The following is a 72,089-nucleotide window of genomic DNA, read 5'->3' as shown; positions in this document are numbered from 1 at the left end:
CTTAAAAAAAAAAGCTAATGAAAGACTGAGAAACTCTTCCAGACTAAACAAGACTAAAGAAATAGGACAACCAAACGCTGCATGACTCTGCACTGGATATTTAAAAAAAAAAAATTTAATGTGTTTATTTTTTATTTTTGAAGGAGAGAGAGAGAGAGACAGAGCATGAGTGGGGGAGGAGCAGAGAGAGGGAGATGCAGAATCCGAAGCAGGCTTCAGGCTCTGAGCTGTCAGCACAGAGCCCAGTGTGGAGCTTGAACTCACCAACTGTGAGATCATGACCTGAGCTTAAGTCGGGCACATAACCGACAGAGCCACCCAGGCACCCCTGAACTGGATATTTTTAGACATTGTTGGAACAACTGGAAAACATGAACGTGGTCTGAGAATTAGATGGTAGAAGAAAATCAACGTTAGCTTCCTCAACTTGGTGTTTTACAGTTGTACAGGAGACTATCCTTGTTAGTAAGAATAGTAACTAAACCCTAATAAATACCTTGAATATAAACAGATTGAATAGTCAGTAAATGCTTTGCATACAGAAGTACAGACGACTAGCATATTCAACAGTGGTGGGGCATCTAGTTGTAAGAACAAAAGAAAAAGTTCCTGAACTATTTGTAAGTGGGCAACTTACAAATAGTTCAGGAAAAAAAGTTACTTGTAGTACATTCATGGGTATTTTGTAAATATATTTACAAAAAAATATTTCAAAGATGGGGCGCCTGGGTGGCTCAGTTGTTTGAGTGTCCGACTTCAGCTCAGGTCATGATCTCACAGTTTGTGAGTTCAAGCTCTGCACTGGGCTCTGTGCTGACAGCTCAGAGCCTGGATCCTGCTTTAGATTCTGTCCCTCCCTCTCACTTCCCCTCCTGTGCTCATGCTCTGTCTCTCTCTGTCTCTCAATAATAAATAAACATTAAAAACATTTTTTTAAAATATTTCAAAGACAACAACAAAAACTGTTTCTACGTAGTCTTCTTCATCTCAAGAAATGACGTCTCTATTTTCCCAGTTGCCTGGGTCAAAAGCCTAAACATCATCTTTGATTCCTCTATTTCCTGCCATGAATCACATCATTTGCCATATAGTCTAAGTAATTATCACCACCTCCACTATTATTACCTAAGCCAACATCTTCTTCTGCCTGTTCTACTTCAATACTCCTAACTGGTCCCCCTCATCACTCTTGTTTACAACTCTCCCTCCCCCAGTCAATTCTCTACATCGTAGTCAGAGTGATTTATTAAATTTTAGTTCAGATCCTGTCTTGCCCCTGCTTAAAATATCCAATAGCTGCCCTGGGCATTCTTTTCTGTGGACTACCAGCTCCCCTGTGATCTGGCCCCCACTTATCTCTCTGACTTACCTCCCACCACTCTCCATGATCATTACCCTTCAGTTACAGCCTCTGGCTACTTTTGAACTCAAGCTTTTGCATTTTCTGTTCCTTCTGTCTAGGTTCCCCCAGATAGTGACATGGCTTACTCCCTCCCATCAGTCTTGTTTTTGTCAAATGCCACCACCTCCTTAGGGAACTCTTCTCTGACCATCATAATAAAAATACACCCTCCTTTCCAATCTAATGTATATTTATCCCTCATTCCACTTAATTTTTCTCTATGGTACTTACCACTACCTGAGATTAAATTATTTATTTTTTTATTTACTTGTTTATTATCTGTTTCCTTGATGAGGGCAAGGTTTATTAATTTCTGAATCTCCAGGACTAGAATACAATCTGATGAATGAATGAACACAGATCAGATGCTAAACAATCAGCGAGGCTTACTCACCAGTTACAGGCTTTTGCCCACAAGCCTCACAGTACTTGCAGTTGAAGTTCCTGTCTCAGAAAAATAAACTACTACTTCTGCAGGAACACTAGGGTTGCACAAGTTAGGCAAAACCAAAACCCTTAAATTATAAGGGCTCTTTAAACTTTACCTTTCTCTATCCTGGAGAATGCCACCGCCTTGGCAGTGATGCATTCTGCAGCACGTTCGTCATTCCTGTTTTATGTGTCCATTAACTATTATTTGTTGAGTAGAAAGTCCTGGATAAAAAGCAGATCCGTGAAACAGGAAGAGAAAAGGCATCATAAAATTAACAAATTAAAGAGATGTAAAACTTGAAGACAAGTCAAACACAATGGGAAGAGAAAAAAAACAACAACAAAAAGAGAGAAAACAGGACTACAGAATTATCTGCATTCTTTTGACTACCAGACAAAGTGTGGCCAACAACACAGGAGTCTTAACTATCTGGAGTTAAAAATCTTTGTCAAACTCTTCTGCACATATTCCATTCGCAGTTACACTGGAAACGGTTCCCTGTCTTATGGAAATCACATTACAATGAAGAAGGAAAAACTTCATATGAATGAAGGAAATAGTAATCAGAGGACAGCCATTCTAGGTCTGGCTAACTTTGCATTCAGAAAATGAGGGCTGTCTGGGGGTGCCTGGGTAGCTGAGTCAGTTAAGCGTCCGACTTCAGCTCAGGTCATGATCTCATGATTCATGAGTTCAAGCCCCGCATCAGGCTCTGTGCTGACAGCTCAGAGCCTGGAGCCTGCTTCCGGTTCTGTGTGTCCGGCTCTCTCTGCCCCTCCCCTGTTCGCTCTCTGACTCTCTCTCTCTCTCTCAAAAAGAAATAAACATTAAAAATTTTTTTATAAAAAAAAAAGAAAAGAAAATGAGGACTGTGCATAGAAATATTTGGGAGGTGTGTAAGCTGCAAAGAATGAGGTCATCAGGAGAAAGGATGTTAAGATCATAAAAGGAGTACATTGGGCATGAGCATATGGGAGAGCTTCTGGGTACCACCCACCAGTGTTTCTTCTACCAACTTGGTTTAAGTCAGTGGTAGGTAGTAAGTCCTGGCCTTGCAGCTCCATGTTATCCTAACTGGTCTACTCCTCATTGTCTCTGCTTGGAAGGAAACTCCAGGTGAGAGTTGCCAGGTAAAAGACAGGATACCAAATTAAATCTGAATTTCAGATAGGCAACAATGTTTTGTGCAGCATAAATACATCCCATACAATATTTGGGACATACTTATACTAAAAAATACTTGTTGTTTATCTGATATTCAAATCTAACCAGGGCTCTGTATTTGTATTTTCTAAATCTGGGAACCCAGCTCCACATCAGGGACCCAGAAGTAAGAAAGGGTAGATTTTGACTTTTCTAGGGCCTAAATAAGGAGTTCGGAGCAATTTAAAGTTCCACTGCTTTGATGGCTCGCTCTGCTGCCTTCACCATGACAGAGGGCTAGACCCTCCCAGGAAAAGGTAGAACACTGAAGTTTATATGTCTTTCTGGGTTCATGTTTGCCCATCTATCTCTATTCATTCATTCTTGCCATTTCTGAATCTTCTCTCAATCAGACATATTCTGATTCTAGAAGTAGTCTGCTCATAAAAGGTCTCCTGGGGCAATGGCCTGCTTGTCTTACAATTTCCTGCTAGCATGCATTCTCATTATTGACAATCATGTTGCAGAAGAATTTTTTTGCAAATGCTGGCCAATTCTTCCCTGAATCCTGAATGACCCCTTATCTATAAATGCCACTGAGGTTTTTTGTGGTTTTTTTCTGCCATTAATTACTCATGTAACCACAGAAAGAAAAAAACCAAAATGCTAGAATGAAAACTCCAATATTAAAAACTCTTGCAAAGAGGAAAACAGTTAGCAGTATGAAGTCTGATAGATGGTACCATTTGCACAGAGCAGAGCACAGTAATGGACATTGGGAGCAATCATTCTTCAGCTGTCCAGGCGAGCAAGAAGGCAGACAGCCTTCTGAAGATCTTTCATTCTTCTAATAAACATTAAGGTTTGGGATAGGGAGTTGTAGGAATGGAGGCTTTGTGAATTGGGCAAGAATCCAGATATCACACCTGAAATATGCTACTAGAATCTCAACAGCATCAGCTGGAGGGGAACTTGACACAGAGCCTTGGGGTCTGCCTAGATCAGAGTTTCTAAACCTTGGCACTTCGGACATTGTGAGCCAGGTGACTCTGCGCTGTGGAGACTGTCCTAGGTATCACAGGAGCTCAGCAGTCAGTCCAGGCCTCTACTCACTAGATGCCAGTAGCACCATCCCTGCTGTGGCAACCAAAAAGGTCTCTAGACATGGACAAATGTTCCCTGGAAGGCAAAAATCACCCCTAGTAGGGAGCCAATACTCTAGAAGTATGGTATTTAACCCTGGTGGAAAATTAGAAGAACCTGGGGTCTTTTAAAAAGATTCCCCAGGGAGCACCTGGGTGGTTCAGTCAGTTGAACAGTTGAGCGTCTGACCCTTGATTTTGGCTCAAGTCATGATCCCAGGGTCACGGGATCCATCCCTGTGTAAGGCTCCACACTGAGCATGGAGCCTGCTTAAGATTCTTCCTCTCTCAAGGGGCGCCTGGGTGGCTCAGTCGGTTAAGCATACGACTTTGGTTCAGGTCATGATCTCATGGTTCATGGGTTCGAGCCCCGCATTGGGCTCTGTGCTGACAGTGCAGAGCCTGGAGCCTGTTTCAGATTCTGTGTCTCCCTCTCTCTCTCTCTGACCCTCCCTAACTCATGCTCTGTCTCAAAAATAAATAAACATTTTTAAAAAATTTAAAAAAAAGATTCTTCCTCTCTCTTTCTCTCTCTCCCCTTGTCCCACTTCCCCATTTGTGCTCTGTCTAAATAAATAAAAAATAAAAAGATTCTCTACCCACAAAAAGTCTGTCTTAATTGGTGTAGTAGTGAGCTTAAGCACTAATATGTTGTAGAAGTTCCTTACCTGTTGTTCCTACACAGCTAGGGTTGAGGACCATTGCTCTAGACTTATTTAAAAAAAAAAAAAAATGTGTCTTCAATACTCAATACTTCAATACGATTACTCTTAGAAAACTGGGAACAGGACTCAGGACTGAGTCCACAGATATGAATCAAATGGCCTCAGCTGTTGAAGAGTCAAGGAGCCTAGGCTTGGCAAAGCCTGTGCTTGGTAGATCCCATTCACTTACCCTAGTTTAACATGTTTTAACTCCATTTTTTAAAAAACAATCTTAGAATTCTAGGCTATGGTTATATTAATAAGGCTGCAAAAAAGGAAAAGGAACAGAAAAAAATGAGAAATTGCAGACCTCCAATTTTTTAAACTCATTTGTTAAATAAAAAAGGGGGAAGTTTTCATTCACTGGTTCCTTTTTCTTAAAAAAAAAAAAAAAGTCTGTTACCATTTATCTTACGAGATTTCCAGTTACTGCTTGGGAACTTTAGTAGTTACTAAGAGGAACTTTGTGGTGCTCCTCAAATATTTGAAGACCGTACCATGCCTGCCTTTCCTAAATCCTACACAGAGGGGACAGTAGAAAGTTCAAGGTCAGCTTGCTGCCCAGCTCTGGAGTTTCAAGGAAGGCAAGCCTTGGCTTCTGTAGGGCTCTCCTGAGAGAGATAACCTGGAAGTAGTCTAGAGAAAGGGTTTACTTTGCTTACTTACACTGATCTTCCCAGAAACATTCTCCAAGGCATAAAACGTCCCTTTTACTGTGCAAAAGGGACGTGTGGCCAGAGTATGCAAATTTAGTGCCCAGACAGGTAGCAGCAAGAGGGCATTTAAAATTAGTGATGCTTGCTAATGGCTGAGCTCCAGCCACACTGCTCTCTATCCTACAATATTTGAGCAATCCTCATATTTTATTTTTATGTCACCAAGTCCTGTTGAAATAAATGCTGGATAATAAAGTAGGACTTCATAATGAGTGATTGGTAAGAGGCTCGCTGGTCTTCAAGGGGTAAGGGTTAGTGATCACACCTGGCTTGGCCCATTTACACTAACACTCTCAGGTGGACTCTCGCGTAGGGACAACACTTTCTCTTCTGCTACAGAAATCTTTAACATCCACTTTCATTCCACCACTGGGAAAGAATTCTAGAATGAAAACTTAGATCTCAAAGGTCTTTGAGTCCTTTTCAACTCAATAAAAGTGAGAACCAGCTGACAAAGGGTGAGGGCAGTCAGGGCTCAGGGAGAAGTCCTGGGGAGACCTAAGCCAGGGCAGTAGAGACACAGACCCCTGCAAATGCCCAATGTGCAGCCACAAGAGAGCATGTGGGCAGGAGAAAGATATTGGGGGGGGGGGGACAGAATATGATGCAAAGTCTGGTGAGAAACAAAATTCGATCATAAGAATTTGGACCCAACAGGGCCAAGCCCCAGCCATGGAATACTGGAGATGATCAGTAAAGGGAGTCATACTTACTGGAATGAAAGAATGGGTTTTCTTAAATATTTCCCCTCCCTCTTTCTGGAGCCTGGCATCTCCAGTATTAAAACAATTAAATGGGAGCCATTTGTCATATAACTCAACCCTGAAGAAAACACTCTGTTAGCACAATAAGCTGGAGATTACACCTCATGGTCTAAAAGGTCTGAGTGCATGTGTTAGATATTTCAATACTTCCCTGAAGCCCAGGAAAGAGGCGCCACTCTTATATGCCTTGTGCTTTAGAGCACCTGGCATATCACAGACTTAAACAAATTCTCCAGGGAACACACAGGTGGCTCTGTCACTGGAGATCCAATGCTCAGCACCAGCATAGCAGGATCCACAACCACAAACACCTGCTTCCATGACTCACCATTTGAGGCCCCCAAGAAATGCTTCTCACATATCTTAACCCTATGACTTCAGATCAAAAGGCAAATGTACCCGAATTCTGTGAAGGTTTGTGGGTTGTTGAAATCAGAGACAAATACTGACTTAGGTAGGGAGCGTCTGAGTGGCAGAAGTGCTCAAATAAGAAAAAAGACTAATTAACTTGTCAAATCCTTCCTCTCGGATAATCCAAATACAATAGGTTCCTGAATAATGAAATACAGTTTCCCCAGGAGTACCACAAACCTGTTTTCTTGCTTCTCTTCACGTTCCGATTCATAGGTCTGGAGGTATCTATGAATTAGATCAGCTTTTGAAAATGAAACATGGTGGTTTAAGAACCTTTACAATACTAAGTGTTTCATAAATTTGTGTATATGTAGGCTTAGGCGTAATGTGATTGAAGTATTGGCAATTAGATGGACATTGAACATGAAAATCCCAAAAACTTTATCATCATGAAAATACTTAAGACTTTATTAAATATATAAATACTAAACTAAAATAATTCAAAACTTTGTTTAAATAATTTTATTTTAAATGGTTAGATTTATTATGATTTGTACGTTTTCTTTTAATTATGTTGGATAAGTTTGTCATCCAACATTTAATAAGTATATGAGGTTTTTGGAAAGGCTACATGAAAAATTATTTTAGCTTAAAATTTTTATATTTAATTTTTAGATGAAAATGTCTAAATTTTATGCACATTAAATGTAATTGCATTTGATGGTTTGACCCTTTAGTATTAGCTTTCCATTGTTACTGTAACAAATTACCACAGCTCAGTGGCTTAAAACAATATAAATTTATTATCTTGCCATTCCATAGGCCAGATGTCCAACACAGCTAAGTTCAAGAACTGCATTCCTTTCTGGAGGCTCCAGGGAAGAATCCATTCCTTGCCTTTTCCAGCTTCTAGAGTCTACCCACATTCCTTGGCCCATGGCTTCCTTCCTCCATCTTCAAAACCAGCAACCGCAAGTTAATTCCTCACCTCCTATCTTATTGACTGTTATTCTATGGCTTTATCTTCCTCTCTGACTGCAGCTGGGGAAGATTCCCCTTAAGGACTCATAGGATTAGATGAACCCACCTGGATACTACATCCTTAACCGTAATCACATAGGCAATGTCCTATGCATGGCAAAAGGATCCAAGGTTTAGACATGGAGATCTTTAGGGGGCAATTATTCTACCTACCAAAATAATTGAGAATGAGCACAAGTCAAGATTATAATAGCAATAGAATATATGAACATGAAGCTCAAAAAAGAAAAGTGAAATAAAAAATTACTGTAAATCTTTAAAGAGACAGCCTGCTTAAATTTTTAACAATTGAAAACAATGGGAGTGAATAGACATCTCTTGAGTATGACACACATTACAAATTCTTATATAATGGATATTTAATTACTGATCGAAACTACACCAACAGACAATAGAATTATTCTTATCAAATCCATAACATGAAAAGGTCAAAATTCCAACTTCACATTCTTAACTAAAGGAAGACTTTCAATCCACATCAGAGACTATGTGAGACTATCCATGTGCACTCCTGCTGGGAATCTGAAAATATTGGAGGTAGGTCAGCTTCACCCTAAGGCCAGCCCTCTCCTCTCCTCCACACCCTCTCCAGCATCAGAACTGGACTCAAAGAAGGACAAAACTTAGAGAAGGGAGCAAATAGATGAAAAAGGAGCTGGCAGGGGTAGCAGGGAGGATGCAAGCAAGAAGGTGTTGGAGATAACTCTGCCCTTGGAAGGGTGGACACAGGGAATGGAGAACAAACTGAAGAGCCAAAGAGAAGCCACAGCTAATCAATGCTGTACTGTTAAGAAATACCACCTGTCAAAAGTTCTTCTAGAATATTCTACCTGATTCCATGTAGGTGTTCGACCAGTGAATGGTAATGCCATTTTGGGGGTATTTTTTGTTTCTGGGGTGGTTTGGTTTTGTTTTGTTTTTGTGGGTGTGGTGTGTGTGTGTGTTTGCCATTTTTAGATTATACCATCCCCTGCTCCAAAACAAAGGGAGAAGTGATGGGTTTATAGTGTAAATTTCCCACCTTATTAAACATGGGGAAGTGGAAAACTAAGCCAAGAGAAGAGGAGACTTTTATCTAATTATCCTTGTCCACAGAATGTTTGCTAATTCCTTCTCAAGGAGTAAATGACAAAGCTACCTCACTTTTTGTAGGATGTGTTTAGTTAGTTACACTTTAAAATATAAGTGTTATGGGGGCTCCTGGGTGGCTCAGTCGGTTAAGCATTCCACTCTTGATATCAGCTCAGGTCTTGATCTCAGGGTTGGAGCTGGGCTCCATGCTGCATTGGACTCCACACTAGGCATGAAACTTACTTTTAAAAAGTCTATGTATCTATATATCTATGTATCTAATCTCCGTGTGTGTGTGTGTGTGTGTGTGTGTGTGTGTGTACAAAATCAGTTAATTATTCACTTGTAGTGGAAAATGGGCCATTCTAAGGTTAATCACTTGTTATTAAAAATTCCAGGTAAGAATCATAAAAGAACATTTATTACAGCAAAAATAACTACATCTGGATAGGACTCTAATCACCAGCTATTAACTCAATCAATGCTCAGAGAAGGATAGTTCATCTTTCATTCTAGGCTTCATTAAAAGAAGCAGCAGAAGTGCCTGTTCACATCTCTAGATCATTTGCTATTGACTTGTTTTCTTTTTGTTGAGTTATAAAAGCTTTTCATATATTCTGGATACAAAACCTTTATCAGATATGCAAATATCAGATATTTTGCAAACATTTTCTCTCAGTCTGTGGTTTACCTTTTCATCTTCTTTAATTTTTTTAATGTTTATTTATTATTTTTGAGAGAGACAGAGACAGAATGCGAGTGGGTTAGGGGCAGAGAGAGAGGGAGACACAGAATCTGAAGCAGGCTCCAGGCTCCGAGCTGTCAGCACAGAGCCCAATGCAGGGCTTGAATTCACAAACTGAGATCATGACCTGAGCTGAAGTCGGATGCTCAACCAACTGAGCCACCCAGGCGCCTCTATCTTTTCATGTTCTTGATAGTGTCTTTCAAAGACCAGTTTGTAATTTTTATGAAGCCCAATTTACAAGAGTTTTTTTTTTCTTTCATAGGTTCGTGGGATTTTTTTTGTCCTAAGAAATCTTTGCTTACTTCAGGCTAAGTACACTAATCAAAAAGATTAGTTTATACATTTTCTTCTAGAAGATTTATAGTTTTAGGTTTTGATTTTAGGTCACTGATTCATTTCAGATTGCAAATAAGCACAAAAAAAAGATGTTTAAAATCATTAGTCACTAGGGAAAATGCATATTAAAATCACAAGGAAATACCACTTTACACATATTAGAAAGCCTAAATTTAAGGACCATAACAAGTACTGACAGGGATGAAAAGCAACTGAAATTCTCATATAGTGATAGTAGAAATACAAAACAGCACAACCACTTTGGAAAACACTTTGGAAGCAGCTGTAAAGACATGGAATTTTGAGCTGGAAAAATCTTAGAAAATAAATGTATTTCACCCCCTCTCCCATCTCTCCACCCTGAGGAACTTTCAGATGAGGAATATGTGCCTCAAGGAAAAACCTGTCTGTATCTTCCACAGCAATTATTACCCTGAACATACCATAATCACACTCCTTACTATCATCTGTCTGCTGTGGGTATTTTTCTCTCTTCATTGGTTTTCTTATTGCACAATTATTATACATATTCTCACTGTAAAGATTTAAACAACATAAAGATAATAGAATAAATTATTAAGGTTCCTCTTCATCCTTCCCTGGCCAACTCCTGTTTCCTCATGAAAATAATTCATTATTTTAGTTTGATAAATGTTCTAGCTCTTTTTCAATGTTTTTACATATGTGCATGCATGTATATACAGAAAGACAGATGTGATTTTTGCAACATAAATGGAACTGCACTATAAATATTCTTCTATGACCTACTTTTTCAACCAAGTTACATGTCTGAGATATATATATGTGTGTGTGTGTGTGTGTATACATACATATATATATACGTGCACACACACACACACACACATATATAAAATGAGGCCCAGGGAAGAACTTGTCTATAACCTCTAGTACACTTTCCTTTCTCTATATATACATATAATCCATTCTTTATAAAATTATAGAATATTCTAAAATATGCATGGGTCATAATTTATTCTACTTATTTTCCTATTTATAAGCATTTAGATTTTTTCCCTAACTTTTCATAATTAAAAACTATACTACAATTAACACACATATATCTTTGTGCATCTTTGTGCAACATGTACATTTCCTTAGTACAGGCTTCCAGAAAGGCAATGGCCAAGAGATCAAAGAGTTTTAATATTTTTATTTTGAGAAGTACAGTTACATCTTAATGATCTACCAAAAATCTGTAATGGTTTACATCCATATCAACAGTGTAAGAACGTGTCTATTTCACTGCTTTATTACCCTCACTGGTTATAGCCAATACTTTTAATTAATGCCAATCTGAGGGATGCAAGATACTATCACATTGTTGTTTTAACCTGCATTTTCCCAATTTCTAGTGAAGTTGAACATTCTTTTGTTTTATGGATCACTGGCTTTTCTTCTGTGAATTGACTGTTCATATCCTTTCGTTTTATACTGTTAGGTTTTTTTTTCCTTTTCATTTATATGAGCTCTATATTTATTCAGAATGTTAATCATTTGTCTTTTATATGTGTGGCAAATATTTTCTCCCAGACGAAATGCTTGTCTTTTTATCTTTGTTTTTGGTATCTTTCATCTTATAGATATTTTAATTTTTATCATAATGTTGCTTTACTCTCTAATTATGCACATCTTAATCATACCTGTTACTTTAAGGTCCTTAAAGCCAAACTGTAGACACACGTATGTTTCATTTTCATTCCCTGAGAAACACATTAAAAAAAGAACTCTGAAACTTTGTCTAGTCCTTTATAGGATAATAGGTGATAATCAATCATTGGAGAATTTCAAAAAATCATTTAAAAGGAATTTTTCACACTAGTAACTGGCTTGAAAATGTTTCTTGGGTGAGAGTATGGACTAGTTAACATCAGGAGCAGTAGACTGGGTGGGCAGGCACTGGGTGGATGGTGGTACAGGTACTGGAAGACATTCCAGTTGGCTACGTACATAGTTCCTGAAAATGATCAAGGCAGACAACTGAAGGCAACACCAGCTTTGGGCCACCTGAGAGAACGATAACAAAGTACCGAAAGAACTAAGCCCAATACAGTGATGGCCAATCTGGGATCAGGCAGTACTGACAAGACAGATAAGCAGGTGGACTGGTGACCTTCATTAGGGAAATGTGTTCCCCAGGGAGGGGTTCAAGGTCACTAGGGGGGAAAGAGCAGGAACTGGGTTCTCTACCAATGCTTCTCAAACATCAGTAGGTAGATGAGTCACATGGGAGTCTGGTCAAAATGCAGATTTGGGTTCAGTGGGTCTGAGGCAGGATGTTAGATTCTACATTTCCCAACAAGATCACAGATGATGCTGACACTATTGGTCCTTGAACCATGCTCTGAGTAGCAGAGTTCTAGGAGGCCTATGTCAACTAGGCACCGAGAAGCCTCACATTTCAGTGGCAAAATGGGATAAGAATGTGAAAAGTAATGTAATGCAGACATCAGAATGTGAGACAGCTACTTACGTCCCTCCTGGTGGCATTTGGGATGGCTTCCTACAATGGGGTAGGGCTGATCCTGTACAGGAGCCTTAGGCTATGGGAAGGGTAGGACAACAGGCTCCAAGATAGGCAGGGACTGAGCAGTGACATCTAATGCTTTGGAATCTGCACATGAAGAGCTACGCATTACCTGTGTTCTGAGCACCTTGAAGCCCTTTCACATATTGCTAGTTCCATTAATGCAGCTCTTTGCTATTTCTACTTTCCCTTCCAGCTGTCCACATTTTGGCTTTTCACACCTCCATCAGAAGACGGCAAGAGGAAACAAAATATTAGAATAAAAACATGCTCATTTGTCTACCTGTTGCCAAGCCTGGACACGGTAGAAATTGAAAGTATTGAAAGTATTTTTATGAGAAAAAATTCCAAACTTTTTTTTCCATGTGGCCCATTTAGGTAAACATAAAGATCAAAGACCCACCTATAATTTGAGCTTCTACTTTTCAGCAGAGAAAGAACTCAGTGCTTTAAAAAATTAAATTAAATTGTAAGAAGAGCAAGACAAAAATAATGAAGACAGTACCAAATTTTTGTGTCTACAACACACAAATCGATCATGATGAAGTCGCTTTCAATGACACACAGGGAAAATTAAAATCTACAGAGTTCTGTATTATTTTCTTATAAAATGTTTCACAGCCCACCAGGAAGAAGACCTCATGCTAGGGGGACTGCTGGGCTGAGCTGGAAGCTTCAGGACTGCTCTGAGAAGCCCTGAAACTCCTTGGGGAGCCTTGCAGCCTAGATAAGAGGAGTCTCCGCCTTCCAGCCCTCGTTTTAACAACAGAAGCTCTGTTTTCATCAGCCCACTGCACAACATTAATGACTGGTTTCCAAGGCTAATACAGAGTCTGAGAATCACCAATTCAGAGCTACGATTCTATGTATTATCTCTGAATTTGACTTACACTATACCATCACTCATAAATATAGGCAATACAGAGTTAACTATATAAGTTTATGGAGGGAATATTCTCAAATTCTTTTATGAGATAAACTTGTGCTGCACACTACTTGGATCAAGAACTACTACATAAATGCTGAGCACAGTGTAATTGGGAATAATAAAGATACTCTAATGAAGCATCTTAAAAGGGAAGAGCCTCAGGTATGCTGAGAGGTTAGGTGTTTAAGTGTAATGTTCCTGGCTTTGATGGTTATTTTTAAATACAATTTCATTGCTGTGCATCTATAAATTAGTATCCAGGAGTAGGAAATGATTCTATAGTAAGAATGAGATGCTATAGATAATGGGACTGAATGAGATACTATAGGTAATGACATAGACTTTCACGTCCTATTATTCATGGGAAGAGGTCAATAATGCATGGCATCATATACTAGAGCAACCGAGTTATTGAATGTTTTCCAGACTTACTTATATAATCAGCCACAATGTCAAACAAAGGATAGGTTCTCATAGTAAAATGATACAAATACAGTAATGGTAAAGGTGAATCTTGAAGGATTTTCCTCCCTCTTTTCTGCAGTGCAAGAGCCTAAATAGCAACTTTTGGCAGAAAGCTGGTGCTTACTAAGTTTTCGTAAGGTATCATTTTCCAAGTAAATTTATTTCACAAAGACCTACATCGTTGCCATCCTTTATAGCAAACAGTTGATTCAGCCCTGCTCTAATGGCAACAGTAAGTGAGGTTCTCACCCTCAGAATCAGCTGAGCCTTCCTGAGATCATTTTATTTTAGCTTTACTTGGTGATTATCATTTCATGCCTAGCTCTCCATCAGATTGTTAGTTTGAAGAGAACTGAATTAAATCTGTCTTTACCACTGTATACTCATTACCAACACAGTGCCTAGAGCACGGTCACTGAATAAATATTTATTGAGACAATGAATGTACTTACCAGGAGAACATGTGACCTCTAAGGCCCAGTTCAAGGTCTTTAATAGCTTCGGCAGCAAAGGATCCTTCTCTATTATACATTTCCTTGATTTGTGTTGTGTCTCCTTCTGGCCCTCAAAATTTGTTGGGACCTTTTTGTGTGTGAATGAATATAAATTTTAAAGCACCTAAGATGACACTTTTCACATAATAACACTCAATAAATATTTATTAAATAAACAGATGAATGAGATTACTGGATTTTCTTTTTATATATAATTTTTTTAAGTTTTCATTTATTTATTTTGAGAGAGTGACAGAGAATGAGCAGGGGAGAGGCAGAGAAAGAGGGGACAGATGATCCGAAGCATGTGCTGACAGGAGAGAGCCTGATGCTGGGCTCAAACTCACAAACCATGAGATCATGACCCCAGCCAAAGTCAGACCCAGGTGCCCCCAGGTGCCCCCCCAGGTTCCCCCAGATTACTGAATTTTCTAAGATGTTACAACTCTTATGAAGTTACTAAGCACATTATTTGATATAATACAACTCTGGTTAATTATGGAGGCCTGTGTAGAAAGTTGTAGTTTCATAATTTTTATTAATAAAAAATAATAAGCATGCATGTGTGTATCACTGTGCACAATTTACAGTGTGTGTCCGTTTTGCTTCTTGGCACATAAACCATGGAAATCCTGAAAACCAAACTGCCACCTCACAGCCACTGCCAAGCATAGGCATTTTTTAATCCTTGAGGTTTTTCAACACCTTAAGTAATGCTTTTTCAAATGCGGTAACACTGATATGCAGACCTACTTATTGTCCATGCACAAAGCCATTCCTCAATACGATTACGATATGCCCTCCTGGATGTCATTAAAATCAGTGCCTTATTTTTCTAGGAAAGGTTAGCTGAAGTCCTGCATGAAAGCAAGTGATGGAAAATACAATTCTTCAAGCCTCCTTTGGCTTCTTGGGTCCATACAACAACTTTGACAGTCCACTTCCAAAGTCAAGGTATGCTTCTTGCAAAACCCAGACATCTTTGAGTAACTTGTTTTGTTCTTAACACATGTTCCCAGGAGCTTAATAAATACGATCTTTACAATTGTTCAGTGGCAAAATAATGAATCCTTGGTGTACGCTCATCCTCTGCTTTGCTATTAGAGGAGACACACGCAGACCCTTTTAACCAAAACCCAATTCAAGGGCAGAAAGCAGTTCTAAAAACTGTTAAAATTCAAATACTTAGTAATTGTATGTGCAGCATGTGCGTTGCAGAAAGGGCTATTATTTTGAAAGATAAATTGCACCTTGTTGAGGAATTTCAAATATCATCTGAATATATTTATAACTGAAATGCTCCCAAGTTTACGAAGAGCTCTCAATGAAACTGCAACCTTGTATAGACAAGTGTCCATGGAGGAACAATTTCAAAACCATCTCTTTTTTTTATTTCCTTGTGAGGTCTCCAACAATCTAGGGCATTAAAGTTGATGAATAGGTCAGACTTCAGCTCCTCCTGCCTCTCTTGCCTTTCATTTGTCCATATCTCAAGCTTCACAGAAATGACAGATTTTACACTTTACCTCATATTGCTTCCCTTAGCTCCTCCTTTTCCTAGCGAATCTCTGTTTTACTGTTTACTTAAAAAGGTCATTATTCAGAAGGGAAATTAGTCAGCACATAATCCGAATAAGAGGAAACAATTTTAAGTTAACCCAATAAGAAGTTTGTATTTAGAGACCATTTGGTGGTTTTATCTTCACCTAACTTTTATAGATCCTGTTTTTAACTAGTTAAATGACTGTTGAGATCACCTAATTTCACTGAGCTTTCACTTATTTGTATTGGACAAGACTGGATTGTGTGTTCCAGCTCTTAAGACTTAGATATCAATCAACCACCTGGAAAAGTGAATTCATGCAAAGCCCATTATTATTATGTCTAGAAGGTCAACCTTCCTTCAAGCGTTCTCATGTATGCAGTGACCAGAGGCCAGCCTTGATCAACTGATGGAAGAAGTACCACTAAAAGTGCCACTAAAAGATCAGAACCATCTGGTGCTGGATAAGAGTATTAATGGAAAAATGTTTACTGAAAGAACCTTACCAAAATAGCCAATTACCTGGTGTCTGCTCAAATAAGGAATCAATTAGCAGTCAAAATCTGTAAAACGACAATGGCTTTGGCAGGGGCAAATCTACTGGACTTCATCATGTCCGGAAGCAAACGTACTCAGCAAGAAGCCTTCAGATTTTGGGTCCAAAAGTAAGTAACAATTCACAGGAATAATTAAGGACAAAAATGAGAGCATATTTGTGAGAATTAATATAAGTCTAGGGAAAATTCATATTAAAGAAGCTTTACAGAAAACTAATATTTATACCCAATACAAGGGCATCATACTATCAAATAAAACTCTCTGGTTCTGTCCTCTCCCTTCTTCCTATTTTTTTTTTCCATTTTTGAAAGAGAAAGAGAGGGAGAGAGCCCATATAAGCAGGGGAGAGGGGAAGAGGGAGAGAGAGGGGTGGGGGAGAAAGGGGGAGAGAGGGAGACAGAGAAAGAGAGAGAGAAGAGAGAGAGAGAGAGAGAGAGAGAGAGAGAGAGAGACAACCTCAAGCAGGCTCCACACTGAGCATGGAGCCTGATGCGTGGCTTGGTTCCATAACCCTGGGATCATGACCTGAGCCGAAATCAATAGTTGGACACTCAACCAACTGAGCAACCAAGGCACACTGGTTCTTCCTATTGTTTGATTCCTGGGCCTCAAAATTCAATATGGAGCACCTGGAAAACTAGAATAGTTGTAGATATTCAAATCCAAGTGAATATACTGGCAGTACTATATATCATCAAATATAATATAAAGACAAAGATTCCTAACATCCCCCAGCCAAACTTTCTTAAAGACTGTTTGGGGAGATAAAAATATAACAGTAATGAGAAAGGATGGATCTTTGAGAAGATTGGGAAAGATAATGTGAGATATCATCTAGAAAAGCTCTGTATACATTACTTTTGCTCAGATTTAAGATTTAGCTTACTCCTGCTTTGTCACGAGGCATCATAAAATCTTCAAAGATTCTTCAAGCCAGACAGATCTCTGTCTCTTCTATGTTATCCTGGATCCTAAGTTATTCCACCTTTTATACTACTATTTCATCATATATAATACTACACTCCTAATATTTCAAGTATGACTTATTTCCCAAAGATACTGCAAAATTTGTGAGTTCGATTTTGGAGATTTTTGTTTTTATATCATTATATTTTAGTCAGATTTTAGACATTTAGATTCTCTGATTTCTCTAACAAGATCTCTGTCTTTTGTATTTTAAGAAATCTTTCTCTATTAAAGACAATATAAGGTAGATCAGAAGAGAACTTGACCTCAAAATATATAGAATGTGGAATGGCCACAGAAGCATTTGGAGACCCTATAGAAAGCAGGGTCTTATTATTACCTCTATTGTTAGAGGTATTGATGATAGGGTTTATGCCACAAAAAATCAAATGGTCTCTATTACAATTATTCCTTGGAATAGCAAATTAAGGGCAGAACACCCTTTGTAAATTTCTTCACAGAATCTACTGAAATAAGCTTGTATTTGCTTAAACTTTGTCTCTTTAGTAGTCTTGGTTCCTACTACCTTGGAAGAAATAAAACTGCTTAAAACATTAACAGAAACTATACACTTCTGTGGCAGAGATAATATTGTGTATTCAACAAAACATTTCTTTTCCTTCCTGGATACTCAGAAAGATCTAATTTACCTTCCCTCTTTCATCTAATCAAAGTGCTGTGAGTACTTCTAGACAGGTAATGTCTAGAAGGAATGTGGTAAGGATGGTTGGGTGCCAAGTTAAAAGAGCCCAGATTTCAGATTCACTGTTTTTGAAAAGAGCTCACAAGGAGAACAGCCTGACCAAGAACATCTATCTGCACTGCATTCTATGAGAGCAAAAACTGAAGTTCTATTTTATGAGCCATGAGATGTCAATGTTCTGGTTATAGTGTCTAGCATTAATTATCCTGACTAGAACAACTTGCTTGTATCCACCAGGTAGAGTACTAAATAAATGCTTATTGAGTTTATGACATTTTTAATATTCTAATGCTTGCTAATTCCACTTTAATTCATTTCACGAGGTGACCAAGGCCTAAAGTAGTCTACCCAACACAAACCAAACATCAAAATCATCCCAAACCTTCTAAAATACAGCTTCAGAGATACCACGCACAGAGATATTGAATCAGTAGGTTTTCAGATGGAGCCCAGAAATCTATACTTGTCATATAGAGAATCCCATGTGATTCTGAGGTACAGCAGCCAAGTTTGGAAAGCCTAGACTACAGCTTTACAAGAGGAAAATAAGGACATACACCATGTCTTTCAGCACCAAGGACAATGGCTTTACCACAGAATACATTCTACATTCAATACAAGCTTGTAGTAGATTTGTTAACAGATGCAGGGGCTAACTCTGGCAAAATAATGAAGGCAACAATGATTTACACTGAAACAATTTTTCTTTTTCTTTTATTCTACAGGTGTCTAGAGCTCTGTGTTTCCTTTCTCCTATCTCCTGTCAAAATCCACTCTATCAGGTGGGGGGGGGGGGAGTGGATTCCTTCACTACTTTATACACTAAATAATAATATTGGTGTTGCTCAAACTATCTATGAAAAGGGGCCCACTGAAGCTAATACGTTCATAAAATGCAATATAAACAAATTATGAGAAAATAAAATTTAAAAATCAAAGATATACAAAATACAAGTCCTAATTTTTTTATTATTGGCTTCAAGAGACTTAAAATTACATTTCAAAATATAAAATCAAAGCAAATATAACACAGGAGAAAATAAGTATCATGGACTGGCCCAGTCTAAAGACTAAACTTTACTGAACACTACAAATTATTAAAAAGCAAAATCTTCTACTTGTGGACATTTCCATTTCCACTGACAAAATATGTACACTGCCTTTATTTTAGAAAGCCAGCCATTGGCTAGCTACTGGTTTGGGATAGGGGTATTGAAACAGAGGTGTTTCCCAGGCCCTTCAGAAGTCAGGATAAAGACATCTAGGCCTGTGCTCAGGATTAGGGAGTTGGCTGGGGCATGGGAAGCAAGCATAGGTCCTGAGAGAAAACAGATCAGCAGCAAAATCTTAACAGAATTTTCACACTTTGGCTATGATGAACTCCCAAGCTCCTCATTTGAAGCAATGTGGGTCCTGACTTGTACCTTTGCTTTCACTGAGCCAGCTGTGATATTAATATCCTGTTGTCAAAATTCTACTAACATGTGAAGGTACCAAACTTTTAAAATGTGGAAATTTTTTAAATGTAAAATTAAGCTAAGTGAAGTAATTTTGTTCAGTAGGGGACATATTTGCTATCATATGGGGAGAAAGTGAATAGGGAACTGAGATTGATAATAGCAACAAGAAACAGAAACAATATTTTAAAATTAAATAAATGGGTCATTTAGGGACCAACTGACAGATTCTTAATAAAGACTATAGAATGCATTAAACATTAGACTGTATGGAGAGAATGTTTGTAACTTTAATATGACAATTTTACGTGATGAGAAAAACTATGGACTTTGATTTATTGTTTATTGGCACAGTTCTAGAATTATATTCCAGCATTCTGTCTCTGAGACCTTGGCCTTGAATTAAGTTGGTGACAGAGTAGAAATAGTACACATATTAGTACACTGTTCATTAAATTGTGGAATAGTTGACAATTTGCATTCCCTCCTGCTTCCCCCCCCCCCCATTTTGGTGCCCTTGACACAGTTTGGAAGCCTCCTCATCTTATCCTCTACTTCAGGTCGTCTGTTTGTCCCCATTCTCTCTAGGGTCTCCTTCCCTACCCCACCACTTTCCCTCTCTGCAATTTTGCAAGCTATCTCTATCCTCGTGATTTGGTTTCAGCTTGTAAAACTGTGTCTTTTCCATAATGCAATCAAACCAGAGAGCCTCTGCTTCACAGGTGGGTCTTGTGATCCACAGACTCTTGTGAGTCTTTGTCCAGTCTCTGTTAAGAAAGTAAAAAAGAACAATGGAAGCAATTATCCTATTGATTTCAGCTATAAATCCTATTTTGCCCGAGTTGTACGAATGATGAGTATTATGTGAAAATGCTGCTCTCTAGTGCAACAGAACTGCAAATAATGTACATCTATTTCTTATAATCCCATCCAATATATCCCAAAAGGTTCAAATCGAACAAAACAGAGGTAATATGGTAGCTGAATCATAACGTAAGTATGGAGAAGAAAAGGGAAATTCCAAGCATAAGGAAGCTGTAGTGGGAATAAATGTGCTTAAGGAAATATTATTTTAGTTACTTAAACAGGGGTCACAGATAAGAATATTACCAATCCATCAATAGACAATTACTTACAGCTTACTATACACTCAGGAATGAAGTGTGAAAACAGAAGGATCAACATGGGTTCCAACTTCAAGGAGTTGTTTGCAATTAGGTCCAGGTAAAAAGATAAGAAACACAAAAGTACATATTTGAGAGCTGGGGAATGTGGTACAGATTCAGTAGTCATATGCCACATTGAGCACTTGAAATGTGGTTAATCCAAATTGGGATATGCTGTAAGTATAAAATATAAACCAGATTTCTGAAGCTTAGAATGAAATAACAACATCTCATGAATAATCTCAACCTGATTGCATGTAGAAATGAAAATATTTTTAAAATAACAGATGAAATAAAATATATCATTAAAATTCATTTTACCTGTTTCTAGAAAATGTAAAATTACATATATGCCTGTATTTTATTTGTTAGAGAGCATGGCTTAAAAAACTGTATTTCAAAGGAATGGGAGCTTAGTAGAGAAGGGAATAATCTGGGTCCCCTAGAAGAAATGGCCCTTGAATAGGTTTTGCTGAACTTGGAGAGAGCAGAGAGAATAAAAGGTGTGTCAGATCTGGGAAATGGGTGATGGAATAAAAGAGAAGGTAAGAAAATAACAGAGAGAGAAGACCCAGTTTGGGGGCAGGGGTGGGGATTACAGAGAACACCCTGATGAGGATGGAAGAAGAACAAGATAGAGGGAGGGCAAAGAGATGGAGTCTTTAAGGCCAGCCAGAGGCTTGGAGCACCTCAGAAGTAAGGCACCCCTTGAAAGGGTTTGAGTAAGGGAATTTTTGGATGAAAGCTGAAATTAAAAAAGAAAACTCTAGCAGTGAGTTATTTAAACTCTCATCCTATTAGAAGGCTCTTATATCATTATTAAATTCAGATCCCCAAATAATAACACAAAACTAATACCACAAAAGCTCAGCCACCCGATTCAATATGAAATAACAACACATTCTCACATGTCCAATTAACCTTGCCCTTCAAAGTTTGGTGGTGTGTATGTGTGTGTGTGTGTGTGTGTGTAAGTGAGAGAGAAAGAGAGAGAGAGATTTTCAAAGGCTATCACACACAGGTGCTGTGATCTCTAACAGGGAGGGCAATAAGAGAATGGAAAGTAAATAGGAGGCTTGGAAACACTTTCAGATGATGCACCTGAATTAACAGTCCCTTCTTTCATTGTCTATAAAAGAAGCTGTCTTTTCCTGAAAGCCCTTGGAAATGATGAAGTGCTCATCGATAAACATCAATTCCCTTTAAATCATAATGTTTGCCAGTCTGTCTTCCCCTATCTCACTCTTTATGGTGGTCCAGAATGTGACTGTCACAACTATCTGGGTGAACAAGATTGTGAAATGTGGTCATAAAATACGCGATTATTTTTAAACTCATCTTTGTCACATTGATGCTCCACAAAACACCTTTCCCTGGGCTACGATTCATTTTAATTGATCCCATCAGCACCATATCTATATCCTGAGTGCCTTCACAATACCCTCTATTTCCAGAGAAGCCCATCAGGTTATGGGTTTGTTAGTAATAAAAATTACCAAGGAGCAGTCTGTGGACGATAAGAGCAATACAAATTCTAAGGAGAGGTAATAAGAGAAATAATGAGCATCTTTCTCACTCCTTGGAAGTGAACAATTCCGAGCTCCCCGAAGCAACACTTAACCTATTGTATTAAACAGTAATGGACAAATATTAAAAATGTTGATGTCAGCATTTAGAATCTGTTGGCTTCAAAATGTCATTTAAAAGTTAAGTTCTCCTAAGTATTGTTTATCACGTTTCTTTCTACAGTGTTCTTTTCTTACTAGGACAGAGCCTTAAACCCCAGAAGAATAATTTTCCTCCTGTTTTAATGATTTGTTTAGTGGTTCACTCCAGAGTGTGAGCTGGAAAAAAGGGAAGTGTCATAAAGTCTTTTATGTACCAGGATTTTCCACGATGTCACATTGGTATCACTTCCCATTGCCAAAACTATTTGCAGAGCTGGACAAATAAGCATCCAGCGAGCTGCTATGGGGACCCGATCGCTAACCAGAGCACAGGCTGCACACATTTCACCTTCTCCCAATCTTCTTGGGGTGTGTACCTGCTAATCCTTTATGATATATAAGAGAGCGAGGAAAGTGATAGAACAGCCCCAATGGCACAGACAGCTCTTTTTCTCTCTAAACAAGAAGAATTAGTTGGACTGAAAGGTGGGCTATTCTAGGGGAGTGAGAAAGAGGTGACAGAATCAGAAGGGCCTGAGAGGGCCATCATTTTAGACTATTTCAGGAAGGAAAATAAGTATAATGTGCTTGAAGTGACTTTGAAGCTCTCTTCTGAAGAAGTCCATGCTGAACTGGGGACCCCTTGCAAGATGCAGATTCTGGAAAGCTAAGCAGACTTGGCAAAAAGGAGGCAGGAGTTAATGTTGTCAAATAGGGAGTACCAGTCTTCTGCCCTCCCATGTTTAGGGCATACAGCCAGCATTACTCAATCACAGCACTGCTATCACAACCCTTGTCAATAAAGGGATCCAGGCACGAACTACTGATAAATGGGCATTTGCACTTGAGGTGAACTCCATTTACCATACTGTTTGGACTTTAGGCTTAAAAGTGAAAGGAAACACCATTTTCCTTTGCAACTTGATTTATCCCATGTCACTTGGAGAAAGGCAGGCAGGCAAAGCTTCAGAGCAGAGCAAAGATAAGTTGATATACTAATACCAAAGACATAATTATTAAAAAAAAAATTGTCAACTTCTGAGTCCCCACACTTAAAAAATGCCAGGTATTCTAAGTGTCATTTCTAATCCCCATGATAACTCTTTTCAGGGGGCATTATTATCATTCCCACCAACCCCTCCTTTCTGTGGAGGAGACTGGGACTTGGAGAAGGGACCTTCCCCAAACCAGAGCACTCATAAGTAGCAGAGCTGAGATGAGAACTCTGATCCTCTGATCCCAAGTCCCAAATTTACTATTCTAAGCCATTTCACAAAGTGGGAAGTGGTTTTAGAGTTATGAACTTATGTAACATTTATCTTTTATGTATAGGAAGTGATAGTAGATGTCTATTTATAGAAGTGATATAAAATCTTCCTTTAAAATACATTATATTTATGGGGCACCTGGGTGGCTCAGTCAGTTAAGTGTGTGACTCTTGATTTTGTCTCGGGTCATGATCTCACAGTTCGTGAGTTCGAGTCCTGCACCAGGCTCAGCACTGACAGTGCAGAGCCTGCTTGGAATTCTCCCTCTCCCCTCTCTCTACCCCTACTCTGCTCATGCTCTATCTCAAAATTTTAAGTAAATTTTTAAAAAAATTAAATAACAAAATAAAATGAATTACATTTCAAAAACCAACACTGATTTAAAGAAAAATATAAGAAAGTTATCTCAGATATTTACAAGGATATGGCAAAAGGCACTATGTTAATACCTCCATTTACTAGGAAGTCAAAGTAAAATGGCTTGAAATAGTGATTTTTACTTATCACTCCTTAAAGCTCACACAAAAGAGTACTCAAACCTGGATACACAGGGTGAACAAATAGCTTGCTGGCCTACTGGGCTTCCTCTTCTACACTCTTGGGAAACTCCTATGTTAATCAAGCACTCACAGCCTGGGAAGGAGTTTCTATTCTCAGTAAACTGAAGCTGCCATCAGGCAATTAAGAGGTATCTATTTTGCACTTTATTCCCTTAAGGTCAGGATCTGTGCTTTTAATAGTGACAATTAGCTAACATATATAATTAAGCCATGCAAGTGAATGAAGGGAAAGCAAGAGGAGGAACCCAGGAGCTAGTTTCCTTCTCCAGACATCTTACATAAACAGTACTCAAAGACTGACCCCCAAAGGTGATTTCTTAAAGTGTCAGGAAGGAAGTGCCGACAATAGGGCAAATGTTTTGAGGACAAGTAGAGTTTCTGTAGAACTCCTGAAATAACATGATGTACAAATGTCCTCATTACCTCCAAAGGGTAACACATTCATAACTCCAGTAACAGCTGATGTTTGTCAATATAAATTTCCATAGTGACTTCCTAATTTTTTTTCCATTTTGTTTATTTTGAGAGAAAACTCTTAACATCAAACCACCTCTGGCCAATATCATCCACTGATATCAGCAAATAGCACTAATATGACTCCTCAATTCTAATTCCCCCCCACATTTCAACATTTCTGAAATTAGATTATACCTTACACCTGAGTGACTATACATTCAGTGTGGTCTTTCTTTTTCTTTCCTCATCACATCTCCCACTTCATTTTCCCCTTGGCATTGAGTAAATATAATGTGTTAGTGGGAATTAGGCTCAGTCATAATTTTAGAAGTATGTCTAGAAAAATTATAGACAAATATAAGCCTCTCTACATATTATTGGCTTTGAAGTCATTTCTTTTTTAAACCATTAAACACTAAAACACGTTGTTAGGGAAAATGCATTTGAACAAGAGACCAAGCTGGTAGAAAGAAAGAAAAAATTACATAATCAAAAGAATGCCACTATGTCCCAAAGGTTAGAGTCACCTTACTATCAAGAAAGTCTAGAGCAAGGAGAACCACATAATTCACAAATTAAAATTTCCAGGACTCATTTATCTTTATTTTTAATAATTCCATTTGTGTTCATGTGTTAGATCACAAGGTCATGTGTTACTCTTCATCCTGGCTTCTCATGTAAACTACAAATAAGTTTTTATGATAATGATGTATGGGGTTAGCTATTTATCTTCCCGACAAAGAGATACCTACAAAGAAAAAATTATTCTGCCTCTGAGATGGGATATCATTAAAGGAATGCTTTCCAGATGCTTTTATATAAAAAAAAAAAGCTTAAAGAATATATGCAACATAAAATTTCAATGTAGGCAAAAAACTGTCAAAAAAAAAAAAAACCAGTCAAAACAAAGGCTACTTTTGGTGAGAAGGGAGGGGATTGTGATAGAGAAGGGGCTTGAAGATTTCTTCTAGGCACAGGGAGACTGGCAATGTACTTTTTCTTGACCTGGATGGTGATTACACAGGTGTGTTTCCTTTTGATAATTCACTGAGCTGTGCCTTCTTCCATATATGTGCCATATTCTTCAAATGAAAAAGAAGTTTACAAAATAAATGCAACAGATACAGGATTTCCTATAATATATTATTTGTTGACCAAAAAAAAAAGGGGGAGAGGATTTATCCTGCCTTCGGGTAAACTGAACTAGGGGCTTTAATATTACATTGACTACAGGGTAAATGTTGACACTAAGGACATTAATCTTGATGTTCTCCCAAGTCATTATCTGTTCCCTAGCATTATCAGAATAAAATATATCTCTATAGAAATAACAATTTCTGGTCAATCTCAAAGAGTAACACTAAGCATGGAAATCAGAAATATTGATCTTGTGTTGGTATAAAGATGTTTCTATTGAAGTGAAATCATTTCTGTAAAATTGTACACTTGCTGTTCTAACACACATAACTAGTCCTGGAATTGCACTGTTCAGGAGACCACTCACAAGTGAAAATGACTTCTTTCAATAAGCAGGTTCCAACAGCATCGTTTTGGGGTGTGGATGCTAGATTCCTCTATTTCAGGTTACCCAGGTTACTGAGGACTGAGAGTGACTCAGTAAGTACTAACTCTTCCTGCCCCCAGCACAAAACAGGAATGATTCCATGAATGGGTGCGGCTTTGGACAGGGGTGATGACAAAAGGATGGAGCACAAGAGGTCTTATGTCCCTGGGAACCAAAACTGGGAGCACCAAAAACATGTTTCTATTCTAACCACCAACAATATGTATGGGACATTAAATTGATTCACATGCCAAATTTGCTGGCTCCATCACTGACTTTGGGTGGTGTCTGTTACAGAGCAAACAAAGACATTGAGGGCCCAGTGTCTCTTCCCACTCCCAGCCTGACTCATGTTAGAGGGAAACGGTTGGAATTTCCCCTGAAGGTTTTGCACTCCTGTTGAATAAGGCCCCCGCAAAAGGTGCATCCATGTCCAAATCTCTAGAAGCTACGAAAGTCACTCTATTTGAAAAAAGGGTCTTTGCAGATGTAATTAAGGATCTTGAGAGGAGATTATCCTGGATTATGGAAGTGGACCCTAAATTCAACGACAAATGTCCTTATAAGAGACAGAAGAAGAGAAGGAAAGGTGAGACTGGTGTGGCAGAGGTTGTAGTGACATGGCCGGGAGCCAAGGAAGCCAAGGAAGGCAAGGAATGTACCCAGCCACCTGAAGCTGGGAAAGACAAGAAAGGCCTCTCCCCTTGAGCCTTCGGAGGGAATAGAGCCCTGCATTCTGGGCTTCTGCCCTCCAGAACTATGAGGAAATAGCGTTCTGTTACTTTAAGTCATCCAGGTTGTGGTACTTTGTTATGGCAGCCCTAGAAAACTAACCCAAATACGCACCTAGAGACGCTGCTCATCAAGAAGCACACAATTCCCTCCTGAATGAAAAATACTCATCCTTTGGTAACTTGCAGGCATTTAGTGTTTCTCTGGGTGGCAAGTGGGAGAATATCTTCCCAGAGGAACCCAAGAGACAGGGTGTACCAGGGACAAGTCACCGCCCCCACTCTCCTCGTGCATGGATGCCTCTGATGGACAGGGTGTGAGTGCACGCTTGCACTTTTTTATGTCTAAACTATTTCACTGGATGAATCATTATGCAAGTCTGATCAATTCAAATACCCAAGAGTAGATGATAACTGTTTTCTGGCTGGTGAAAGGAGCCTAGCTATTACTGGCAGTTACCAAGTAATGTCTTTCAACTCAGTTTTACTGAAAAAAATAATTAATTATCAGGAATTAGGTGCTTTCGGCATCTGCATCGTTCTTACTCACTTATCTCAGGCAACACCTGCAGGCTCTTCCCTGTTTCTCTGTTCACTCAGCTCATTCTGGTCCTTATCACTCATAGAAACTTCTGCATCTGCTAGGTACCTGGAAAGGTTAAGCCTGTATCTCTCCTCTCTCCCTGCTTGACTGGGCCCATGCCTTTCCCATCCCCTCCTCAACACTGCCGAGTCCCACTCATCTCCCTTACCCTAGTTCACAGCATAAAACCTTTTCAAAAAGATACAGAAGCAGCAGGTAAATACAAATGCAAACAATGAGATATCACTTTACATACATCAGAATAGCTACTATCCAAAAAAAAAAAAAAAAAAACAAGAAAATAACAAGCATTGGCAAAAATACAGAGAAACTGGAACCCTTCTCCACTATTGGTGGGAATGTACAATGATGCAGACACAGCAGAATACAAAAAAAATTTTTTTTGAAAATAGAATTACCATATGATCCAGCAATTTTCTGGGATATACCCAGGAGAATTGAAAGCAAGGTCTCAAAGAGATCTTTAAGCCATGTTCATAGCAGCATTGTTCACAACAGCCCAAAGGAGGAGGCAGCACAATGTCCATCAATGAATGAATGGATAAACAATGTATGGTTTACACATACAATGGAGTACTATTCAGCCTTCAAAAGGAAACAAATTCTATATGCTACAACATACATGAACCTTGAGAAGTGACTAAGTGCTAAATGAAATAAGCCAGTCATAAAAAGGCAAATACGGTATGATTCCACTTACATGAGGTATCTAGAGTAATTAATAGAAACAGAAGGTAGAATGATGGTTGCTAGGGCTGGGAAGAATGGCAAGTGGGGAGCTGTGGTTTGATGTGTACAGAGTTTCAGTTGCACAAGATGAAAAGATTCTGGAGATTGGTTGCACAGCAATATGAATATACTCAATGATACTGAATTGTACACTTAACAGTGGTAAATTTTGTTATGAGTATTTTACCACAAATAAAAATTAAAAGAGATATAAAATATTTCAATTAGATAATAATACAACCACCTACCCAGACTTGGAGCTCTTCTCCCACTGTCTGTATCCCTATCCCTTCCACCTTCCAAAGTTGGTGTGCATCTGGGTCAAGCATTATTTCTCTACTTTTACTTTCCTTCTACTTACGCCCAACAGATATGTAGTATCATCCTGATACATCTCAAAAACACAATGTTGCCTGGAAAACAGCAAGTTGCAAAATACCACTAATGTAAATGTTAAAGGCACACAAACACAAAAGGTAACTTTGAGAAGAAGTGACTGTCCCCACACCTACAGACTAGACACTACTAGAGTGAACTTTCCTCAGACTTAACTTTCTAAAACATTTGAAACAATCTGCCTGCTTCTTGATGAGCAGTGTCTGTACCTCACATTCAAGGTCCTATTTTTGTTCCCTTGCCTACTTGGTCAGATTGCTCACTGGATGCCCCTCCCATTTAGCCTGGCTAAGACCTCAGTCTTTCCAGTTATGGCTTCACCTCCTGGGCAACACCGTCATAGACAACTTATCATAGATTCAATACCTAGCCCTGGGATCCTCCTGCCTGTGTGTTCATTGCCACACATGCCCCTACCAGATCCCAATGGGTGGGCCTCAGAAACTTCAGTGATTAACAGATGATGTTGAAAATATGCATTTTTATTTTAGGTTTATGTTAAGATTGGCTTTATGCATTATGGAAATACCTGAACAATTAAACTATCAAAGAAAAAAACCGAATCAAACACTGACGCCGAGACACAAAGCTGAGTGTTTGAGCCCTTTTTATGGCAAGAAACTAGCAAGTTATCTGATCATAAACACTTTACTTTTCCATATTCAGCCTCAAGTCCATGTGTGACTTGGATGACCCACTCCTAGGGGTGGAAAAATTATTTCACTTTTGTATAGAAAAGATCTTCGGTTTTTAATGAAGGCTTCATGGTCCAGTAATCTGACCTAAAACTCAGAAAGCCAGAAAGATGTGTGACAAGCTTAAATGCTTTCGCTCTTTACTTTTCTGCATAAGGTAAGTAATTTTTATAAGAGACTATGGTGCACTCTGTATATCGGCATTTTTGGTTTTGCAGTTGAACTACATGAATGCAACGGCGTTGGTAAGCAAAAGCAGGGCTGATGTGGTTTTATAAGTGTCTAACAAATCCATCATTTTTCTCCCAAGTGTCCTTATTTCCCTTACATAGATCTCAGACAATGTAGTTCACTGTCTTCAGAAACTATGAAGACCTCTGACTTTATAATCTTACACCTGAATCAAAACTCTGCTCCGACACTCTTTAGGAATGGGCCCTGAGCAAATTGCTTTACTTCTCTGAGGCTTGATGTCTCACGGGTATAGTGAGGTTAATAAAAGCCACCTGACACGGACTGACCACATTAGCGGTAACCTAGCTGAAGCATGTAGCACAGTGTCAGGCATATCACATCATGACCAAGGTTTAACACAACTTTTTTGACACCATTTCATGAAGATCAAATAAAGGTTAAGGATAAATGCAAAGAATCTGTTAATTTTGTTTTTGTTGCTTTTGTGCGTGTTCATTGGTTTGTTCCTGTTCTGGCTGATTTGATCAGTTGTTTCTCTAAATTAGTGAAATCAATCTACTGGTTTGGCTATTAACGTGAATCACAGCCATTTACAATTAATCCATATTTACAGTATCGCGATGGAAAAAATTTCCTTTCTTCCCTCTAGGTTCTGTGGCTGACCTAATAATTAAATTGACATAGGACAGATTACCAGGGGAAAAACAAATTTAATTTCATATGTACCAGAGCCACAAAGATATGAGACCCAAGGGCAAGTCAGGCCGTTGAGGAGGCTTATACGCCATCCTAAGCTGGGAAATCAGGTAGGGGCCTGGGACTTCAAAAGGGAAAAGGGTATTCACAGAACAGCAAGAAGAGCAGGTGTTTGGTAACTGATGTTTGCCTTGCCATCTCAAGAGGTCATTCAGATAAAAAGCTATCTCTGGTAATAGCTCTTTCTAGGCCAGACCCCCTATCTAAATTCTTTTAGGTAGTTAAGGGAGAAGTAAAGGTTTTTCTTAAGTCTGCTCAGTCTTGATGGACTTCAGTTCAAGATAATCCTCATATGAAAGTGGTGGATTTGGGGGTGGCAATACCTGCTCCCCTTCAATGGATTACTACTAGATAACTTTCTAGGGAAAAAAAAGATGGCAGCTGGATCCCCAGTTCACACAAACACCAGGATAAACTCCAAATGGATCAAACACTTATAATGAAACAAGAAAGAACTACAAGAAATATGGAGAATTATTTATAAACTTAGAGTAGAGAAGGTCTTTCCAACTATGACTCACAATTAAGGTGTCATAAAACAAAAAAAGATCAACCAAACAACTACAAAAAAAATACCAAAGCAAAAACAAAAACAAAAAACATGTGGCAAAATCAAAAGACAAATATAATACTAGAAAATTAATTGCAACTCATTCTCCAAAGGGCTAATCTCCATAGTTGTAATAAATTGCTAGAAATAAAAAAAAACCCACAGACCAATAATCCAGTAGAAAAAACTGGGCAAAATATAAATCAGGGGGAACAAGGAAATACAAATGATCCTGGGGAAACATATTAAAAGATTTCAGTTGTAATCACAATAAAAGGCAATGCAACAACAATATAGCACACCAAGTTACAATATTTTACCTATCATATCCTCAAATATCCAAGCTCAGTTAAACATCTGACTGGCGAATTTGTGGGAAATAGAGACTCTTCATTCACTATCAGGGGGAGTGAAATAATACAACACCTACAGAGGGAAAATTGGGAATCTATTTAAAAATTTAATTGCATTTATTCTAGCAACCCTACTTCTGGGGATTTATCTTAAGGATATACCTGTGCACTTAGAAAATCATGTACATTATTCACTTTGTAGTAAAATTGTTTGTAAAAGCATGACCTGGAAGCAATTCATACAGCCATCTAAAGGTGACTGGTTATATAACTATCATTCAGCCACAGAATGGAACATTCTGCAGCTCTTACATGAGGAAGACCTCTGTATACTGACATGGAAGAAAAACAGATGGTTGAATGAAAAAATACAAAACTGGCCACAGAGTATGAGAATTTTGTCTAAGAAAGGAAGGTGATATGGATACACATGTATATTTTCCTGCATTTTCATAATGAGATACCAGATGAACACAAAAAAATGAATAGAAGAAAGTGGTTTCCTACAAAGGGCAGGAGGAACAGAGCAGATGAGGACTAGGGTGGAGCAAGATTTGCCAGTGTATTAATTTTAACATCATTTGGATTTTTTAACATGTGAATATGTTATCTATTCATAAGATTAATCTTGATTTATTGACTGATTACCTGCTACATAGAAAGCCTGGTGAGTGGCACTATAGTCACACTTTCAAACCAGCTAGCATGAATATTTGTAAGCATCTATGTGCTAGACATGACACACTCATGGGAGGTTGGGGAGGAAGAGAACTCATGGTTTACAAATTACATGCGAGTAAAGGTCCCATCCTTGACTTTGTACTGCTTTTCCTCAGGGCCTACCATGGATATCATCTGAGGTGACACAAAACATATATAAGGATAACTATCAACAATATGGAACAGTGCTAAACAAATACCAAAGGAAAAATGTTCTAGACCAGAAGAGGGAAAAGTCCCAGTGGCCGAACTGGTCCAGAAAGGCTTCAGAGGAAGAAAAGCTTGAAGTGGGCCTTGTGTATCATATAAATTAAATCTTTCTCACAAAAGTTCTTCAGTAGAAAAATTTTTTTTCAGAACCGTTCTGATTATGTTGATTTTCCTGAAGCAGGTGAGAGAGGAGCAAGGAGATAGGAAGCACATGCCCCATCATTTCCACTCAGTTCTCAAAAAAGTGAGTAACATTGCAAAATTAGCTTTTCCTGGTCATGTTAGTCCTTCCTCAAAACAAAATTAGTACACGGAAATGAGAGTTGGATTGCAAGTCACAATTTTAAAAATCTCACTTCTTCATTTTACTCCTTTCCAATTTAAAAGTTTCCATCATCTCAGGGAAGCTTTTCTCCTTGACAGCTTTCACAGACACTGTCTCTGAATGGGTTGGCCAGAATCAAGAGAGGAATCTTAAGTTTCCATTCCTGTCCTACACCTACAAAGTGGTTTTACTTTGTAAATGCTCTTCAAGCTGCAGCAATTAAAAGAGGGAATGCCATCTTGAAGGAGTCATTTGTCAAGACTCTCAGGATCATACTGTCCATCTGTTACCTGAATGGCCTCTTTGGCACAGCTTAGCTCACCCCTGAATGCCTCCCAGGGGAGGAACTCTCTACCAATGTCATCTTGATGCAACTCTGTCAGGAAGTTCTTATGCTGAGATGGAAAAACTCTCCTTTCTTCAACCGGCTGGTTCTACTGCTAGCCCCAGAACCCTACAGACAAGACAGATTCATCTCACAGGAGTTAAACTTGGCACACCAGAAGAATCACCCCTCTTACATTAGCCTGGAGTCAGCATATTGAGGTGGCATAGGGAAGGGCAGTGAATAATGTCTTGTTGTAGGGGCACCTGGGTGGCTCAGTCGGTTAAGCATCCGACTTTAGCTCAGGTCATAATCTCACAGTTCGTGAGTCCAAGCCCCGCATGGGGTTCTGTGCTGACAGCTCAGAGCCTGAAACTTGGTTCAGATTCTGTGTCTCTCTGCCATCCCCTACTTGCACGCTGTCCCTCTCTCTAAAAATAACTAAACATTAAAGAATTTTTAAAAGGGGAACCTGGGTGGCTCAGTCGGTTAAGCATCCAACTTTAGCTCAAGTCATGATTTCACTGTTCGTGGGTTCAAGACCCTGTCTGTGCTGACAGCTCAGAGCCTGAAGCGTGCTTCGGATTCTGTGTCTCCCTCTCTCTCTCTGCCCCTCTCCTGCTTGTACTGTCTCTCTCTGTCTCTCAAAAATAAATAAATGTTCAAAAAAATTTTTTTAATTAAAAAAATAACAATAATGTCTTGTTGCTGTTGTTCCTGTATGGTTCTAAACAAACCTGTATCAGGTATGCATTTAAGTTAATTAGGTAATAATATTTTGATTAATTGCAAAATAGGGTATTTTGAATGTACTAGTCATCTAGTTGACCAAATTCACTTGAAAAATAATGTTTTCAGAAGTGTATCTTAAACATGTAAAATAAGTAGAATAAATGTCTTCCGAGCACACACTCCCAAATATTTCAGTAGTCCCCCGTTAGTTTAGGTCCAAGGTACTCAAGGAAACAATTCAGAAGTGATAATCAACAGACAAGCCACATTCTCTTCCACCAAGGTAACGGCCACATAGAAATGAGGTCTTTGAACACATTCCTGGAGAAGAAGACTTATTTTGAATAAAGTGCTATCAGCTAAGTTAGTAATACCCCAAGCAAGTTTTATGGCTCTCTAAGGAAAGAATTAGCCTACTCATTTGGGAATTTAGTGGTGTTTGGAATGCAGAAAGTGACAAGGAGGTTGGAAATGGATTGGCTTTGGGGCTTGTTCTGCTATATAAATAATAATGAACCTTTTCCGACATGAAGTAATATGAAATGAAAAAAATAAAATAAAATCTGTCCCTAGAGTATAAAATTACCTCATAACCCAATTTGCATTTCTCTACTCCAAGCATATTTTCTGGGAGTTCTACTTAGAGAGAGAAAGCTGCTGAATGATAATTAATTTTAACAAGCACTTGGCACACAGAGCTGGACAGTACACAGGCTGCCTGCCCTAGAGCGAGTAGGAATTTGAACTCTACTTTTTACGGTGTTGTTTTTTTTTTCCACAATGACAATATTTAGGCATGAAAATGATCAGGACTTCAACTTTATTTTGTTCTTTCTTTCTTTTTCTTCATTTGGATTTGTCATCCATTTAATTCAACTTAAATGCACAAGCAGTTTGTAAACACTGTTAAGAAATGTAGGGGCGCCTGGGTGGCGCAGTCGGTTAAGCGTCCGACTTCAGCCAGGTCACGATCTCGCGGTCCGTGAGTTCGAGCCCCGCGTCGGGCTCTGGGCTGATGGCTCAGAGCCTGGAGCCTGTTTCCGATTCTGTGTCTCCCTCTCTCTCTGCCCCTCCCCCGTTCATGCTCTGTCTCTCTCTGTCCCAAAAATAAATAAACGTTGAAAAAATATTTAAAAAAAAGAAAAAAAAAAAAAAAAAGAAATGTGGGAGATAATTGGATCATGGTGCAGCAACACCAGAAGGGCATTAGGTATTTGCTACTCATCAAAGAGACCATTCGTTTTTCTTTTCTTTTTCCCCCTGTGTTCAGAAAAGAAGGAAAAAAAAGTGCACATCTCCTGACTTATAACTTATAGTTCATTGGTGAAAAAAGTGCTTTAGAATGAGATCTTTATGTCACTTCCCATGCAGTATTTTCATTCTTTCCTGAAGCACTATTTGGTAAAAGCAAGTGATAGTCTTGAGATGTGATCATCAATGTTCCAGCACTATTTCTCGTTTATACCCCTGCACGTGGGATACTGGCAAGCAAATAAGGAGTCGTTTCTGAAGAGGATATTAATTTTGAGAGAACTAACACTATGATTTGATAGTAATAACTTATCTCTCATCTATCCATCTAGCTTACTGTTCTATACTAAATTACACGTGTCTACAGGTTTATAATGTATGTGAAAAATTGCAAAATCTTAATTTTGACAGAAAAGACATTCTTTAACTTCCCAGGCAAGCTACTAAAAAGATGAATATCTCTCTATGTATTTTCAGATGAAAAATAATGACATACTAATCCATCCCTTCTTACGGTTTTGAAAACAGACTCACTACCTGTGACTCCATTCCTTGCTCTCACAAAGGGAACTAATTAACCTTCATGATTAACAACTCATCAAATTCCATTGCTTCTATAAAGGCAGTATTTTTTATCTTTCATAATCACATTTAAACTCATAATTAGTGCCATGGATAAAACTGTAGGTGAAAAATAATGTCTGAATTTCTTAACCTCTTCCTTTGGAAGTTCATGAAATGTTTATCTAGAAATCTTGACGCTAAAGTGGTCTGTTATTTTTGTCACCTACAAACACAATAATGTTCAAATTAAGCTTTTCTTTATCAGGATCCCTTGATCTTGTGCCATATTTGGAGCTTAGCAAAATTCTGCAAAGTCAAATCTATGTATAGATTAAAAGAATTTTCTTAATTTATTCTTGATTCTGATGGGAACTTTCTTAAATTGCACTCAATATTTACTGAGAATCTAATACAATCAAGGCACTATGCCTAGAAACAAGGGGAAGACAAAGGTGAATAAGAAAAGGTCTCCGCCCTCAGGAAGATTTCAATCTGGTGAGGACATAGATTATATTCATTTTACATTGTTAGTGATAGATCTGCCCCAAACTAAAGGTATGACCTTGAGAAAGGCCTTCTTGTTCTTGCCTTCTCAATCTCTTCCATCTATAAACTAGGGATCAGGCTTAGATTTATTCTAGAAACACCAACTGAGCATCTACCATGGGATAATAGTGGCTAACCCTAATGAGCAATTACCATGGGGCAGGTTGCAGGGTAAACATTTTATGTGTATTATCTCATTTAATCTTCAAAGCAATCCCAGTTTTCAAGGGGAGGAAATTGAGGCTCAAAGATGTTAAGTGACTTGCCCAAAGATACAAAGTAGCTAAGCCAGGATTCAAACCTAGGCTAGCCTGACTTCAAAGCCTTTAAACAGTATATTGTGTTTTTGCCACTATCTTTAATGGTTTCTAATTTCTTTACTGTTAACTTTTTTATTTTAATTTCACTATAGTTAACATACAGTGTTACGTTTCAGTTTCAGTTGTGCAATATAGTGATTCAACAATTCTATACATTACTCAGTACTCATCATGAGAAATGTGCAAATAGTGTCTCATTTCAATATTATATGATCATTATTTGCCCTAAAATTGTAAAATGTAAATACAAAGAGTTTGATTTTAATATTAATAGCAAGAGGAGTGGAGGTTGAGGGTGCATAACTGAATGTCACATTGATTCCAACCAAGGAAATCCAAGGAGACTTCCTGGAGGAGGCAACATGTGGCTGCAATTTCCTCTCACACACACACACACACACAGAATGAACTGGAGCAGTAAGGGCATTCCAGGCCAGTGTATTATGTGAGTGGTCACAAAGCTGTAAACGCTCATGGATCTGCAAGCAACTAGTAGAAAGGGCAGTAAGAATGAGGCCTTGAAAATTCAGCTAGAGACAGACTGTGGAGAGCCTTTAGTCATGCTAAGGATCCTGAACACTATGGGAAATAGGGAGCAACTGAAAGTTGTGCATGAGAGTGAAATGATTGATACCTTTTTGTTTTGAGTTTATTTCTTTGGTTTGTTGTTTTCAAATATTTACACCCAATAAGAACAGTGAGCAAAACTGCCAAACACAAAATGAACATCCAAAACTAGTGATACTAAACACTAGCAACAAAATATTTAAAATGTCATTTTCAGGGGCACCTGGGTGGCTCAGTCGGTTAAGTATCCAACTCTTGATTTTGGCTCAGGCCATGATCTCACAGTGGCAAGATTGGGCTCTGTGCTGGGCATAAGGCCTGCTTAAGACTTTCCTTCTCTCTCTTTCTCTCTCTCTCTCTCTCTCTCTCCCTCTGTCTGTCTCTCCCTCTCCTCTTCCCCCACTCGCTCACTCTCTCTCTAAAAAAAAAAAGTAAATAAAAAAGTAAAATGTCATTTCCAGAAGAAAAAATTTTAATAGCAACACAAAATACAACTTGGGGAAAATGTCAAAAAATATGTGAAGCATCTTTTCCATGAAACTTATATAACCTCATTAAAGAATATATGAGGAGTTTTGGGGCACCTGGGTGGCGCAGTCGGTTAAGCGTCCGACTTCAGCCAGGTCACGATCTCGTGGTCCGTGAGTTTGAGCCCAGCGTCAGGCTCTGGGCTGATGGCTCAGAGCCTGGAGCCTGTTTCTGATTCTGTGTCTCCCTCTCTCTCTGCCCCTCCCCGATTCATGCTCTGTCTCTCTCTGTCCCAAAAATAAATAAACGTTGAAAAAAAATTTTTTTAAAAAAAGAATATATGAGGAGTTGTAAGTAGAGCGATACGCCATGCTTATAAATGTAAGGACAATAAATTGACCTATAAGTTCAGAGGACAGTCATTACAGTCATATGGAAAACAAAGGGTCAAGTTTGTCAAGAAAATTTTGAAGAAAAAGAGTAGATGTTAAAACTTCACAGATGTCTGATTAAGAGGTACAAATTTCCACTTATAAAACAAATAAGTCACGGAGATGAAAAGTACAGCGGAGGGAACATGGTCAACAATATTGTAATAACTCTGTAAAGCGACAGATGGTGACTGCATTTATCGTGGTCAGCAATGAGTAATACATACAATTGTCCAATCACTATGTTGTACTCCGAAAACTAATATAGCATTGTATGCCAACTGGACTTCAATTAAAAAAAAAAAAAGATGTCAAAACATTTTAAAACTAAGTGACCTGAGATTGCTCCCAAGGACAGTTATTGTTTTGTTTCTTTTTTGTGCTAACAAAATTGTGTGGGAAAGGAGGTAGGAAAGATGACATTGATGACAAAAAAGACATGAACTCTGGAGCGCCTGGGTGGCTCTGTAGGTTAAGCATCTGACTTTGACTCAGGTCATGATCTTGTGGTTCGTGGGTCTGAGACATGCATCGGGCTCTGTGCTGACAGCTCAGAGCCTGGAGCCTGCTTCAGATTTTGTCTCTGTTCCTCCCCTACTCATGCTCTGTGTCTCTCTCTCTCTCTCTCAAAAACTGAGTAAATGTTAAAAAAAATTAAGAACAAAAAAACGACATGAGCTCCTCACCCACTTCAAATCAAAGTGATCCTGAACCTGAAACACTATCACTCTGGCCCTTGAATAAGGACAAAGGCCATTTTCAAAAAAAAGCCCTTGCCTGACAGGAGCCTGGCCTAAGGATAACAATTCTAAGTAGTAGGAATCAAGTTTCAGTTAGCCAGCTGGCATTTATATCTGATATGTACCAAAAACAAAGGAGTCATAAGATGAAATTGTAAGCCCACCTATGGGCCTGGGTCATATAGCCTGTGACAAAGTTGAGAGGCAGAAGCCACACATGAAACAACTAAAGAACTTACTTAAAAGCAACATACGAGTAAGCGTAGTGAAGTACAAGCATAAATGAAAAAAATGCTGAGAGCTGCAAGTGGGGGTTCCGACAGGCAGATGGACTCAGGCAGACATTCTGAAATGGGCCTGGGAAGGGTGTGGCTATAGAGGGAGTCACTGCCACTTATCTGCCACTACTCCACTGTGACTCAGGCATTACAGGACAGCACCAAAACTACCCCCCTGCACTATCCACTGCATCTAAATTCTGTCAAATTATGACAAACTTACCAAGATATAACTTCAAAATCTGTCTTCCTCTACAAGAAATTGGCTAATGATCTTGTCTAAGATTTTTTTAAATGTTTATTTTTGAGAGAGAAAGTGCAAGTGGGGGAAGGGCAGAGAGGGAGACACAGAATCTGAAGCAGGCTCCAGGCTCTGAGCTGTGGGCACAGAACCCTACATGGGGCTCAAACCCACCAACTGTGAGATCATGACCTGTGCAAGAGTCAGATACTTAATCAACTGAGCCACCCGGAGGCACCTTATCTAAGATTTAAGAAATCAGTAGGCTTGTCTTCCAACTTGTTCTCTTTCTTGTTATGGGTTCTATGATGCTGCAATTAACTAGGAATTTCTTCTCCCTGGGGACTCTTTATTTTGGGCCTTAGATCTTTCACAACTGTTGCTTGTGAGGTGCAGAGCACCAGCATGGAAGGAACAGAGGTTAGTACCTCGTGGAGGATGTGATTCTTCTCAATGAGAAGTTTATCATTTACACAATGGTGAATCCCAGAAGGACATGAAAATACACATGGGATCCTAATGTTCTCTCACAGGGGTGTTGCCTACAATGTGCATCATTAGAGCCATTGTGGACCCATTAGAGCTTTCTAAACCATTTACATCACACTAGATCACAGAACTAACTTAATAGATCGTAACTGGAAGTACCTCGGCTGGGTGCTGGCTCATTTATATTGCAACCAAAAGGCAATGCACCATAAAGTACATACTGATAAGTCTGCAATGAATAAGGCAACCATATAAAATCTCATTACTTAAAAGAAATTAAACTCACTGTGGTTTATATAGCAATATTCCTCATCCATGTCGACATCAGATAGTTCCCATGCCAGTCACAGTTAAATCTAATTTGCTGTAATCCTGGTAAATGGGAGGTAATCAACAAATCCTCAGCTCCGGCTCCAAAGCAGCACATAAGACATTTCTGAAATACATTAGTAAAGAGAGGATGGGGAGGCTGCCTGCCAATAACTTACATTTGTTATGTACCAATAATACTCCCTGGGTTCTGATACTCTATTTATTGGAATTATAAATATGTACACAGTTTAAGAGATTTACAAGTCATTTCTTATTTCTTCTGTTATCCTTGCATGATTACTAAAACCAAAATTGAAGCCACCCTTGTTTGAATGTGCTATTCTAAATTCTTAGCTTACTTGATCTCAGGTGAGCCTCACAACAACCTGGTGAGAAATTATTCTGCTTGCCATTTTGTAGCTAAGGAAACTGAGGTAAGAGAAGGTACATACCTCAAAAAACAAACAAACAAAAGAAAGAGAGAGAGGGAGAAGTTACATGCTGCCCACCCAGTCTCACAACTGATCAAAGGCAAAGACAGAATTTATACCAGATCTGATTCTCGAGCCCAACCTCTTAACCATCTGCTTCACTGCTCTCCTAGTTGAGCCTTTTTGTATGATTGCTAATTAATTACACGTGGATAGGAGGATGGCTCAAAATTTCTAAACAGGATCTTGGAATATTAGTCGAATTGGAAATGGAGGACTAAGTCTCTTACTTGAAGAAACATTTCAATAACAAAACGTATTTTCACTAGATGGCTGAGTTATTTGGGGTGGTTTATTTGGGCTGATTGACAGAGTCTGGAGGAAATAAGGGTTAAAGCCAGATTCCCAAGCCATCCTTTGGTTCTGCTAATATGGATCACATTACTATGTATTTAGTATCATTTTCTCTTTGGTTCCCTGAAGAAGGGATGGACGCTAGGATATCTGTCCTCCTATTTTACACCTTCCAATGTAAAATTTTACACCATACAAGTACTGTGGATCACAGTACTAAGTCACAACTACCTTCTCCCTCTTGAGTTTTTTGCTCTAATCCACTGAAAGACATTGACTAAGGAGCACAGTACCGAACACACAATAGGAACTAAATGAATGGTACTTATTTGGTGCTATGATATAAGCATACAGCACTGACTGGGTAAGGGATCTAATTCTGCAAAGGGTGTTAAGTTTGAGGGAGTCATTTGTGTATTTATTCCTTCTTTTCTTCCTCAATGATAAAGATGTGCTGTATGCTTTTTTAAATTTTTTTTAATATTTATTTATTTTTGACAGAGAGAGAGAAAGAGAGAGAGAGAGAGAGAGAGCGAGCGAGCACGAGTGGGGCACAGAATCCAAAGCAGGCTCCAGGCTCTGAGCTGTCAGCACAGAGTCCGACGCGGGGCTCAAACTCACAGCCGTGAGATCATAACCTCAGCCCAAGTCGGACGCTCAACCGACTGAACCACCCCAGGCGCCTCTGTGCTGTATGCTTTTTAAAGATGAAAAATGTTAAGTGCTGTTCCTCTGTACCATGGATATATACACCTGCATACCAAAGGCTAATCAACTCGAGGTTTAGAAACAAATCATACGGCACATCAAATAGAATGGTGAAGTACATTATCGAAGGCTAAAAAACCCCAACTTCTCCACGTTGCGCAACTAGCAAAAATGACGTTTAAAAGTGTGAAAATCAAGCTTAAGAAAATGCTTGTACGTAAGGAAGACAAAACTGTGGTGACTAGGTTTTGCGGGAAAAGGAAATTACCTAATCAGACTTGAAGTGAAGTTACAGCACACTTAATAGTGTCATAAGGAGAAAATAAATCCATTAATTCAACACACTTATTGAGCGCCCACTCCCTGTCAAAGCACAAACCATTCACAACTACCAACTCTGCTTTCTCGGGTCTAAGCAGCTTTCCTCACTAATGACACCACTATCTCGGCTAACACCTTACCCCCCATTTTCATCGAACGCGTCATCGAACAAAGGGATGGAACAAATGGAGCCCGCCCTCTTCCACATGCCTCCCGCCTTCACGTAAATGCAAATCGAAAACTTCAAGACGCACCTACGGTGTCCCACGAGGGAAACGAAATTAAGCAGCGACTTCTTCCGCCCACGTAAAAGATGGCGTTTGAAGCGTCAACCGTCCCCGCTGCCCGGTTTCTTCCCTTCGGGGGCGGGGTCCAGAGAGATCAGGAGGTGTGTGCTTCGGAGGTGTGTGCTTTTGTTTTCCTCATCCTTTCTCCCCTCCGCTTACTTTCACAATATTCGCTGAAGATGACGAGCGAAAGATTGGGTAAAATCTACTCAGAGGAGCACCAGGCGGGAAACAACTGCGGCGTGAAGGGGTTTTCGGGGCCGGAACACGAGCGAGGAGCCGGGCCCTGGGGCGGGGCCCTGGGGCGGGGCCGGGGGCGGGGCGGGGTGGAGGCCGGGCTGCGGTTGCGGTCCCGGCGCCCGCGGAGGCTGAGTCGCTGGTGGTGGCGAGTGGGTGAGTGAGAAGCCGGCGGGCCGGCGATTGTTTGGGGTCGGGGTCCTGGGACCGTGCGGGGGCGGTCGCGGCGGCACCTATCCTCCGGGCTTGGTTGGTCCTCCCTGACCGAAACCCGGCATCAGGTTTTCCAGCTGGTGACTAGTGGAGTTGCCTCCATCCGGGCCCCCGCCTTCCCGGCAGCGGCGGCAGGGAGACTAGGGCTGCAGACCGGGCCTCTAGCCGGCTTTCCAGCCCGCAGCTCCCGAGCCGTCCCCTTTCAGGAATCCTATGTGAGACCCAGAGGGGCCCGCCGCACCACCTGCACCGCGGGTTCGAGGGAAAGGCGCCTCCGGCACTGAGAGGCCTGGTCCTGGGGAAGGCCAGGGGCGGGTGGTGCGCGGTGAACCCCGAGTCGGGGTTCGAGAGGAGATAACTGCGGGGTGGGATGGTGGCCCGGGTTATACCACATAGCTACCCAATTGGAATCGAAGTTTCTAGAGATTGCTGATGCCTTGTAAATTTGGGGAGCGATTCTAGACTGGGCTGTGCTCCCACTGTATGGGTCATGACTTGCTTCACAGCTCCGAGGTTACACAGACTTAAAGGAAGTGACCTTTGACTTGAGCATCACTTGGCTGATGGTATCTTTTGCAGAAAGAAGTGCCCTGATTACATGACTACTGTGCCCACACGGGGTCTGAGTCACCCCGTGAACTCACCAGTCTTCTGTATTCAGCAGAGGGAGGTCATGAACTTGCCCAAGAGAGATGGCCCTTTGAGAAACACTGGAGATTGCTAGCTGGGCTCTAGCAAAGTAACAGCCTGGTTGTGGCCAGTGGATAATTTTCGATTCCGACTGTTCCCATCCCTCACCTGTGATGCAAAGCAAGGGGACACAACACGTATGGCATTACTTTTAATTTGTACTTTTAACTGAAAAATACTGATACCATCTTTCTCAGGCTTAAGGAAACTTTTAACATAATGGGAAGAAATCTCACGGAAGCTAGAGTATATTATATGAAAGCTTAATAATACAGAGTCAGAATACTTGGAATACGATGGTGTTATGTGATGCAGATACCCTCAATTAGTTGGAAAATCACCTGGTGATGTCTGCTTTTTATACATCCAAAACAAAAATGAGAGAAATTCTAGACAACGTTGCTGATGGTGCACTAAGCCAGCACTAACCTGCTCCAGGAAACAGTGCATTGGAGCTAAAGATTTTTTTTTCCCTCTTTATAAAGTTGATAAAATAGTCTCTTTATTTGGCTCTGTTAGCAGTCCAAAATTTGCTTTGTGAGGGAAAGAAGTTAAAAAAACAAAAAAAAAACCCACAAAAAACAATGAAGACTCCTGTCTTTCAAGCCTGCCCTAGGGCCCTGTGGTAATTAAGTAGTTCTAAGGAGCTGTGTGGGTTAGGCTTCCTATTATGTGAGAAACTTGGATCTGTCAGAGATAGCCTGATAGTGATATCCTAAACTTCATTTCCGAGTCTCGCCTGATAAAAATTTAGAAAGTGTTGCCCACAGTCTGGTGTTAACAAACAGTTCTCTGTCATTAAAGCTGGCCTGAGCATCATCTGTTTTAGGAAGTGGGCTGGTTAAGGATCCTGCTTCTTTTCAGGCTGGGAGAAAATAAACTGAAAGCATGGTCACAAGAAATGTGAGCCTTATGATGGCACAGTTCTGATTTACAACAGCAGTGGGCCAGCCAACTTTGTAAATACCGGTGAGAGAAGAGACGGCTGATTTTTAGCAAAAGTTTAAGAAAAAGCAAAGCTTCAAACCTACTACTCTGCCAGAAGTTTTACAGATGGTAATTAATATAATCTTTATGCCTGCATATGTTGGATGATTTTCAGTAAGTATATTGGTACATCCTCATGAACCCTATTCTTTGTTTACAGGAGTGGCAAGCCACCGTGTCACCCAATTTGGATCCTGGCTTCCCTCAAAAGACTCTTATGGCTATTGCTTGATTACCTTCTGGAGTAGCCAACTACATATAGATATATAGATAAAAGACTATTGGTTTTGGCCTGATTTTTTGCAGCCACCTTTATATATATGGATTTTCCTTACCAAGTATGATGACTTTTAAGTGTTAGTAAAAGTATTTTTACAGCTCTCCTAACTATTCTTCTCTGTAACATTTCATTTCTCAAAATTATTAATTTTGACAGGATTTTAAGCTGAACAATTCAGCATGGACCTTGTCCTTTCTTTTCTTTCTAATGAGACTAGCAATGAGACTAAATGTAATTAATGGTCTGTGATAGTTGAATTTTCACAATCTGGTAAAAATCTCCCCATCCCCATAATCCAACCAGATTTTGCTCTAGGGCTCAGTTCGGTTTTAGGAAATGCTTCTATTTTCAATGTAATGATGAAATGTTTGAGGTAAAGGTTTGTTCTTATGATAATTCATCTTTTTAAAAAAAAATTTTTTTAAGGTTTATTTATTTTGGGGAGAGTGTGAGAGGGGGAGGAGCACAGAGAGGAGGGGGGAAGACACAGAATCGGAAGCAGGCTCCAGGCTCTGAGCTGTCAGCACAGACAGGGTCTTGAACCCATGAACGTGGGATCATGACCTGCACCGAAGTCAGATGCTTAACGGACTGAGCCCGGGGTTCACATGCCCCAAATATTCACCTTTTTTATTCAAAACAGAAGAACAAAAGAAAAATGTTACAATACAATTTTGTGGCTATGTGTTAATCCATCTCCTTGTCCTCCAGTTTGTTGTTTGTTGTTACTAATGATGACAAATAACATCATTACAGTTTTAATTCAAATTACATTCCTGTATTCTGTCATTGTAAACTGTTGAAATTGTATCCAAAACAGTAGATATTGTAAATAAACTAGACAGTGTATGTCCAGTATAGTCTTTTGAGACTATTAAGTTGATATGACACATTAAAAAGTAAACATTGCCTAAATGAATTACAGAACTAAAAGATACATACATAAACTGCCTATTTGTTAAATCATTTCTACACATGCATACAATAAAGTGTTTTTGCAAAGATCCGTATACCTATCCTTGACATGCATGATAAAAATGCTCGTCTAATACTCTAAAAATAGAAGCTACTGCTTTTCAACAGTGTCTGAACTCTTGACAAGATACAGATAAAATTCTTTAAGTAAATGAATTGTAGTTACAGATCAAATGTACCTCCCAAAGCAGTCCTGCAATCAAAGATAGGTATATCATAACTAACCTATTAATTGCTATCCTTTATCATTATGATGAACACATTCCACAATTTTAGACTTGGTTAAATGGTTCTTTTGGTTTAAATAGTTTCTTATGGTTCTTTTCATTTTGGGTCTTTAAATATATGCATTCAATTGTTTTTAAAGATTTTGTTTTTAGGGGCGCCTGGGTGGCTCTGTTGGTTGGGCAACTGACGTCGGCTCAGGTTATGATCTCACAGATCGTGAGTTCGAGCCCCACATCGGGCTCTGTGCTGACAGCTCAGAGCCTGGAGCCTACTTCGCATTCTGTGCCTCCCCCTCTCTCTACCGCTCCCCTGCTCACGCTCTGTGTCTCTCTGTCTCTCAATAATAAATAAATGTAAAAAAAAAAAAAAAAGATTTTGTTTTTAAGTAATTTCTTTACTGGGATTCAGACCCACAACCTCAAGATCAAAAGTCACATGCTCCACCAACTGAGCCAGCCAGGTGCCCCTCAGTTTTAATATTAGGCAAAGAATTATCCATTTTCCACTAATATCACATAGAGTATGTACCTTAAGAGTGTTATATTTCAGTGGGTTAAGATGTATGAGACCTCGATTCTTGCCTGACTCTGTGACCTTGGGCAGTTTGCTTTTGTCTCTGTGTGTATTATCTCAGTGGTTTGAAAGGCTTGGCCAGTATCCCATCCAGTCACTGTGCTCTTTACATGTTCTAAATAACTAAAGTTTTTTTTTTTTTTTATTTTAGCCATTTAGCATAGAACTCTCTTTGTAATGAACTCAGTGCAATGCTACACTGCTTCCTTAAATTTAAGTAGCATATTAAATGTATTTATCTTCCTCTTGATGTTTCAGTGTCATGTTAAACACTGAATTGGGCTTTAGTACCCTGAGAACTTGTTGAGAATAACAGGACTTTTTGCTCATTTTTGTTATGGTCCCAGATTGTTGTGTTTTTGTTTCTTGTTTGCTTTCCTTCCTCCCTTCTTCCCTGTCCCCCACCCCCCACCTCCAACAGCTTTAGGATGTTTTTATTGACAGGTGTCTTTACTTGTTCTAAGACTGCCATAACAAAGTACCACAAACTGGGTAATATAAAACAACAACAGTTTATTCTCACAGTTTTGGAAGCTGGAAGCCCAAAATAAGGTGTCTATAGGGACATGCTCCTCTGAAGGCTGTAGGGAAGTATCCTTCCTTGCCCCTTAGCTCATAGCAGTTACCAGCCACGTTTGGTTTTCCTTGGCTTGTAGCCATATCACTCCAATTCCTACATCTGTCTTTACACAACCCCATTTCCTCTTTGTCTGTGTGTCTCTAAATCTTTCTCTCTAAGGACACCAATCATTGGACTAGGATCCACCCTCATCCAATATGACCCCATCTTAATTTGATTACATTTATTTTCAAATAAGGTCACACTCACAAATACAGAGGGGTAGGACTTGAACATATATTTTGTGGCAGACATGGTTCAACCCACAACAAGTGTGGTGGTCTGTAGCAGAACCCTCTCCTGCCCAATTTCCTCCTCTTTAGTTGCTGTGGTTTAAGGAGCAAATATCCAGTGATAATAGAATTGCACATAGACTAGATATTTAGGAACAGTGAGAGTCTATTCCATGAGCTGTAGTGTATAGTATTTCATATTAATGTTCAAAGGCCCTTTTTTTTAGGTCATTATTATTTTGGATATCTAAGTATATTCTCTGAATATAGGTGACAATTTACTATGTATCAAGGTTATCATATTCACAAGCATTTAATGTGCACTTGCCATGCTAGCTGGTGGGACATGTTTTCAAATCCTTTTTGACTGAAGAGGAGAAAACCACATAGGCCTTTATCATTTGAGTTTCTGAGCTATGACTTTAAAATTGCTGAACCTAATTATTGATTTTGTATGTCATTGTTTAGATATCCCTGGAGCATTTGGATAATGTGATAGTTGGGATGCAGTGATGTCGAATCTCTGTCCACCACCATCTCCAGCTGTTGCCAAGACAGAGATTGCTCTAAGTGGTGAATCACCTCTATTAGCAGCTACCTTTGCTTACTGGGACAATATTCTTGGTCCTAGAGTAAGACACATTTGGGCTCCTAAGACAGAACAGCTACTTCTCAGCGATGGAGAAATAACTTTTCTTGCCAACCACACCTTAAATGGAGAAATCCTCCGAAACGCAGAGAGTGGGGCTATAGATGTGAAGTTTTTTGTCCTTTCTGAAAAAGGAGTCATTATTGTTTCATTGATCTTTGATGGAAACTGGAATGGAGATAGGAGCACATATGGTCTATCAATTATACTTCCACAGACCGAACTTAGCTTCTACCTCCCGCTTCACAGAGTGTGTGTTGATAGACTAACACATATTATCAGAAAAGGAAGGATATGGATGCACAAGGTGAGTGATTTTTGAGCGTATTAATCATGCTAATCTAGCCATTGAATGTTTATCTTCTGATACATTTATATCTAACTTTTAGAAATTCTATGCAATTAATTACAAGCAGTAGCTATTATTTGCATCTGCCCTATTAAATTTTTTTTTAATGTTTATTTATTTTTGAGAGAGAGAAAGAGAGCATGAACAGAGGAGGGGCAGAGAGAGATGGAAACACAGAATCTAAAGCAGGCTCAAGGCTCTGAGCCATCAGCACAGAGCTCGACGCGGGGCTTGAACCCACAAGCCATGAGATCATGACATGAGCTGAAGTCCGATGCTTAACCCACTGAGCCACCCAGGTGCCCCTGCGTCTGCCCTATTAGATAGATAGGTCTAGTAGTCTGATGTCAGTGATCTTCATAATAACCCTTAAAGGCAGGGGATGATAGCTCTCTGTTATAAGTAAAAAGCTAAAACAGAGAAATTAAGAATATTGTAATAAGTTTTAGAGTATGGGTTTGTCTTGGGAACCTTTAACCATAAAACCTTTTTTTCTTTTTGCGTTGCATGACCCTGTTTTTCACTTAGTACTGTGTGTAGGTACAAGCAGTTCAAAACAAGTGTTTCATAAGCAGCCCGCCATGTAGCCTTTGGTCTCTTTAACTTTACCAAGTTCTGAAATTTGTAAAATGAGATTGGACGAAATGGTTTCTAGGAGACGCTCCTTTTAATTTTGCAGATTGAGCCAGAGGAAATTACTGTCATCCCCTAAATCCTGCAGTTTAATATTTAGTGGTATTTATATTTTCGTGTATTTTTGGCAGATCCAAAGAACAAGTTTAACTCTCTTCTGCTCTACGGTTTTGATACTAATGTGGAAGTCTGTTAAAGCATTATTAATCTTCCAAGGCTTTTACCAAATAGTGAAGAGAAATAGCGTCTTTCAAAAGAATAGTGTTTTACTATGTTTGCATACATGTTTTCTTATTTTAAATGTTTATGAAAATCATTTAAAATCAGGAAGCCCCAGATTCAACTTGATCTTATTTAATTTGAAAAGTACAAATCATTAGTTTCCTTTGTGAAACTATGCAGATGTTACATTGACTGTTTTCTGACAACTTACCTTTTTTTAACTGCAGAAAAAAGGGTGTTTTTATTTTATTTTGTATTGTTTATAAGAGAAGGAATTTGTTGGATTAATTTCCTGCCCCCTCCCTTTTTTTCCTGCCCTAATGTGGAAAGTATTTTTCCCATGAACTAAATTACACAACAGCATGTCTACCATTTAACTGTATAGTGAAAACTAAACAAGTATCAAGATGTTTTTTTTAATTTTAACTTTAATAAATTTTCTCTTGCTTAGGAAAGGCAAGAAAATGTCCAGAAAATAGTCTTAGAAGGCACAGAAAGAATGGAAGATCAGGTAAGATACAGAATGCTTGCTATCAAAAAGTACAACCTCATGACATGTATCTATATAAGGCTGAGGGCTACTTTTCTTTTTTCTTTTTTTTTAATTTTTTTTTCAATGTTTATAAATTTTTGAGAAAGAGAGAGAATGTGAGCAGAGGAGGGGCAGAGACAGTGGGAGACCCAGAATCCGAAGCAGGCTCCAGGCTTTGAGCTCTCAGCATAGATGCAGGCTTGAACTCATGAACCACAGGATCATGACCTAAGCTGAAGTCAGACACTTAACTGACTGAGCCACCCAGGCACCCCTGAGGGCTACTTTTCTTAAGGCCTTGAAGCCATACTATTTTGACAGAGTGAATCTGAAAATGAACAGAGCCTTTGTGGAAATATATGGAATAAACTAAATGAAAATTTCCATATCTTAGATCTGAAGAGTTAAATAAGTGGAGAATAATAGCAATTTTGCTACCTTTTTTCTGTTTGTATAGAGCAAGTTTTGAATAACTTGTTCATACTAAAAATTTTAAGTTTTATATGAGATTTTCTTTAAGGCGTTGCTTCTCAGACATTTCCACAGAAGTTATAACAGGAGGGAAGTGAGTATACTCCTAAGATATCTGGGGGTACAGGCACAGTTCTAAGCATAATATTTATTTGAAGTCTCACATTGTATTTTTTTTTTTTTAATTTTTTTTTTTTCAACGTTTATTTATTTTTGGGACAGAGAGAGACAGAGCATGAATGGGGGAGGGGTAGAGAGAGAGGGAGACACAGAATCGGAAACAGGCTCCAGGCTCTGAGCCATCAGCTCAGAACCTGACGCGGGGCTCGAACTCACGGACCGCGAGATCGTGACCTGGCTGAAGTCGGACGCTTAACCGACTGCGCCACCCAGGCGCCCCTCACATTGTATTTTTAAAAGTCATGCAGTTTATATTTTATATCTATTTAATATTACAGTCTGCCAGTGATATTCCTCACCTTCTTCTGGTAATAAGTCTCTAGGGAAGCATGCCATGTTTATCCTATGGCTTTTAATGTCCTTAGGGCACAGGCACCAGTATTTGAGATATTTGATTGCAAGGGTACGCTTTCCCTTATGGAAATTAAATGCAAACCATTTTAGTGCAGGGCAGAGATGTTCTGAAGGGGAATCTCTAATGGAGAAAGGGCTCTTTGCTTTTACTCCCATTGCTGCTGGCTGGCCACCCTCAGTGTTCCTTCTGTTTGAACTCTAGTCTGTGGCTGGGTTGTCCTTACTGTGGTTTTCCTTAGCATACCTAAGACATAATAGTACTTTGAACAGTAACTTTTCTAAAAATTGGAATATGTAGGGACTTAAACCAGGAAAATACAAAACCCTGTAGAATGACCTACTTTACAAAATTGTTATGTCTGTACTTTTGTAAATAGCTTCCCAGGCCAGAGGAGAGGTAATCCTGGGGAAAGATCTGACACTTAGAAGATGTTTCCGTTTACCCAGAAAAGCCTGGCCTTTACTTACTGGTAATGAGCAGGGTGCCAAGTACTGGGGGGACTTTTACCAACCTGTAGATGTACCTGCTAGTTATGGAGTAGTTAGTAGGGTTTCCTCAAGATAAAGATATTTAGGACCCAGTAAAATTCTACTTTTCCTGGGATTTTTTTTTTCAAACTAGAAACCTATACTTAAGAAATTTACCACTGTTAATTTTTAAGTTTTGTTTCTTTTTTTTTAAAGTTTATTTGTTTATAAATTTGTTTATTTATTTGCACTTTTGTTACATGCAAACACAAGTAGGGGAGGGGCAGAGATGGAGAGAGAAAGAATCCCAAGCAGGCTCCACAGTGTCAGCACAGAGCCCTATGGGGGGCTTGATCCCATGCACCAAGATCATGACCTGAGCTGAGATCCAAGTTGGATCTGAGTTGAAGTCAACCGAGTCACCCAGGTGCCCCAGTTTTATTTCTCTCTTAAGGGCTCTTCTTGAAAATGTTATTGTGTCCCTTCTGTGTATTTGGACCAACAGAAGGTTTTTAAAGGGGAAACATTCTTCTGCTGAGAAGTTCAAGTTAGAGAAGTCAAAGGAGGAAAAGAAACTTGAGGCATTTACTTTAGAGTCTCTTCTGTGTTCAGGCTCGTAGAATTTTTTTTGTTAAGCTGTGATGAAGATATCCATTCACTTAGGATAAATATCTGAGATACGGTTTATGGCACTATATATATGCCTACACCGAAGGGAAAGTATTTTCCTACAGTTTTCCTTTCTGAAAAGAAGCTGCTTGATAACTGAATCCCTGTGAATCTCCCATCATGTGCTTAAAATGACTTTATTTTGAACAAATAAATACTATTTGGGGATGACACATGAGTCTGGAATCAATCACTGACTTCATTCAGTGCAAGTTTTGGATACTTATAGCTATCATCTGATAAAAATCACTTTATGAGGAAATCCCTTTATAGCTTGTCATTATTCTTGTTGAATTGCCTGTGTTGATTGTAATTGTAAACAAGAATTTTAAAAATTCTTTTAAAAAACAGAAACAGTGAGTGGTTATGTTTGGAGGCTACTACAGGATGGATTCTTTTTTTTTTTTTAAATAAAACCTATATCTTGCAAGAAGGCTTAGGACTTAGCATAAAATTCCCACAGACAGCATCACATTTAAAGCCCAAGTTTCTGAAAAACTGGCTATAGTCACTCAAAAAATGACTCTTGGAATGACTGAGATTTAAAGACACATTTGAAAAGTTTGAGTAAGATAGTTTCATGAGATGTGAGCGAGCTGTTAGATTGATCTTATTTATGTGTTTTGAAAACATATTTAGCTAAAATTTAACGGACATGTGACAATTTATCTACCACTCTAAAAGTTTACATATTCAGGATGGTCCAGAAATTTGGGGGCAGGGGTGATGGTAATGAATAAATGAGAGATCATCCATTTGAGACACTCTGCGTTTGTGACGTTCTATATTGAACTTGGAATTTCACTCTAGAAACTGCAGATTTCAAAATTGCATTTTTGATAAATAATTCAAATTTTATCTTGAATTCTAAAGGAAACTTGTCTGTTTTATTGATTGTTAACATATATGTGATGATTTCAGTTTGCATTTGAGTACTAAACCTTATTGTGAATGTAGACGTTGAGTGTTGAGTTATTTGCTATTTCCAAGCCTTTTTGTGCTTGTTTTTCCTCATTTTTTGTTAATGTTTATTTATTTTTGAGACAGAGACAGAGCATGAGCAGGGGAGGGGCAGAGATAGAGAGGGAGACACAGAATCTGAAACAGGCTCCAGGCTCTGAGCTGTCAGCACAGAGCCCGATGCGGGGCTAGAGCTCACGGACCATGAGATCATGACCTGAGCCGAAGTCAGATGCTTAACCAACTGAGCCGCCCAGGCTCCAAGTTGTTCCTCATTTTTAAATATAAAATGCATCAATGACCTTTAATTAACAAGAATTTTTATATCTCAAATAAATATCAAAGGAAATCCTTTCTAAATTTGGCATGGCAATTTAATTATAACATGTAACAGTAAATGATAAGCCAATGATTCCACTCTGACTAAAGAAAGTCATTCCCAGAAGAATGAAAATGAGTTTATTTATTTTTTCCTATCAAGCAAATCTTTTATTAATTTATCAATTTCTTATAAACTATTTTACTTTTATTTTTTAAATTGTGGTAAAGGACCCTCCCCTGCTAATGCTCTGTCTCTCTCTCAAAAATAAATAAACCTTAAAAAAAAAAGTTTAAAAAAAAAGTGGGGGGGTGCCTGGGTGACTCAGTCATTTAAGCATCCGACTTTGGCTCAGGTCATGATTTCTTGGTCTGTGCATTTGAGCCCCACGTTGGGCTCTGTGCCGACAGCTCAGAGCCTGGAGCCTGCATTGGCTTCTCTGTCTTCCTCTCTCTCTGACCCTCCCCTGCTCATGTTCTGTCTCTGTCTCTGTCTCTCTCTCAAAAATAAATAAACATTAAAAAAAGTTTAAAAAAATAAATTGTGGAAAAGGACACTTAACATGAAATCTATCCTCAACAAAACTTGAAGTGTATTGTGTAATATTGCTAACTACATGTACATTATCATACAGCAGATCTCTACAGCTTCTTCATCTTGTATGACTGAAACCATATACCCATTGAACAGTAACCTCCCATTTTTCCTTCCCTCCAGCCTCTAGCAACCACCGTTCTTCTTTTGACTTCTGTGGGTTTGACTACTTAGATACCTCATATAAATGGAATATTGCACTATTTGTCCTTCTGTGACTGGCATATTTCATTTAGCATAGTGTCCTCAAGATTTATCCATGTTGCGTATGACAGCATTTCCTTCTTTTTAAGGTCCGTTGTATGTATACACCAAATTTTCTTCATGCGTGCTCCCATAGATGGACATTTAGGTTGTTTCCATACCTTGGGTATTATGAATAATGCTGCATTGAACACGGAAGTACAAATATCTCTTTGAGAGCCTGTCTCCAATTCTTTTGGATAAATATACAGAAGTAGGATTTCTGGATTATATGCTAGTTCTATTTTTAATTTTTTGAAGAACCGCCAGAGTATTTTGGATAGTCGCTGCACCATTTTATATTTCTTCCAACAGTGCACAGGGATCCAATTTCTCCATATCGTCACCAATACTTGTTATTTTCTGGGTTTTCTTTTTGTTTTTGTTTTATATTGGCCATCCTAACAGGTATGAGGTGATATCTCAGTAATTGTGATTTGCATTTTCCCAATGGTGAGTGATGAAAATCAGTTTTAAAATAGTACGTACATCTTTTAGAAATGCTTTGAAATGGTAGACATGTTTGGGGCTGTGTTCTAACAAGCTATTGAGTGTTTCTATCAAAGGGTGTCATTCTTGGTTTCGGTTCTTAATATTTTATTGTCCTGTTGGTCCTCTACAGGTTTTCCCCGCTATCCAAAAGTAGAGTGTTCCTATAGAACATTTCATACACATAGAACATTTCATACACTGAAATGGCCATAAAGTGAGGAAGCAATTACCATTAATTTACATGGAAAAGTTCTTGGGCATTCCCAGACCCAAAACATAACCCGTCTTACACATCTCAGATACCTTAGAACACACCCTGCTAAGAAATGCACAAAATAAATCGAGACAAAGCACAGATGCTCACCACCATCCAAAGCTAAGGCGGCTTGATGCTGAGATGCCTAGGATAGTTCCTGGGGAAGGAGCTTGGCAGGGCCTCTCCTGCGCTCAGGCTATGTGCTGCCTCTTAGAGGGGTTCATTGCAAAACAGGTGCTCAACCCCTTTTAGCTTTTCACCTTTTTTTTGGTGAAAGCAAAAATCCTCTTTGGATTCCTTTTGGTTACTGAAAACAGGTACTAATGTAGGTCTTTGATAAAAGCAAAGTGGTGTAACTCGAACTTTGGAAAAGCAGGGGATACCTTCATTGTGTAATTTTTTTTTTTTTTTCTGCTTCATTTTGCTTTTTTTGTACAGGGTCAGAGTATTATTCCAATGCTTACTGGCGAAGTAATTCCTGTAATGGAGCTGCTTTCATCTATGAAATCACACAGTGTTCCTGAAGAAATAGATGTAAGCCATGACTTGTATTATTAAATAAGAACAATGGTACCACCTCTTATCAATTCCCTTGAGTTCTATTACTATTATGTATATTAGTAGCATTCTAATTTTACTAGTGTGCATTTTTTGTCATACATGCTACTCCTATGAAGTATTAACCACTTTAATAACACACACATAAAATACTGAGTTTTATGGCCAAAAAGAGGCTTTTTTGGTCAGTGACAGTTGTGACAGAATTACACCTATTTAGTTTAGAAGTAGGAGAATTCCAGACCTTAAAGAAGCAGTCAGTATTTAATGCAGTACTTTTGGTAACAAAGCAGTGTACAAGTCAGTGGTGATAAACACAAGTTTACTTACATTCCATAATCTAGTTTCTTAATCACATGTTGACATTTTGAATCACACAGTAAGAGTGCATAGAGAAATCTTTAGGAAACTTTTCCGGTTTCTTTCTGACTGTGTCATTAAGATTCGTCTCCTGATTCTGACAGCAAAGAATAGGAAGTTGTTCTCATAAAAATTGTTGTTTAACCTGCCTGACAAGTTTTCACATTTGTTCTCCTGAAAGTTTATAGAAGCACAGAGATGGCTTTATTAGGATTCTTGATGCTTAGAAATGAGGGCAATGTGTTCTGTTGAACCGAGACTTGAGAGTGTTATTTCACTGCCATATTATAACCAGAATAACTTCTTTTTTTTTGTGGTACATTTTAGATAGCTGATACAGTTCTCAATGATGATGACATTGGTGACAGTTGTCATGAAGGCTTCCTTCTCAAGTAAGAATTTTGTTTCCTTTATAAAAGGTGGATAAAGCACATAGAAATCTTATGCTCACCAATGACATGATTTGGAAGGAAGAAAGTAATAGAATAGCTACCCAAACTATTCTAGGAACATTGTTTCATATTTGAACTATTATTTAGCTTTGTGTTATTTTTTAATTTGTTACATGTCTGTGACATATTTGATGTTACTCTTTTTAATACTGAAAGAAGCCGAGTTTCCATAGTGCCCAGACAGAAAATCTTGTTGGTTCTGGTTTCTTGTTTTACTTCTCATTAAATCTGAAACTAAGAACAAAAGGGATTCTTAGACCCATTTCTAATGTTGGTGGGGTTCCTCACACCAACAAACAATGCTTTAGATACCAAGTGGGTCCTACGATTTAATTCATTTCTGGCACTTTCTGCCTAGAGATAATGTCAGATTCCCCAGATTAAGGGTTCAATCCCACAAGACTGTGTCCCACCTACCCTCCAGACACTAGTCACAAGCCCAAGTTTTCACCTGTGCTTCTGACTGGCTGGATATTAGAGATCCCAACCACCCATCCTTGGACTTCAGACATCAGTAACAAGTCCAGGATGTTACCTGTTCTTCTCACCAACTGGCTATAGATCCTATGACTCCCTCCTTGTGTTCCATTAATTTACTGGAACAGCTCACAGAACTCAGAGAAACATTTTATTTACTGGATTACTGGTTTATTGTAAAGGATAGAATATAACATACAGATGAACATCTATATGGAAGAGATGCATAGGATAAGGTTTGGGGAAAGGGTGAAGAGCTTCCATACCATCTCTGAGCACACATGTCTCCCCAGATCTCCACGTGTTCACCAACCCAGAAGCTCTCCAAATCCCTTCCTTTTGGGTTTTCATGGAGGCTTTGTTACATAGACATGGTTGATCAAATCATTGGCCGTTGGTGATAACTTCCATCCCCTCTCCCCTACCCAGAAGTCAGCGGGAGGGACTGAAAGTTCTAATCTTTAGTGGTTGGCTCCATTGGCAATCAGCCCCCATCCTTAGATGTTTTCCAAAAGTCGCTCATTAACATAACAAAAGGCATCTTTATCTTTTCCTGCACTTAAGAAATTCTAAGTGTTATGGGAGCTGTGAGCCAGGAAATGTGGATAAAAAACAAATACGGGGGCGCCTGGGTGGCGCAGTCGGTTAAGCGTCCGACTTCAGCCAGGTCACGATCTCTCGGTCCGTGAGTTCGAGCCCCGCGTCAGGCTCTGGGCTGATGGCTCAGAGCCTGGAGCCTGTTTCCGATTCTGTGTCTCCCTCTCTCTCTGCCCCTCCCCCGTTCATGCTCTGTCTCTCTCTGTCCCAAAAATAAATAAATGTTGAAAAAAAAAAAAATTAAAAAAAAAAACAAACAAATACGTTATTTCTTAAAATCACAGTATCACAGAACCCTTACAAATTGAATTGCATTGTGGATGCACTTAAGTTATTTAGGCCTAGAAAAGAAAATTATTTGTTATTTTTACTTATCCTTTCCATCTTATAGTAGATTTTAGTACTTAAGAGTGTGGGCTCTAAAACCAGACTTCCTGGGTTATTGCTGTGTGTAAACTGGGGCAAGATACCTGAAGCCCCTGTGCCCCCATCTCCTCATCTGTAAAATGGGAATAATAGTAGTACCTACTTAATAGGATTGTTGTAAGAATTGAGTGAGATAAATCATACCAAGCCCTTAAAACAGCACCCGGAACGTATAAGCATGTAACAGCTAATAGCTAACATTTTCTACTTCTGTCTCTTCTAAGGAAAATGTTAATGACTGTTAATGACAGTAATATCAGCCAACATTTATCCCTCTACTAAGTGCGCTCTCTGCACTTAGAATCTCATCTTCTACCTCAGTGATTCTTTATGATTGCAGATTATTGTGAAGTTTTATTTTGTTTTTGATGAGAAGTGACAGGATAAAGTATTTGCTTTTATGTCCATAGTCTTTTCCTTTAGGTTCATGATGGAAACTCAGAGGTGTGAGTGTTTTGAACCCGGAAGCTTTACATAGTATGAATCAGAAGGACTTTAGTCCCCCTTCCACTCACTGTCAGCCATTCATATCCTTGTTTTTAATCCCATTTGACTTTAAGTAAATCACTTAACCTCTCAACACCTCAGTTTCTTTCATTATAAAATGGTGATATTTTACTAACTGGGTTTTAAGTTCAAATGGGAGGATCTGTGTGAAAGGCCTATGGAAAAAAGGTAAAGTACCATGGAAATAAAAGGTGGCATTTTACTTACAGTTTGTCATTCATCATGTAAAGCTAGTCTGTTACTTGAAGTTCGCATGCCCCTTTTTTGTTTAGTTTGTGAAATTGCTTTACAGCCAATGTTTTTCATCTTTTTTCTCCACCTTGCAGTGCCATTAGCTCACACCTGCAGACCTGTGGCTGTTCAGTCGTAGTAGGTAGCAGTGCAGAAAAAGTAAATAAGGTAATTTATTTTATAATCCAGCAAATAATCTCACTTCTTAATACTGCTAACATATCATGGATTGTGATTTAAAAGTTAGGTTGTAGTCAAGCAAAATTACTGTGACACCCTGTGCAGAAGTAAGTCGAAGTAAACTGCTTAAATAGGAAATCATTTATCAGTTTCATTTTGATAATTCATTAATAATATTCATAAATATGATACAGTTCTCAGTATTGTATAAATGGTTTTGAGAATTTCATTAAAATAAGGTATTTTAAAAAAATATTTGTCTTCTGGGGGCGCCTGGGTGGCTCAGTCGGTTAAGCATCCGACTTCGGCTCAGGTCATGATCTCACAGTCTGTGAGTTCGAGCCCGCGTCGGGCTCTGTGCTGACAGCTCAGAGCCTGGAGCCTGTTTCAGATTCTGTGTCTCCCTCTCTTTCTGCCCTCCCCTATTCATGCTCTGTCTCTCTCTGTCTCAAAAATAAATAAACGTTAAAAAAAAAAAATTAAAAAAAAATATTTGTCTTCTATTTTCTGACGTCACTTAATAAGTATGAAGATAACCATGTACTTGTGATCCTGAGTCCAAAGAAATGTTATCTAATTATTCATTTTGATTTCTTATATTATTTTCCTCCTAAATCTGTTTCTTTTAGGGACCTATCACTGTTCAGTGGTCAGTGGAAGTTACGTTTTACTCAGTAACGTCTGTGACCACTTCCTTCAGTGCTCTATGAGTTACTAAAGAATTAATGACGTTAACTTACTTTTCCAAGTGTTAGGCACTAAACTAAGGGATTTTGTACTTTTCTTCACTGACTGTTAACTAGAAAGAGAGAAATTGCACATATCTATCAGTTTAAGCAAACCTAACTTCTCTTTTTATGTTTTATATAGGAAATATGTTTGCAATAATTATTTCCTTGACAAATATATTTGTAATTTTTTTCTCAAGTTACCTACCCTGTATGCTTGCATGACCCTTAATTTACCAAAATTATATTTTTCCATACATCCATTTGTGAAAGGTTAATGCATCTCTGTTGTTATACTGGTCTAGTGATTTATTATTACATCTGTTACCCCAAGGAGGTAACTTTCCCTCTGTGTCACCCAGACCCTTCAGGGTCACAGAAGGACTTCCCAGTAGCTTTCTGGAAGGAGAGAGGCTCTGTGGTTGGGGCCCTGTGTATTTTAAAACATTTTTTTCATTCCACATCCTCTTCTGGCATGATCACTTCTCTTTTATCTTTTTAATTTGAGAAAACGGATGCCATCACTCTATATTGAAAGCTAGTACTTTAATCTAAAAACTCTGAATATAGTCTGAATTCCAACATACTTACATGGCTTTTTACTTTTCCTAATAGAGCTATAGATCAAATCCTGTTAGAATCCTAGATTTCTAAACCCCAACCAAAGGCTTGCTTATTTTAAATCAAATTTGATAGAATTAATTCTCATTCTGTTGAAGGATTTGGACACTCCTGATATTCATTATAATGAGATTTCATATGTCGAACTGTTCAACCGAAGCCATAATTCTGCCTAATTCAACTGCATTTAGTTTTCTTATCCAAAATTGTTTATTTTCATTTGAAAAATACTTGCTGCTGGGTGGAAATAGAATTAATAATTATATTAAGTCATTAGTTCTTACTGAAATATAAAAGTTCCATGGTCAAAGAGTTGGATAAAGTATGCATATTATATCAATCACCTGGAAAGTCAATATATATTCCAATGCTAAAGGTTTTGAGATACCATACATTTACCACCATTTGCCAAACTTACTTGACCACAGAATTCCTATTTTAGGCAACAACTGTTATGTCCCATGGACTACTCCAGGTGACTAAGGAAAACTTTTTTCTCAGGATGTATTTTATCGACAGTATGGTTGAAGTTTCTTTTCAGATTTCTTTCATAAGCAGACCAGTGGCCTTTTAATTTCCTATTTTTTTTTTTTAATTTTTTTTTCAACGTTTTTTTATTTTATTTTTGGGACAGAGAGAGACAGAGCATGAACGGGGGAGGGGCAGAGAGAGAGGGAGACACAGAATCGGAAACAGGCTCCAGGCTCCGAGCCATCAGCCCAGAGCCTGACGCGGGGCTCGAACTCACGGAGTGCGAGATCATGACCTGGCTGAAGTCGGACGCTTAACCGACTGCGCCACCCAGGCGCCCCTTAATTTCCTATTTTAATGCTAAAATATTTTCTTTTACAGATAGTGAGAACATTATGCCTTTTTCTGACTCCAGCAGAGAGAAAATGTTCCAGATTATGTGAAGCAGAATCATCATTTAAATACGAGTCAGGGCTCTTTGTACAAGGCCTGCTAAAGGTATAGTTTCCATTTGTCACATGTGAAAGCAATTTTTTAAAATCATTTTTGACATTCTGTATAAATACACTGTGAATATTAGCATGTGGTGCATCTCATGTTTGTATGCCAAGGAGCTGACTGTTATGCACAAGTCTGAGCACAGAGTATATATCTTACAGATTTATAATTAGTATGAGTGAAACAGCTTAGAGTATCTTTTTGTGTGTGTGTCTGTTTGGTTTCCTATAGCTGCCTGTCTGGCTCCAGGATTATTTGTTTTTTAATATGTGGTTGAATCTGGGGCTCCTGGGTGGCTCAGTCGGATAAGCATCTGACTTCAGCTCAGGTCCTGTTCTCATGGTTCGTGCGTTCGAGCCCCGCGCGTCGGGCTCTGTGCTGACAGCTCAGAGCCTGGAGTCTGCTTTGGATTCTGTGTCTCCCTCTCTCTCTGCTCCTTCCCTGCTTGCACTCTGTCTCTCTCTCAAAAATAAATAAAACATTAAAAAATATATATGTGGTTGAATCAGATTGCACATCTAAAATAGTTACTTTTTTTTCTGAAAAGGATTTGTATTTTTGTGTTAGCATTTTTTATGTACTGTATTCATTTATTGAAAAAAAATTTAAAGCTGCTTCCTGTCTTCAAAATTGTGTATAGGATTTGAACAATGCATATATATTTTCACATGTAGGTAGCTTTAAATTATTTTACATTTTTCTTTTATTTATTTTCTTTTTCTTTTTAATTCCAGTATGGTTACCATACAGCATTATATTCGTTTCAGGTGTATAATACAGTGTTCCAGTAATTCTGTACATTCAGTGTTCATCGTGATAGGTGTACTCTTAATCCCCATCACCTATTTTACCCATCCTCCCATCCCCTTCTAATAACCATAAGTTTGTTCTCTATAGTTTTTGTTCATTTGTTTTGTTTCTTAAATTCCTCAGACGGGTGAAATCATATGGTACTTGTCTTTCTCTGACTGCTTGAATCTGCTTTTCAAGGAGCAAGGCAGATAAATGTAAATTAGAAATTGTTTTCAATAATTACAGGGAAGACAGTTTATTCATTTTATTGAAACTATCATTGATGTTTCAATTACAGTCAAAAGATGGGAGAAGGTAGATTTCCTAATGGTTATATGATTCTCATAGCGAATGCTTTCTTGAGGATCTATGCATAGCAAAATGAAACAAAACATATTAAAAGTTGTGGCAAAAATGGGGCGCCTGGGTGGCGCAGTCGGTTAAGCGTCCAACTTCAGCCAGGTCACGATCTCACGGTCCGTGAGTTCAGGCCCCGTGTCAGGCTCTGGGCTGATGGCTCAGAGCCTGGAACCTGTTTCCGATTCTGTGTCTCCCTCTCTCTCTGCCCCTCCCCCGTTCATGCTCTGTCTCTCTCTGTCCCAAAAATAAATAAACGTTGGAAAAAAAAAATTTATAAAAAAAAAAATAAAAAAAAAATAAGTTGTGGCAAATAAAAATTATATTCAGCTTTTGCATTTTTAACAGTGTGCATGCTTTGAGCTCAGAATAATACAGAAACTACTTAAGGGATGTAACTATTTCCGATTTGAATTTTACAAGTCTGAAAATTAGAACTTCTTTTTATCAAAAGCATGATAAGGTACTTAGTACTTTTATTTTCTCAGTACCCTCTCATTTAGTTATGTAATTTTATCCCTAAAAGGGACCTATACCAGATGCATAGAGGAAAACTTGAAACTATAATCTAATGAAAAATATTTGTTAAGAGTTTTCCATATAAGTATAAATTGTTAAGCCTTTCAGAAATATTTTAACATTCTTTGTCAAGAGCCTTAAAGATGTTCAAAAATTGGGGTGCCTGGATGCCTTAGTCAGTTGAGTGTCTGACTCTTGATTTCAGCTCAGATCATGATCTTAGGGTAGTGGAATTAAGCCCTGCATCCAGTTCCACACTGAGCATGGATCCTGCTTAAGATTCTCTCTCTGTCTCTCTCTCTCTCTCCCCCTCCCTCTCCCCCCTCCCCCACTCAAGTGCATGCACATGTGCAGGCACTCTCCTTCTCTCTTGCTCTCTAAAATAAAAAATAAAAATGTTCAAAGACTTAGCTTACTATCTATATTTCTGGAAATCTTAGGGAAGCAGTTATATAAGAAGAAAGATTTACTTATGAAAGTGTTTGTTATAGCATTATAAGAGTAAAAAATTGAAAGTAGCCTCTATATTGTATTCATAACATATACCAGTGTATCATACACAGATATTTGTTACATGGCAGTTGACTACCCAACTGACAATACTTGGAAAGAAGTACATTTTTTTACTTACAAAAATTATATATTCATTGAGATTTAAAAGAACATTAGGAATAATCAAGAAGAAAATAAAAAGTTACCCATACTCTCATAATCCAATGTATAACCACCATTAACTTTTGGCATCTATCTTTCGGGTCTTTTTTTCTTCTGTATGTATCTTTTACATAGTTCCCTGTCCCTATCCCTGCATATTTTAACCTCCTCTTTCCATAATACGTTATGAATATCTTTCTGTATCAACACAAATTGATAACTTCAGTTGTTCTGCAAATTCATTTTTAGTAGCTAAATAATAAGCCATTTTTTGTTTAAGCAGTTCTCTTTTTGGATGCTTACTTGTTTTCTAGTGTTCACTATTTCAGCCAGTGCTTTAGTGCACACATCACTAAAACTTTGTATACAATGGATCTGTTAAAGCCAGTTTTTCTGGTTAAAAAATAATTCTTCGTGTCTTTTGACATATAAGACAATGAATTTTCTTTTCATTATGACAGGATTCAACCGGAAGCTTTGTGCTCCCGTTCCGGCAAGTCATGTACGCTCCCTATCCCACCACACACATAGATGTGGACGTCAACACTGTCAAGCAGATGCCACCATGTCACGAGCATATTTACAATCAGCGCAGGTACATGAGATCTGAGCTGACAGCATTCTGGAGAGCCACTTCAGAAGAAGACATGGCTCAGGATACAATCATCTATACAGATGAAAGCTTCACTCCTGATTTGTACGTAATAATGTTATTGTTAAACGGTATTGTGCAGTTGTATCTTTTATGAGTAAAATCAAGTGTGTATTTGAAAGGAATGAACTATTACTAAGAGAATTATGCTTGAAGAAAAACTTTGTTAGTCATGCCTTTTTTTCTTAAATGTCTGTTTTTCTTAATGTAATTATGTTTTGCATAGAGAGATTAGATTAGTCTTTAAAAGTAAATATTTAAGGGGCACCTGGGTAGCTCAGTGGGTTAAGCGTCCAACTTCGGCTCAGGTCATGATCTGTGCTGACAGCTCGGAGCCTGGAGCCTGCTTCAGATTCTGTGCCTCCCTCTCTCTCTGCCCCTCCCCCTCTCATAGTCTGTCTCTCTCAAAAATAAACAAAAAAAAATTTTAAGTAAATATTTAAGTATTTATTTAACAAATATATATTGAGGCCCTAGGCACTGTAATAGGTGCTAAGGCTGGTAGTGACCAACTGGGGGCACCTTTGTGGCTCATTCAGTTAAGCATCCAATTCTTGATTTTGGCTCAGGTCATGATCTCACAGTTCATGGGATTGAGCCCTGTTGCATTATGCACTGACAGCACAGAGCCTGCTTGGGATTTTCTCTCTCTGCTTCATCCTGCTCACACTCTCTCTTTCTCTCTCAAAATAAATATTTTAAAAAAATAGTGACCAACCAGATAGCCCCAACCCTTGGCATTGCTTATTAGTCTAGTGTATAAGACTCATTAGAAGGCATTTTAACTTAACTAAAGAAATAATTCTAAGTCTTTTTTTCTTGATATGTGAATATAAAATACAGTAGAACTACAAAAATACATTTACAGAGCATTCTTTTATTTGCATTTCATATTGTGTTACTCATTTTTTACCATAAAGTGTGATCACTAAATAAAAAAAGAGGAAAAGTAGTGATAAAATGTTGAAAGTGGACCTAATGAGAGGAGAAAAAATTATAAATTTGTATTATAAACCCCAAGAAAATACTTAAGTTCTACATCAGGAAAAGAAATGGAGTATAGTATAATGGTTCTCTTTAATCAGTGTAAAGTACCTGGCATATATAATGTGCTCAATATATGTTAACTGTGATAATCCAGTTCTGAGTGTACAAAGCAGCAGTAAAATTGGAGCATGCAACTCTGTCCTGTGTTTCTAAGAAAGATTTTGAGCTGAGACAGGGGACATGTGGAGCACCAGTAGTGACACAGAAGATGGTGACCAAAAGCAGAGAAAAGGAACACCCATGTCCAAGGGATCCCCAGCCTCACGTGTCTCTAAAAGATGGCATCATTAGGACCCATCTTTTCTCAGCTGTGCATGCACCGATCTTGTTGGTTCCTTAGAAAGTTTTAAGAGAATTGGTTTAGAAAATGAATTGGTCAAGGGGCACGTGGGTGACTCCATCCGTCAAGCGTCCAACTTTTGGTTTTGACCCGGGTCATGATCTCACGGTTTGTGAGATGGAACCCCACATCCGGCTCTGCACTGACAGCACAGAGCCTGCTTGGGATTCTCTCTCTCCCTCTCTTTGTGCCCCAGCCCTGCTCATTCACTCTGTCTCTTTCAAAATAAATAAAATAAACTTTCAAAAGAAAAAAGAAAGAAAATGAATTGGTCAAAATCAGAATTCCAGGTGATGACTATGTTTTCAAGTATTGGTAATTTTGGTACATGTGTAGTAATTCTCAAAATTAATCTGTGCTTTCAAGCATTTTCTTCTTAACTAAAGTGTTTAATATTTTTTCTGCTTTGTTTTTTTTGTTTTGTTTTTGTTACTTCAAATATCCTTTTTGGGGAATTTAGTGAACTTTAGGATGGATTTACCACCTATATTTTTATTTTTATTTTTATTTTTTTAGAGAAAGTGTATGTATGCTTTTAACATTTCTTACTCATTTTAGCCAGTTATGTTTGAATGCTTCACTGATTTGACAGATGTTGATTAGCCATCTAGTCTTATTTTTGTTGGTGATAAAATAAAAAACCATAATGTCATGAATTTTTAAAATTTGTTTACAACTCTAAGTAAATTTTCTGAGCATCAAATGGGCCCAAAATGATATTTTCTACCATTAGATTGTGTATTAACTTTTATATGTTACATATACTGTATTTTTTAGTTTCCTTTAAACAATATTTAATTTTAAGATATTTTTAATTTTAACTCTTTTTTTTTTTCAACGTTTATTTATTTTTTTGAGACAAGCTCCGAGCTGTCGGGTCTCGAACTCAGCCCCACGCGGGTCTCGAACTCAGACCATGAGATCATGACCTGAGCCGAAGTTGGAGCTCAACCGACTGAGCCACCCAGGCGCCCCTATTAAAAATAGTTACACTCTGGGGCGCCTGGGTGGCACAGTCGGTTAAGCGTCCGACTTCAGCCAGGTCACTGATCTCGCGGTCCGTGAGTTCGAGCCCCGCGTCGGGCTCTGGGCTGATGGCTCAGAGCCTGGAGCCTGTTTCCGATTCTGTGTTTCCCTCTGTCTCTGCCCCTCCCCTGTTCATGCTCTGTCTCTCTCTGTCCCAAAAATAAATAAACGTTGAAAAAAAAATTTAAAAAAAAAAAAAAAAAAAAAAATAGTTACACTCTTGGGGCGCCTGGGTGGCTCAGTCGGTTAAGCGGCCGACTTCGGCTCGGGTCATGATCTTGTGGTCCGTGAGTTCGAGCCCCGCGTTGGGCTCTGTGCTGACAGCTCAGAGCCTGGAGCCTGTTTCAGATACTGTGTCTCCCTCTCTCTGACCCTCCTCCGTTCATGCTCTGTCTCTCTCTGTCTCAAAAATAAATAAACGTTAAAAAAAAAATTAAAAAAAATAGTTACACTCTTAAAAATAGTTACACTCACTGCCACTACATGAAAAATCAGTCACTAGAAATATTCTTTTTTAACATTTGCTTCATCTGATTTACTTATTAGTGAGACAATCAGTGAAACAGTATATTCAGAACACTGGACTTAAATAATTTAGCCTTATTCTCTCTCCAAAGCCAGAAAAGGGGTACTGTTACTACCAAATTGGACACCAGTTGGACAGCCAGTGATCACGAAAGGCTGATTTTTTTTTCCTTCTAAATTTCCTTCTTCTGTAATTTGGTATACCCATCTCCTTAACTAGGAAATTTTAGGTACTTTCCTATTTATTTATGCATACACACCTCTTTGCCAGTCTTGTCAGTTTGATGATGATCCCTACTATTTTCAGTTAAAAATTGCTTACCTTATGGTATGTTAGATATACACTATCTCAAGTGTGCACATTATCTCAAGTGTGAGTTAACGTCTTAGTTTCTTACTCCGATCATTACCAAGTAGCTTATACTTTCCTAAGTAATTCGTTCTTGTTACTTGCCTGATGATAGGTTTGTTGATGCAACTCAGTGGTCAAGATGTTCATTAATCCCATTTGAATGTTTCTTAGTGTTCACACTTTTACCTTTTTCTTCCTGAACAGCTTATTACAAGTTATTGTAAGGTTAATCTTTTATTTTATTTTGGGTTTTGATGGTAGTAATATGTGTTTATTTTTGTTGCTTTTATTTTTTTTGACATGGCAGGAGTTGGTAATCATATTTATTAATTCTCTGAGGCTCTCAAATTTTTTTTATAAGGTGAGGGTACAAAAATAGATTGATAGGTACTTACATGCCCTTGGGACTGCTTATATCTTTAAGAGAAAAATAATTACATACTGTCTTGACAAACTCCAGTAATATGCAAGTGTATCCTTGAGTTAAAATGAATATGTATTTTATATCTCCAAATATATACATCTAATTTTTATAAATATGTTTATATGTAATATTCCATTTCTAAGAATTAATTTGACTGGATGAGGGATTTGGGAAAGTAGCGTTGTATAGACATTTCAACATTTGGACTGTTTTCTTTGTAGGAATATTTTTCAAGATGTCTTACACAGAGACACTCTAGTAAAAGCCTTCCTGGATCAGGTAAATGTTAAACCTAAGATTGTCAAAATGAATAGTATGACATATTATCTTTTTTAATACATACTACATTGCCTGTGCGCATGCGCTCTCTCTCGCTCTCTCTCTCTCTCTCTCTCTCTATATATATATATATATCATCATAGAATTAAGTTACTATCTTTTCGTAGTGTCTCATGTCTTTCCAAAGTGTCTACATGATTTTTCTTTTGAATTGTTAATGGCCATGGGCTGTATATTACAATTAAAGATGCAGTATTCCCCAGTTAAAATAATGAGTGTTTTAATTCCAACCACTAACACATAACTCCAGGTGTTTTCTTTTGGGGAGGGGAGAATGGTTTTTATTTGCCTTAATTGGACCAAAATATCTTTAAAACTTGTATACTTCTACTGAAATAATAACATCTTTATTGTCTTATTCTTTTCAAAAATAATCTGCTTAATTAACATTTGAAGAAAATTATAGATTACATGGGACTTATTTCTTAATATAACAGAGCTGTGTCATATCATTCTGGGGATCAGGCCAGGAACAGGGTCATAGAAGTAGCTTTGAAATAATGAGGTCCTTAAGTTAACTCAAAATTTTGGAACCAGATCTGTGTGGTCTGTGACATATTGCAAAGTTCAGAGATAATTCACAACCATGCAATGAATTCCATGCTTCTCAAGCTGAATAAAATCATTCTATCATTACACATGTACCCTCAATACCCCAAGAGTAGAGAGAGAGAAGAAGACCTCAAAACCCTAGCCTATAAGCGTGGCTCAACTTCTGAGAGCTTGGATTTTATTTGGAGATATGGGCAGAAAAAGTTAAGTACACATCAGGATGCAAATTACATCATGATTCTTAATAAAGTAAATAGGGATATATATTTGAGGTAGAATGCAAAATTAGAGTCCATTTTCAAAGATAAAATAGAAAACTTCAGAAAAACATGATCGCCTCTAAATTCAGTACTTCCTGTCTGTTAGGGGCATCAGTAGGAATGGTTGTGGAAAGCTGCTCTAATGTGTGTTAGGTGCCAGACATTGTCAACACTGTGATAGAAATATGCTGTATAAGAAGATTTGGAGCAAATTATTTATTAAAATGTTTGATTTTCCTGTAGGTCTTTCATTTGAAGCCTGGTTTATCTCTCAGGAGTACTTTCCTGGCACAGTTTCTACTCGTCCTTCACAGAAAAGCCTTGACGCTAATAAAGTATATAGAAGATGATACGTAAGTAAAGCTATATGGAATAAAAACCTTTGTGCATTGTGCTTTGTTTTGTTCCTTTTGGATTTTTTCTATATATTTTTATGTATTTATGTATTTATATGCAAAAAGGATTTTTCTTCATTATTTATAGGCAGAAGGGGAAAAAGCCCTTTAAGTCTCTTCGGAACCTGAAGATAGACCTTGATTTAACAGCAGAGGGCGACCTTAACATAATAATGGCTCTAGCTGAGAAAATTAAACCAGGCCTCCACTCATTTATCTTTGGAAGACCTTTCTATACTAGTGTACAAGAACGAGATGTTCTAATGACTTTTTAAATGTGTAACTTATTAAATATATTTTGTCACCATGATGATTGCTGCTGAAGTAGCTCAGTGGTGTGGGAAACATCATTCCCTTGGGTCATGTCCCAGACTCCTACTTGGCAATGCAGTTAAAGTTAGTTACACTACACTTGTCACAAGTCTGTCAGGGGACGTCCGGTGCATTGTTACAATGGATGCATCTTTTCCTAGGTGTGCTGTCTTTAGATACAGACTTATGTTTACAGTTAGAGTAAATGTTCCTGCTATCTTTTAAAGATATAATAATAAGATATGAACTTGACCACAACTACTGTTTTTGAAACTTACAATTCATGGTTTACATGTATCAAAGTGAAATCTGAGTTACTTTTCACAGATATAATACTAGTTGACTTTTCATCTCTTGGTATTCCTTGGTATGTAAGATTACTGTAACACTTTTATAATCAGCTGAAAATTAGAGCATCTGAATCATTTCAGTTCCACAAAAGGAACTTAGTTGGAACATAGGTTAAGTATTAGAAAGAATGTATTGATCAAGCAGATGTTTAATTCAAATTAATTATTAGATCCTCCTTTGTAGACTGGGTAGTCCTTAGGGTTCAGTCTGTGTAGAAACATCACACGGTATGTGTAGTCCAGATTATGGCAAACCAGTCAGGGTATTTGTGTGTTTCTGTGTGTGTGTGTGTGTGTGTGTGTTGAGCTCTGTCAAAGACAATAGAGGAAATTGGATTTTATGTTTTAGTAGTTATTGCAAACTATTTAAATTAATTTTTATTATTTTTGAGCCAAATTGAAATGTGTGCCTCCTGTGCCTTTTTTTTTTCTTGGAAAATATAATTACTTGGAAGAAGTTCAGATTACACTAGTCAGTCATTTTTATCTTGTTTTCCTCCTGCATAGTCTTACCCTCATTTGACAGTTGTAACTCCAAGATTGTGAAATGCAATGGAGAATATACTAACTACTAAGATTCTTTTACAGGAACAGAGAACAATATCTTGTCCTTTTCCTTCTCAAATTTCTGCCCTTACTTTTGAGGTTATTGCCAGGTCTATTTGCCTCTGCATCATGTGAGGAAAACAGGAGAAACTTTATTGATGTGCTATTTTACTAGGTGCTACTTTGGCAGAACTAAGTGGTCAATTTCTTTTGTTTCTTTGATGTCTTTGGACCATTGTGCTAGCTGTAAACTGATTAATATAATTCTTTGCTAGAACCGTTTTGACATAATAGTATATACAAGCATAAAAATTATTTTTATTTAAAACTGTGGAAGTTACACAAAAGGGAAAAGTATTTATAAGAAAGGGATAAAAGTGACAGAGCCCCTCTGCCATTGCTCACCAAATGGAACCAAAACTAACATGTTATGTTCTGAAAGGTCCTAATTACATCACTAATAAGAAGGGTGTAGACATCTTGATTTTTAGACACAAACCGAATGAGATGACTGGTGCTCTGTGGTGCACTCATGAAAGAATTCACAGATACCACCTTATTGTACCCCTTACTCAGTGCTTCTTATGTGATTGATTATTAAAGAGTGCTGACCGATTATTTTCTTTTGCTGGTTTATTGTACTGTTACATGGAATGCAAGTTGTACAGTGAAGTAAGTTATTAAAGCATGTGTAAACATTGTTATATATCTTTTCTCCTAGGTGGAGAATTTTGAATAAACTGTCTTTGAAATTTTGTGTCCAACATTTATTTGTTCAGAAAAGCAGTATTATGACAATGAAGACTGATTGGTTTCCTGTTTAGCTGATAGTCTGTGTTGTATCTAAATTGTTTTTTTAATTGTTGTCTCTTTTGAAAGAAAATGAATTTGAAGGTTCTATATAATGCTGGAATCTTATGTTGTTTTTATTACTTTTTTAACTTTCTGCTTAACTCCCAGGATTGCATTTTGATTTTTAAAGTCATGTATTAATATTTCAAATGTAAGGTAATGCTTGAGTAATTTTTCTAATCCTTTTCTAAAATGAAGTTATTTCTTCTAGGTGTCCAAAATGAAAACACAAGGAATCTAAATTTTGTAATCTGGATAAAAAGTGAGATTGACAGTTTTACTCCGGGGGGGGGGGGGGGGCGGAGAAAAAAAAGGATTTGATAAATTTATATTTGATAAATATAATAGTTGAGTTGGAAGTTTCCTTTAAAAGAAGGCTGACTCATTTCTAAGATTCTCAAAGAAAAATCGTCAAGTTCATATAATGCTGTAAAGTAAAAATGAGACAGTAACTCCTATGCTCTATTTCTGTAATGCTGCAGGTTGAGCAGGAGGGTAGTGATGGTTACTCTTAGCAAGCACTGTTTTGGTTTTGAAGTGGAATTGTACAATTGATGTTTCTCCTGTGATCTGCAGGGGATGGCCTAAAGTACCAGGACCACCCCCAGTTAATACACACTGCCCACTGGACTTTCTCAGTGTATCGTGACAACACTCTAAGGTAGCTATTATTATTTCTACTTTACAAATGAGGAAACATACCTTAAAGAAATATATGCGGCCCATGGTCATCAGCTAGTTAAGTTAGATTTCATCCTAAACAGTACATATTGCCATGCAGCACAGCACCTAATGCATTTCCTGTGCATTGAAGGTTTAGGGAAGGAAGCAAGTACTATGGGCGTCCCAGCCCTCTGCAGTGCCCAACAGTGATTACCTGCTGGGTTGCTTGGCGAAGTTACATAACCTCTCTGAGGATCATTTTTTTAAAAAATATTTGAAATTGAAGGCATGATTGATACCTCATGATTGTTGCAAGAGGATTTAATGAGATTATCTAAGGTGCTTAGGTCACTACCTGACCAGAGCTCCAGTGCTTTCTTATCTAATCTGAAAATCTCTACCTTTTAATTACCTAATTAATCATGTTTTAGAACATTTACATTTAACATGATTTTGATATGGTTTAAGTTAAATCTATCATCTTTGTTTATTTTTTTAATTTTGATCCATTTGTTCTTTGTCTTTTTTTTTCTGTTTTGTGTTATTTTTTATGATTCCTTTTTATCTCTTCTTGGCTTATTGTAACTCTGCTTTTAAGTGATTGCTAGTGTAGTATACTAACCTATATATACACATATATATGGATGTATATAAAGGTCTATACTATACTATACATACATTTTTAACTTCTTTTTTTTATTTTATTTTTTATTATTTAAAATTTACATCCAAATTAGCATATACTACAACAATGATTTCAGGAGTAGATTCCTTAGT

General features: G+C 38.3%; 1 protein-coding gene and 1 long non-coding RNA gene across 4 annotated transcripts; one reads left to right on the top strand and one right to left on the bottom strand.

Moving 5' to 3' along the window:
• Window positions 1-19,783: 19,783 nt before the first annotated feature.
• On the bottom strand, window positions 19,784-41,899 carry LOC122475450. The gene is made up of 3 exons (XR_006295170.1): window positions 41,791-41,899; window positions 39,697-39,846; window positions 19,784-20,280 (listed from the first exon to the last, which is right to left on the bottom strand). It is a non-coding gene; the product is annotated as an uncharacterized LOC122475450 (long non-coding RNA).
• Window positions 41,850-70,549, top strand: C9orf72 (C9orf72-SMCR8 complex subunit). 3 transcript variants are annotated; one of them, XM_043567449.1, is made up of 11 exons: window positions 41,850-41,939; window positions 47,327-47,814; window positions 49,163-49,222; window positions 54,688-54,783; window positions 55,495-55,559; window positions 57,953-58,025; window positions 60,239-60,355; window positions 63,139-63,374; window positions 67,265-67,322; window positions 68,438-68,547; window positions 68,678-70,549. In XM_043567449.1, exons 2-11 carry the CDS (start codon window positions 47,371-47,373, stop codon window positions 68,862-68,864), a joined length of 1,446 nt encoding a protein of 481 aa, XP_043423384.1. In that variant the 5' UTR covers window positions 41,850-41,939; window positions 47,327-47,370; the 3' UTR covers window positions 68,865-70,549. The 3 variants fall into 3 exon arrangements, with proteins under 3 accessions (XP_043423384.1, XP_043423383.1, XP_043423382.1); XM_043567448.1 differs by lacking the exon at window positions 41,850-41,939 and adding an exon at window positions 42,145-42,216; XM_043567447.1 differs by lacking the exon at window positions 41,850-41,939 and adding an exon at window positions 44,091-44,306.
• Window positions 70,550-72,089: the final 1,540 nt, after the last annotated feature.

Source organism: Prionailurus bengalensis, chromosome D4, assembly GCF_016509475.1.
Source record: "Prionailurus bengalensis isolate Pbe53 chromosome D4, Fcat_Pben_1.1_paternal_pri, whole genome shotgun sequence".
Lineage (NCBI taxonomy): Eukaryota > Metazoa > Chordata > Mammalia > Carnivora > Felidae > Prionailurus > Prionailurus bengalensis.
This window is presented reverse-complemented; position numbering and strand designations above follow the sequence as displayed.

Coding starts and splice junctions, on each gene's coding strand:
- C9orf72 (XM_043567449.1), top strand. CDS start 47,371: ATGTCGAATCTCTGTCCACCACCATCTCCAGCTGTTGCCAAGACAGAG. Junction 47,815..49,162: donor GAAGGATATGGATGCACAAG/GTGAGTGATTTT, acceptor TCTCTTGCTTAG/GAAAGGCAAGAAAATGTCCA. Junction 60,356..63,138: donor TTGTACAAGGCCTGCTAAAG/GTATAGTTTCCA, acceptor TCATTATGACAG/GATTCAACCGGAAGCTTTGT.